Source organism: Nanorana parkeri, unplaced genomic scaffold (genome assembly GCF_000935625.1).
Source record: "Nanorana parkeri isolate BGI_ZX_2015 unplaced genomic scaffold, ASM93562v1 scaffold3, whole genome shotgun sequence".
In the NCBI taxonomy this organism is placed as follows: domain Eukaryota; kingdom Metazoa; phylum Chordata; class Amphibia; order Anura; family Dicroglossidae; genus Nanorana; species Nanorana parkeri.
The window spans coordinates 6043930-6116018 of NW_017306271.1; the positions used below are offsets into that span (position 1 = coordinate 6043930).

The window sequence follows — 72089 nt, forward strand, 5'->3', positions numbered from 1 at the left end:
AAAATAAAAAATAGATTTTTATCCGTATTTGTCTTGGAATTGTCTTTTGGCACCATTAAAGCCCCACCTTTCTTCTTTTTCAATACTATTAGCCCAGGGGTGTGGTGCCTAGATACTCAGGCCTCGGCCATCAACCAATTGTATGATTAGTTCTATATGAGTGGGCACACAGCCTATTAAGTTATGAGGACCGCTTAGATATGACAGAACATACAACCTGTCTTAGTGAGCCAGCTTGGCTGTATGCACCATGACCAAGTGAGCCATGTAGCACTATGATTGAGTGTGCCATCTTGTTTCTGCATACCATCTATGTGTGCACCATTTCTGTACTGTATGTGCTGTCGAAGTTAGCAGTCTTGTTCTTGTGCGTGTCTCAATGTGCACTATTTATCTGTGCATGCCAGCAAGCAGTGTGATTGAGCGCACCACCTTAGTCAGTTGCATCACAACTATTGGGAGAAGAGCAAAGAGAAAGGTGTTCCGTGAGTCATGAGGATATAAAGCTAATTGTGCACAGGAACCCTCTGATACTGCTGGCACAGGTCAGGAGGTGCCCTACTATAAAGGAGAGCTGGCGGAGGCACTAAGGAAAAGAGCAGACAGGGAGGTTTACCATATTCAGTGGGAGTAAAGGTAAATGGGTGCAGAAGGCCTTCAATGCAACAGGAAACAGGGAATGCTCTTCTCGTTTTATTTTATATACAGGATGTAATGTTTCAATATATAAAAAAGACATTTCAGACATTGTCTTTCTTTTAATTTGGATGCAGTCCTTGTAGCAGGAATACTTTCCATTTACCTAACAAAATCATCGAGCTGTTGCATTAGCTCATCCAGAATGATTTGTTTGGCAGCTAATGGACTGGTCTTATTGCACATGGGACCCAATGATAATTACAAATGGAGATATGACTTTGTTCAAGGAAACATTTGAGAGTGATAACTAATATTAACATGAGAAGTTCCCATAGACAATACATTGTGAATTATTTGGGAGATGCAAGGCACTTTTGCTGTAATGGCATTATGTATCAAAACTGTTTGTATATCCTTTGCAACTCATCAAAAGCCAGCTATTTTATTTTTTTTACTTTGTAGGTCTGAAAGAGAAAGGTGAAATTGATCGGTTGTTACTAGCACTGGCAAAACTGCCAAGGATTCAAGGGGTTTACGATCGCGCCCATAGGTATAAGGCTAGATAAGCCCCAGACTGCTGTACTTTCGATTAGGATCCACTCCATACAAGTTGACTTTCACAGGGACCCTGTTGGGGCTCCACCAGGCGATAGCGATCTGCCAACCTATAACAATAATGTGATTCTTTCAAAAGCTCCACCACCTGTATTCTGAAAGCTACTCAGAAATTACTCTTGATGTTAAAGTTATTGGAAGACTTACAACACCCATAGTATAGTGCTTCAGGAATTCTTAGTCATGGGTGCACCCTGTATTAAATTGGAATTGTTAACTAAAGATTGTAAGTAATATATATATATATATATATATACATACATACATATATACATATATATATATCTTTAAAATATAAGTTTAAAAACTTTAAAAATCAACCCAAAGCCTAAATAGATGTGCATCGTCCACCAGAAAAGAACATGTACCCTGCAAAATAGAATACATACCAGTCCAGCGGGCAGTGACCTATATCTTTGTACTCTTGCAAAACTATGGCATCTAAAGAATTTTCTGCATCAGAACGTTGTGGTTCCTCCCGCTGACCACTATGTCAATACTATATCCTGTAGTGTAGTACAGCTGGCAGGTGGAATCACAGCAGCAAAATGGGTTCAGAGATCCAACACACGCGGAAGTGGCCTGGTTGCTGTAGCTTTAGAGGGACCATAGCTCTGCAGCAGGACAAAAGGTAGAGATCACCGTCGCATTACTCCTTATTCTTAGAGCACAGTCATACCACAACACACGGCATAACCCGTTACAGTATTGCACTGTATGTGTTCTGGTGCGTTGCCACTCATTTGAAAACTACACACACATGTACATACACAGTACACTGCAGTGCACCACAACACACACAGAGACCAGATGCAAATGCTCTGTGTTGCAGTGTGCTTTGAAAAATGGTGCAGAACCTATTTATTTGTGCTTTAATAAGCGTTCACAGTCCTATTAGAAAGGCATAGGCTTCCCATTGCAACATTCCTCAATGCACAAAAAAGCACACACTATTGTAATGTGAATGGGTACTTAATGCTCAAACTCAGCTCACCCCCCCCCCCCCCCCCAATAGTGAATCCAGATCAAAACAAATGTACATTCCCCAGCAAAGTATTGGTCAGAAACACTTGTCAGAAACACTTCCAGTCGTCAGGTTTCTGACCAGTTGGCTCCAACTCTCTGTTTGGCTTCCCTGAACTTCCTGTTGAGTACATAATCACAAGGGACAGAGCAGTCTCCAGCAGCTGTCCATCTACTAGCTTAGAGAAGGAAGAAGGGAGGGAGTGGCTTGCTTTGTTGTGCCTGTGTTTGTGGAGATACACACAGCTTACTGGCACACATGTGTGGCTCCATTGGATCCTACAAGGGAAAGGAGCCGACCTAAAACAGGGCCAGTGATTAGATGACCAGCTGATTCTGCAGGAAACTAACACTTTTAAACATCAAGGGGCAACATCCATTGTAAGTGATTTCATCAGCATTTGAGATAGCTTAAACACCTTTTGACTTTATCACTTGAGCCAACCTGTGTATGTCTAGCTTTCATCTACATTTTGTCATGCACTTTGGCTGGCCGTACATTCACTGTTTATAATGTTCCAGTGTAATCTGGTGTAAATTTTGTATTTCTGATGAGCTCACAAAGGCCAGGATTGAAGCCATCCCAAAGGTTGGGGGAGGTATGTATTATTGTCATACAATGGCTTTGCCTACTAAGAGACTGAATTTTATCAACAATGTATCTTCACAAACTAAATTATGTTCACCCCTCTGGGAACCACCAACATAATCACATTATGTAGGAGCTTCAGAATCTACAGGATTTGCTGCAGTTGAATTAATGGCATGTGCTGACTATAGCTGCTTGAGACCTGGAATAAATAGAATTAGAGAAGAAAACACCAATCTTCATTATTTCTACAGCAACCTATTTTAGTGCAGATCATCAGAAACTGAAATTGAATCTAAATCCAGCTCTTTATAGGAAAAAAATAAAATAAAAAAGAGTTGTACTGCACCAGGCCACCCCATTTGTTTTTAGGAAAATGCTGGTCTCCTTACTGTCATGTTGACCCTGTGGTTTCAATGCTTTCTGAGGCACAAACTTGGAACAAGGTATTTTTGCATCACAGGCATCAACTTTCGTCCGATGATCGAACAGTCGTACGGTATTCGTACGGCGGCCCCATCCTGCCCCGACCATCGCACAGTTCAATTAGCAGTCTTTAGCAGAAATCACCTGGACAAAATGTCATTAATTGACCGCACGGATTTTCGTTTGTGCATGAGCAGTGTTAATCGTACGATTTTTGACGTACGGAAACGCCACCAACCTTGCGAAAATCGTACGATTCGATAAAAATTTTCTAACCAGCTGGAAAGTCAAAAGTTGTATGATTGTGCAGTATTTGCGGTTGCACACTGCCCATCAACCTTATGAATATCGGACGAAAACGTGATCGCAAACGAAAATAGCTTGATATACGTAAGGTGTATGGGCACCTTTAGGCTACATTCACACAAGGTGCGATTAGATGTGTTTATATGCGTTTAAAATGGTTTTCTAAATGCATTTAATGATTTCCAATGAATCTATTCAGTGTCTAGATGCTTTTATCTGCCATCAGTTTAGCTTTTTAAAAAAATAGAGTGCGTTCAGAAATCAATTTCTAAACGCAACAAAATACATGAAAATGCAAGACGTGTTTATTTTCTGAAATCTCATTGGCTACTTCACTGGACTGTTTCAAATAAGCAAAGAACAGATGCACAGCCCTCCTTACCATCTTGTCTTGTATTGTGATTGTAATGTCTTCCTTATATTGTAAAGCGCTGTGCAAACTGTTGGCGCTATATAAATACTATGTAATAATAATAAACGCAAATGCGTGTAAACATGCATAAAACGCGTACAATGTTAAGCATCTAGAAGCATAAACAAAGCATCTAGTCTGACCGGTATTGCAGACAGTGGCAAGCATGAATGAAGCCTAATAGTGGCACCAGCCACTGAAAAGTGGCCATACACTGTGCAAATTTTGTCCGGTTCTTGAGAAACGAAGATTATTCCGACCGTCTTCTTTTGATCAGCTGATCGAGGGATGCTGGCCGAAAGGGTGCCCACAGTGCGAGTTTCGGCTGGCACCCCTCAACTAGCTGATCGAAGGAACCAAATCTTTAAATGAACAGAGCCAGCAGCCAATGAGCTGCCGCCTCTGTTCCAGTATTCAGACAAGGGCCGGCGGCCGCTGTCGGTATACAAAAGGAACAGCAGAGATTCCTCGATAAACGCACTTGTAGCGTTGATGGAGTAATCCGCTCTATTTTTTTCCCCGAACGTGTATGGCCAGCATCAAAAACCCAGCAAATCAGCTGCAGGCAATGTTCGCACGAAAATTTTACAACACGTCCATTCAACAAAAGTCGATCTAATCATTTACTTTTGTTGAGGAATTGGTGGAAATTTGATCAGTGTGTATCTAGCTTAACCCCTTCGTGACTGACGACGTACAGTGTATGTCGCCAGCATCGGGGCTGTTTAAACAGACTCCCGGCGACTTTTGCCGCCGGGACTCTGTTTAAACTTGTAGAGCCGACTGTCGGCTTTACAACAGAAGCGATCCTGGCAACTTAATATTAAAAAGCTTGAGACAGCCTAGTAATTAGCATTTTCAAGAGTTTACAGACCATAAATTAACTTGTGTCCATTCAGATCATTGATTTGAACCATGGGAGTCACACCAACAGCGTGCACGCTTGCACACACACATTAGGCAATGCACACACACACACAAATAAAGTGTTGGAAACCATAAATTCTTTTTCATTTAAAGGATTTTTCCCATTTATATGTATTTTTTCTGCAAATATCTCAATATAGTCAGGTGACAATCAAATTGTATTTACAGACTGCAATGTCATTAAAAATTAAACAGGTGCAAAGGATGATGGGTAAAAGAAAAAAAAAAAGGGAAAAAACATGAAATAATTTAAGAACGTCCATCTGACCGATAATAAATTAGTCATAACAAGTAACACACATTACAGAACAAAGGTATTTACATCATCTTGACCTAGTAATGGCATCTCCTGTAGCATACTTTTGTTTCAAAGTCTATAGCTGTGCTTGAAGTTATCGCTGGTAAAAATGTAACTATGTGTAGCAGATGAGCTCAGTAAAACAAAAGATGGAAAAAAAAAAATAGCAAAAAAAAATAGCAAAATGAATAAGACAATATGTGGAATTTGTACACACGTACACTCTGGTACCATAAAGCTTTGTATACAGCACTGTGAACTGCAATCAGAGTACTTTTTTGGCAACTGCATACTTGTTTTGGCCCCTCCCACTGGACACTTGGATTGCAGACCTAAACCATCATCCCGTCAAACCCTGGCGCGGTATTGCAATCTAAAATCCCCACTGGGAAAACAAAATGCATTCAGGAGGCAGCAGTATCGCCTCCTGGACACTGGGAAGCCGTGGCTCCGCTGCCCTCTGAAAAAAAGGTGGTGTAGGCTGCCACTCATTTGGATGAGGCCTAAAGGCAATTTTTTTTGGGGGGGCGGGAGACGTCTTAGGGTCACCATACACGCAACAACCTGACCATACAATCTTTGCACAGTCAGCTTTACACTTACCAAAACCATGTAACATAAGGACCTACATAATCTATCCAATCAGGCAGGCCCTCATACTACATAGTTGTAGGTATATATAAAGGAGACTGTACAATCAAATTGTAATGTGTGTGGTGAGCTTTAGACCGCCCGCCAAGTTTTTGTTTTAGTCTGTGACCCGGGGAGATTCATTCCTCTCTTTGTCCTGGTGACCATTTTCACAGAGACAAAGTATTTTGAGGTATGAGATTTAGAGTTATCATTAGGGATGCATCGATACTGATACTAGTATCGATATCGGTGCCGAAACCGAGTATTTGGGCGAGTACTTGTACTCGCCCAAATGCTCCGATGGCTAGCACGAGTATTTCCTGTATCAGGAAGCCAGGCAGCGAGTCATTACACGCTGCCTGGTTTCCCGATTGGCCGGGAAGTGGCTCCATGCTCACTCATTACTTGTGATGAGAGAGCATGGAGCCGACTTCCCAGCCTATCAGGAAGCCGGGCAGCGTGTAAGGACGTGCTGCCTGGTTTCCCGATTTGTCGGGAAACCGATCAATCAGGAAGCTGGGAGCCGTGTAATGATGCAGCGCCCGACATTCTGATTGGCCGGGAAGCCGGCTTCATGCTCCCTCATCATCTCATGAAAGCAGAAAGCTTTCATGAGAAAGCAGGGCGCCGTGTCTTTACACGGCGCTCGGCTTCCATGGTTGGCCAGCAAGACGGCTCCGGCTGGGTAGCGGGGGAAGACCGTTCCTGGTTAGAGAGGCCCCGGGGGCGACAGGCTGGACATGCCGAGGTGAGAGGGGACGGCTTTCTTGTTAATCGGGAAGCCGGTTGGCGAGTCTTTACACGCTGCCCGGCTAATCAGGAAGCCAGGTGGCGAGTCATTACACGCCACCTGGCTTCCTGAATGGGACTTCCGTTACTCGGTAATTGCTATCGGCGAGTACCGAAATTTTTTTATCGGTACTCGGTACCAAACTACCGGTATCGGTGCATCCCTAGTTATCATGATAGCAAGTTATCATTTTGTCCCCAATGGTGATCAATGTCTAAGAGGAGGATTCTCCTTACTTTGGGGATACTTGCTTTTACTTTGTCTCTCTAAGACATAAGTAGAGGGAAAACTCCCCCCTAACAGGAAAAGGATACCCCCCATAAAAACAAAACAAAAAACACCTGGCAGGGGTTTAACCCTTTCCTAATATAGATATATAGCTATATGGATATAGCTCTATATATACATATATAGATATAGAGCTATATCTATATCAAAAAGTTTGTTGTACATACACCTTAAGCCCCAACGCAATCCGCAAAACTTTGTGGATGGATTGGAGAAGGGTTAACACTTCTGTCAGGTTTTTATTGCCGTTTTGCTTCCTGTCCTGATGACGTGTAAAACGCAAGATAGCAGTCTGGAACATTATATACATGAAAATGCTACTGACAGTCAAAAGGAGGTGGCTATGTGCGGCTATGCAGAAATCTTATCTGAAGCTCCTCCTCCACCCTAACTCTGTAGAGACCCTCTACAGAGAGGCCACTGCTTCCACACAGAAAGCAAGGGTCCTTCTCTGCAGCCGCTGATAGGTTTTTCTACTTTTTTCTAATGAAAAACTCTGCACACTATTTGTTCTAATCATCCTGGAATGCGTTTAGCTGATTTCATATTGTTGCCATTGCTTGCTACCTTTAAAAGGGTACTCTGTCCCTAGAACAAACAAAAAACAAACATAAACTTCTTTAGATCTTTAGTGTAGACACCTAGGGGAGCCCGCACATAGCTGCAGCAGTCAAAATACAACTGAATACTGGTCCATTCTTTGAAACTGTGGCGCTCGATGCCATGCCTCACCCACTCATGTTCCTATTCGCCCATCACTATACTGGGTTGCCTCACTGGCCAATTGCATTGCACTGGAGAAAGGATGAGGCGGGCAATCTGTGGCACCAGGAACTTCTGGAGTTTTGACTTCCAGAATGGCCTGGTATTCAGTCTTAGCTACAAGCATTTCAAAGGGTGCTGCAAGTATGTGCAGACACATAGCTGCAGCAATTGTTTGCTCTAAAAACAGAAGGGGGGATTTATCAAAACTGGAGCAGACAAAATCTGGAGCAGATTTGCATGGCAACCAATCAGCTTCTGTTTCTCATTTTCAAATCTCAACTGAGCAAACTGAAGAAAGATGCTTATTTGGTTGCCAGGGGCAGCTGCTCCAGTGTAACTATCATGAGACACACAAAGGGGCTGTCATTACTGGTCTCCTGAGAATGCTTGCTGGCCTGCAGCAAATTAAAGGAAAAGGTCAGATATTCTCAAATCTTTGCTAGTATCAGGTCAGTGACTTAAAATATAATAAACCAGGCAATAAGCATTTTCAGAAAGAGTCAGCAATTATAACCTCTAGAATAATCTCATGACATTCAACCACCACTTTTTCATGATGTGAAAGTTACTTTCTCTATTTTGCTGCTGTGATCAAACAAGCATTATGGAAAACTCTTTAAACAAATGACAGATTCTACAAGTAGGGATGAGCTCAGGTTTGAACGGAACCCAGTCTGAACTTGAGCTCCTCCGCACAAGGAAGTGCCATGGGCACTTTCACCCAATTAGCTGCAGCACGGCATTTCCCGCCCCGCAGCTGCATGTTCACAAAGGGGCAGGATGCTTGTGCTGACATAATTTACCTAAAAGGTTCACATAGCCGTATTAGGTAAACATCGTTTACTAAATCTGGGCATGTAGCCATATGAGGTCAATGACATCACCGAATCCAACTCCTTGGCTAATGTCAAGCTGCAGACAGGGAATTCCCCAACAGCAGCTAATTGGGTGGTACAGTAGGAGCTTCCATCCGTGTTTAGGAGGAGCTCCTTCCATGTCCAGGGGAGCTCAGTTTACGTCCAAATCTTAGTTCACCCCTATCTACAAGTAGCAAATGTCACCCAAGTGGTACCAAAATACAGCAAAATACCAAAAGTGGTACCCAAATTTGTTGCACTGTTTGCGAAAGTGCATAGTGCAGTAATTTTGAATGCAAGAAACTCAGAAAAGAGGCGTTTTCACACAAATGAACATCTACTAAAAATGCCATTACCGCAACCATTTACCATTGGTAACTCATTAGCGTGATCACTGCATGGCAAATGTTTGGTGACTGCATTAATGCATAGGTGTGTACAAACTCCCACTTCTTAAAATCACCACTACCCATTTGAATGTCAAGGAAATTCCAGTGGTTTGTTAGCCACCTTGGTGCCTATCCAGACTAGTACAACATGCTGTCAAATTTCCTTTTATGATATGTTCTGACCAAAACTTTAACTGAAAAATGCAATAAGAAATGTCTGATTTTATACAGATTTGGAAAAAAAACGAAACCAAAACTGAGGACTGCTACGAAGTATGAGGTAAACTGAAGACTCTTCACTATGCAGTCTTCAAGAAAATGGCTTTAGTTATCTGTCGGTTCCAGTTGGCGCACCACAGTGATTTTGCTAGCGAAGCTTTTAGCATTCTTTTGCCAGAACTGCCTGTATATACACTGTATACTGCGTCAGCAAAAATATATATTTATATAAACAAAGAGGTCATGCCACCACACTTTCAGAATATTAGTGTTTTCCTCTAACTCCCAACAGAGTTCCAGTATTCCAGTATCCTGTGTCCCGCTTCTAAAAGGGAATTCAACATTCCCTTTTTGTTTTTTCAAAAGCACTGTTCAAACTATTTTTCTCAAATGATCCCCACCCCCATTTTAGTACCAGGAAATATGATCCCTCTATAGCTGGACAGTTGAACCAAAAAGCGCATAAAAGTGGCCAAAGCACAGCCATTTCGTAAAGCCAAGCTTTCAGCCAAAGGAAATCACAGGGGTTGAACAGACTTTGAGCTGTATGTTCCGTAGTGTTGGGGACTCTTCGGCTACCAAATCTCTGTGCTGTTTATCCTCGAATGAATCATCTCTCTTAAAGTGAGGCCAGCCCCACTTGGCTTTGAAATGCTCCTAGGTCATAGACAAAGTTCATAAATACTCTTGGTTTACTCTTCATTTCCTATTCTTGCAGACAATGAAAACAGAAGTTGGGTACAGTAATAAAGGTCAGTTTTGCTTGTCAGTGTAAAGCGTTCATCACGAGTCCACGTCACAGTGCAGACCTGACGGCATAAATATGCTCAGGAGATCAGTCTATGATATTTGTATTTGGTTGTGGAAAGAAAGGCTCTCCATTTGATCCAAAGTGCATAGTGAGAACATGTTAATGTCTAATATCTTCTCCGTTCTCTTGTCCCTTTTCAGGTGTTCTCCTGAGAAGGCAAATGTCCTTGGAGGTTTCAAAGAACCCCTTCCCCTCCTCCCCTCCCGACAAATATAGAATGTTCATTGCAATAAAAAGGTCTTGTGGATCCCCCTATACATCAGCCAGGTAAACATACTTTGCCTGCAAATAATAGTCCCACTATAGTAAAGAAAATGGATAAAACAAAAAGTACATAAGAGGACCCAACTACGGTATTGTTGGGCAGTTTGTAAGGTTGTCCACCAACTTCATTGATGTAAAATCCTATGGGGAATATTAATGCTGCCATACAGAAAAGTATCACTGTGGGGAAAAAAAAAAAGACAGGGAAGAAAAAAAAAAAATGGTTAAAATATATAGATTGCTTTACATTCCAGAAAACATCATACGTTCCACAAGAAACAATGTGCAACTGTGTCCAGCCTATGGACCTAAAAGAATCCAGCTTATGGACCTAAAAGTATTTACGATTTCTAAACAATCAGTAGCACAGCTTTACAACAAGCCCTCCCTGACATCTACCTGGCTGTTGTGTGAATTAACTCATTCTAATAGATTTTCAAGGATCACAAAAATTCTGTAATAGAAAAGGTATGCACTTAAAGGAGAACTATGAGGTGAGTGCTTTTCACTCAGCTCATAGTTCTAGCCGACCTCTGACAATGAGACTGTCACAGGTCGGCTCAGTAGATCGGGAGGTGAGCGAACACATACCGGCGTTCGCTTACCTCTCGAACCTGTCACGGCTTTCTGCCGTGACAGGGGAGGGGCTGGATTCCCCCCCCCCCGATCCGCCATTGCTGACTGGGGGAACGGACGGGGGAGGGGGCGGGTACAGCTGGCTCTGCCTCTTGAGAGGCAGAGCCAGCTGTCAGTCACGCAGCTGGGCGGATCCCGGCACAATTGTCAGGATCTGCTTCAGCTGCGACGTCTCAGTATACCGCGAGCTACAGCTCGCGGTATACTGAGCCTAGGGTGACGGGAGGAAGCTAGTTTGTGTCCTCCCGTTACCCTAAGGAGAACTATGGGGAAAAGCCTTAACCCCATAGTTCTCCTTTAACGCATGCTGTCACGCAGCGCACCTAGCGTACAGTACTGTGTGCTAGATGCATTGTCATTCATTTACATGGCATCCCAATGTACTTCCTGGCTATGTGCTGCAGCACAAGGTACTGCAATACCATGTGTGATAGCCTACGCATAGTACAACACTATAGTGTGAACGGGCCCTTAGATTTCAGTACTTCTGTTGTGAGTTTCTTCGCAATGCCCATAGCTACAGAGGTGATTGAGGATTTTGTTTTCAAATGCTTATTCAGAATATGTAAATTCTTTAGTATTCATCCAGGCAAAAAAGTAACTAATGTAAAGCTGATGCAGCTCAGCAGTAGATGCATTTTCCATTTACTTTCTACAGCTCCATATAGATGGAATTTAGGGAAAACAGCAATGCTCTTTACACTTTGGTTTCTTCAATAAAAGGAGTGTACGCTCCATTGAAATAAACATAGAATATACCACAAAGCTGAGACAACAAACATCTTGGCGTCTACATTACATTCATGGCCAGTCACAGATGTGCTGGGGGAGTATCTACCTGCTGGGCTCCAGGACTGCAAGGAGAACTTGTGAAAAAAAATAAAAATGTAAAAATCCATTTGGATCTACTCTTTAATTCTCCAATAGAATGCAGGCTCTTGTAGAATTAAGATGCACTCTGTAAGACCTCAGTATACGAAGGGGGAATTGTTATGCAACACTTACTGCCAGTAAATGCTATCCATCGAGCATATTTTGTAGCTTCTCTCCTCCAGTGGGATGCCACTAGCAAACCACATGTAACAGTCAATGATATGATTCCCATGATGATGAAAAATAGTGTTGTAACCCACTCCGGTGGGAGCCTGGGAGGAATACAGATCCTGTCACGTCCATGTATGGTCTGACACTGCCTGACAAGACCCACCGTGAGAGCACCTGTAAAGTAAGAAAGAATACATTAACACTGTAAACAATTTTCTTTGGTGTACAATACACAATGTGCATACTGTATATAAAATGCTACAACCTTTAAAGAAATAATCCATCTTACCATTATAAAACATTAAGGCACCGTTCACACTGAGCGATTTATCGTGCGATTTTTGCAGCGATATCGCTCATATTTCCGCGCGATATCGCTCTATGTAGCTTCTCCAATATATTTCAATGGAGCTGTTCACATCTCATCGCTCAATATCGCTCGTCGCTGGTAGCTTGTCGCTCCTACATGACCCTTTTTAGAGCGATTTTGCTCCTGATTGCATACAGCCCAATAGGAAAAAGTCGCGACACGTCGCTCAATATCGCTCGTCACGCAATATCGCTCAAAGTCGCGCGATTTTCATGTCGCTCAGTGTGAATGGGGCCTTAGAGGCTCATCCATTGTTTATCTAAAAATATATATAACGCTGAAACCTTTGTTTCCCCCATTTTGGACAGAGTAGGGAAAGTGTAAAAACTTTGCCAGGTTTTTTTTTTTGCCATCTGTGTCCCCTTTAAAAGGATCTCACATTACTTCCTGTCCTGTAGACAAACAGGAAGTGAGAGCAAATCTCTCCAAAGTTTTTCCTTTTAAGATTTGAATATTTAAAACCACCACAAAACACATTATAGCTGGCCACACACAAGCTAGTTGGAAAATCTCCTTTATCTTTACCAATAACTATGAGGTATGAGAGACAATCTTATAGTATATAAACTAGGTATGCACCGATAGTGGTTTTGCTGTATCAAGTACCGATATTTTACTTTCGGTACTCGCCGATACAGAGTACCGATACAGGTGCTTCCGCTGGTATGGAGCCGGCTTCCCTGGCAATTTGGAAGCCTTGCGGCATGTAATGACACGCTGCCCGGCTTCCTGATTGCCCAGGAAGCCGACTCCATGTTGTTTGGCCGGGAAGCAAGTCATTACTCGCCACCTGGCTTCCTGATTGCCCAGGAAGCCGGCTCCATGTTCCCCTACGACACTGCCTTTCAGAGGGCATTTTCCAATGACCGGAGGTTCCGGTATCGCGGAAAGTATGAGAGCATTTGGGTGAGTACGAGTACTCGCCCCAATACTCGGTATCGGTGCATCCCTAATATAAACTAAACTGATTGTTAAGTTAGGCCCCCAACATCACATAGTTGTTAGTAAGTCAAAAGGAGATTGCACAGACACTGCACAAATAAACTGTAAGGCTTTACAAGGCTAAAGATGACAGTAAGAAGATGAAAGCTGTGTAAGGATTAGTGGCAATGGGGCAACATGAATAGTTCTAACTTGGATATGTCAGCACAGAAACATAGTGTTGGCTTCCATAAATGGTGCGTATGAAAGCACAGTTAGTTATGGGACCCCATGTGCAGTGTGACAGATTGTCCTCTGTGCATCATCCTCTTGAGCTGCCTGTGCATTTCAACTCTGGAATCATCAGCACGTCCCTCTGTAGTCTGTTGCAGGGAGCGCACACAAATGGGTAGCTCCACAGGACCTTGCAAAGGAAGGAGGAACCCTGGTACAGCAAATCTAGGCCAGTGCTAAGGGGACCAGTAGCATAAGGACATTTTTACTACATTCAGAATCTGAACACATTGCAAGTCGGACAACTGCAAAAATGCATTTAGTCATTGATTCTCTTTCAGGTATCAACCAAGTTCATATCATAAACCTGCTCTCCCCCTATCAGACTGGTGGACCATGTAATTGTATTTTCCTTACTCTTTCCAGCATCTCAAAAGATACATGCCATTTGCCAACAAAGTGTTTTCTATAGTAAGGACTAGGACAAAGCATATGGTCTACAGCAGGGATGCCCAAACTCCGGCCCTCCAGCTGTGGTGAAACTACAAATCCCATGAAGCATCACTCTCCGGGAGTCATGTCTGTGGCTGTGAAAATCTTGCAAAGCCTCATGGGATTCGTAGTTCCACCACAGCTGGAGGGCCGCAGTTTGCACATCCCTGGTCTACAGAGTTAAAAGTCCCAATTCTTCCGGATTGGTTGTATACACGACTTAAGCTTTGGACCTCCTGAGTAGTGATGAGGCTGGGCTGGACTCTCACTCTGGACCCTCAAGCAAACTTGCTCAGAACTCTCACCACAACCAACTCCTCCTGACCTAATCAGTTGTGGAGAGGCGCATTCCCGCCCCGCAGCTATACATCACAAAAAGGCAGGGAACACCCGCAACTGCTGCCACAGATTGGGTCAGGAGGAGGAGCGTGGTAGTCAGTTTTGAGTGGTCTTGCGAACTAAGCGTTCCACACCAAGCCCAGCCTCATCTCTACTCATGTGTTCCCTGACTGTAGGCATAACAGTAGCAACCCTGCCTTATACTAAACATGTTCTATCATGCTTTTATAAATGGCATGGCCTCCTTTCCATGTTTCCTCAGGAAAGTTTAACAGAACTTGAGGGTATCTCCCACATGTCACATTAGTGAGAAACCCAGTAATGGACTGGGGGACCACACTAAATGGAAATATGATACAAGGTTATGGACAGTCCAAATCTCTCCCATCTTTTCCCACCACTTACATACATTTAGAGTTTTATTAAACTACTCAACCATGTCTGACCTCTGCGCCTGTCTGAGCGCGATAAAGAGAAGTACTTAAACTTAGAATTCAACCATTTACACAAGTCTTTTATAACCTTGGACATAAACGAAGTCCCTTTATCTGTCATGTGGAGCAATGTCATGTGTTTTGGCTTTGTAAGAGCCTGAACTGACCCAAAACCAATTATTGTTCCCTTAAAGATCATAAAACCTTTAAAACCACAAGGCCACTATCCAAATTGTTTGTTTTATATAATCCAACTTGTTCTATTCTTTTTTTTTGTCCTTGAATCTTTTCTCAGCTATAGCACTAATCGTATGAGGCTGACTGACTAAAAGATTCAAACATTAAAAGGAGAACTATGACATGAGTGATTTCCACTCACGTCATAGTTCTAAGCCGACCTGTGACAATGAGACTGTCACAGGTCGGCTCAGTAGATCGGGAGGTGAGGGAAAACATACCGGGTTCCCTCACCTCTCGATCCTGTCACGGCTCTCTGCCGTGACAGGGGGAGGGGCTGGATTGCCCTCTCCCAGCTCCGATCTGCCAGCGCTGACTGGCGGAACGGACGGGGGAGGGGGCGGGTACAGCTGGCTCTGCCTCTAGATAGGCAGAGCCAGCTGTCACTCACGCAGCTGGGCGGATCCCGTCATCTAAGTCGGGATCCGCTCCAGGTGCGGCGTCTCAGTATACTGAGCTTAGGGTGACGGGAGGACGCTAGTTTGTGTCCTCCCGTTACCCCAAGGAGAACTATGGGGAAAAACACTGACCCCATAGTTCTCCTTTAAACAGGTTCTTTCATGTATCCAAAACTTGCATTATCATCCCATTGACAAACAAGTCAAATTGTATGCTTTGGTGGTCAGCTTAAATGCTCTTGCTTCATCCTCCTTGCTTATGGGATCACATACACATTAACAGTCATAAGTGCAAAATGTCAATATTAAAAAATAGGATTGAAACATTTACATTGCTGAATGCCTAAATGTTTTATTACCAGACGAGTCTTGGCAGGGCATCAAAAGCCATTAAGTTAGTTGGAGAGAGGCTAATAGGTTATCTGCTTGAATGCACAGATGTTTGCCAGTATATTGCGAATTCAAAGATCAGGAGGAAGCAAGTCAAGACTTGACCAAATGTGATTAGTGTGAATCTCTGCTCTTCAGTGAGACTAATGAATAAAACGTTTCATTCTCTACTCATGGACAACAATGACACAAGTTCTCCATGCCAGTTAAAGGAACATTACTTTCATATTGTTCAATGGTTATGCAGAAGAGGAATGCATTTGTTATCTTATAGCATTTTACGTACAAGCCAAATTATACACAATTAAAAAAATGATTTGTGCTGGCAGGAAAGACGATGTTCATTCACTAGGTAAGCTGTTTTTTTTCATGAAAAAGTCCTTTATATTGTGCTAAACAATTATGTCCATAAGTTATCTAGATACTTTTTAAAGCTCTGACTTGTAAATCAATCCATGCCGAATCTCCTGATGAGCAGTATTCATGAATTACTGGTTGTTTCGACCAGGGAAGTGTAAAGAAGTGAATTTATTTATTAAAAAGGTATTTATATAGCGCTGAATGTACACTGTGCACAATCACATCAGTCCCTGCCCTCGAGGAGCTTACAATCTAAGGTCCCTATCTCACATGCATAAATACGTGGGACAATTTAGACAGGAGCCAATTAACCTTCCAGCATGTCTTTGGAGTGTAGGGGAAACCAGAGTACCCAGAGGAAACCCACGCAAGCACAGGGAAACATGCAAACTCCTTCCAGAGAGTAACTTGGCCCAGATTCAAACCAGGGACCCCCCAGTGCTGCAAGGCAGAAGCACCAACCACTATGCTTCTGCAGATTTCTTCACTGCTGGTTATGGGATGGCCAACAGGATCCATGAAACTGCACCTCACCTCCTGGTTAAGCATCTACCTCTTTGCCGGCGTCGTTATGTGCCATGACAGACCAGTGGCCACTGCTGGTGCTGCATTGAGAGCCTGCCCACATTCCGGGGGTTGGATGGGAATGAGAAAGATCGCTGGCTGCCGCAGGACTGAGAAATAAAGTAATTGTTCTGCATTGCACTCCCCTAGATGAAATACAGAGTAAATGTATGATTATACAGTGGGAAAGGCAGGTCACTCTAATCACGATTTTCTCATTTTATACCTGGTTCACACTATGGCGATCAATAACCGTGTGGTTTCGTGCACGAAACCCTATTTTTTAAAATAGGGTGATCAATGACCGCACAGCAATCGTACACGAAACCACAGTGTCACGGAATCGCCCACCACCAATTGCGCGGAGGGTGCCACTATTTTCTAATGGCACCCCGTCGCGCCGGGGGACTGTGCGGTTTCCCACTGTGATTCCGCCTGTGCAGTCAGAGTGCTGTGTCTCGCAAAAAAGGTACACAACCGCTGTGTGCAACTGCATACAATAGCGCAGTCCTGGGACACGCGTCCCGCATCGACCAGGTCTGCACCAGCCTTCAAAAATGTTATTTGACGTGCCGTCATCCTGACCCTATAGTTTCAATACCGCAACGTATTAACATGGAATGTGTATGCATTTGAGGACATATGACTTCCCTGGTCTGCTTGCTTGTTTAGGGTCATCAGCTTAAAGTATTGGAGTCAGTTGGCCAGCACTGCAGCCTTAAACAACCACTTTCAGGAAGTGCTGCTAATGGCAACCCAGAGGCTTCCAAAACAAACATGATGCTCAGAATATTGGTGCAATGGGGGACTTTTCACAAGGTGACTAAAAATTTAAAACGCATAGTAGCAGCTAAATTAACCTCGCCCAATCTCTACCCATCCTTGTCAACGTTTATGTAGAACCTGCTACATGCGGGTAAAATGGGAAAGATTGCATTTGCTGATGTTCCATAGTAACACAGGTCACGGTGTCTTTACATCTCTGGGAATAATTGCCTACCAGGGACACTATATACATGAAGCCAGCTTCCTCCCCTTTTCTTGTCTTCCAATCAATATGGCTTCATAGTGTATCTATATTGCACTAGACTGCAGGCTTTTGAGGGACACAGACATGAATGATTCACTTTCCTTCTGGTGTGAAGCAGCACTTAGATGGAGTCACTGCATAAATGAAAAATATAAATATGCAAGTCAACAGACAAGGTTTGTTACCCAAACATACAGGTCTAATCCTTTTACTAGAGCATTCATTAATTCATTCTGTATTTTTCTCTCAATGCATGTGGCATAACTGTATTAGGAGTGCTGTCAGCGAAGAAACAAAATGTTTCTCATAGCAAATCGATAGACCGCTATTTTGGGACCTGCTCAATTTTCAGTGACAATGGGAAAACAAGACATGCTTAACCACAAGGTATCATTCGAATTTTGCATTGTAGAGGATTTCTACTAGATTTTAAAAGGCATAGTCCACCTTTCCAAAAAAATTATAAATGCACACACATATTAATAAAACTAAGCATATGCATTAATTCTTTTTTTGCATTGAAGCGTGCAAAGCATTGCAACCATGATCAGTGGATGACGGGTGTAAAGCTGGACATAGACCTTACAACCATCGCAAGACTTTTGTCTTGCGATGGTTGTAAGGTAATTAAAAAACCGTACGACCTGCCCATCTTGGACAGGCAGATCGTACCTGCGATCATCGAACATTCGATGACTGCAATGCTGAGCGGGCAGTGTGCACTTGCGCACACCGGCACGTTCAGCATTTGTCTTACGAGCACCGCACCAACCCGCCGACAATCGTACGATTCTCGTCTGGCTTTCGAACATGCTTGCAAGACAAAAGTCGTGCAACCTTACAGTAGCAGAGGTCGCACGCCTTCCCTACACCTTGCGATTATCGTACGATCGCGGGATTATCGCACGACAATCGCAAGGTGTATATGGGCACCTTAATGCTCAGGCTCCTGCAGACACTTCTTCTGAGCCCCTGTCCTTAGCGGGGTGCAGACTTCTGTTACGGGATAGGAGGAAGTATCAATGGACTACAAGTGCAGTGATGTTACCGCACTTGGGACCTCTCCCGCAGTGAAAGATAGGTCTTGTAGTATCCCTGTGAATGAATAATAAGTCTGTGCAGGCAGAGCCACGCACACCAACCAGACAAATGTAAAAAATGACAGAAGCCTGTGGGAGAAGAACCCTGTGATTCACGTAAGTGGGGACATAAGCACAGGACATAAATACCTACAACATCCTTATTCAGAGTGCGGCCAACGTGACCCCACTCAAACTCTGGATGAAGTCTTCCATGTTGTACTCGCTCATGCACATTTCAAGAATTTCCTGGCTTGAAATGTGTACACTTACCATTGCATATATCCTAACACACGCTCTCGGCTCTTTCCTGCTATACATTTCGTCTGTGTACCCCGAATTAATGTCCGTGCTGAACGACATGGACGGGAGGAAGCGCCTGCAGGAACAAGAGTATTGCACCCACGATCTACTGATCACGGTTGCAAGGATATACTGGCTCCAAAGCATAAAATGTCCACCGTCGAAACATATCGGCCAAAAATGGTACTTTGGGCAAAATACATATAACCCGAAATTGTGGTGCATCTATAGTTTCTCTCCTCCCTGCTGTGCACTACTCTATGTCCGTTCTGACAAAGCACAGCATCCAGCGGGAAGGAGAGAAATGGTCAGGAGGCCGAGCGGGGTGGAGTCACATCAGGGTGGAGAGTGGTGTGAGGGCGGAGACAGCTGTCACAGAAGGCAGAGTCGGGCGGTGTGGGGGAGGAGTCAGCTGTCAAAGGAGACCCAAGGTCTCCTCCTGCGACAGCTGAAAGAGTCAGGATAGAGAACGGTATACAAACACTCAGCAAAAATGGTATAAAATTAATTTCACCACAGCGTTGCATGACGGATTAAATGTCAAATGACTGCAGCGCTGAATAGTGAAAAATGGCCTGGACAGGAAGGGGGTTTAACACCCCGGTCAGCAAGTGGTTAAGCTGACTGGGTTTTATATCTTTTTTTTTTTGTTAAACATTCCCTGCCTCATCAAGGTGAATATAAAGAACCACTTCCTTTCAGGCTGCTCCTACTGCAATCTATTTAATGGATTTAATTGCAGCCTTGTCAGTAAAAGTCTAGCACTTCCAACAGCTAGAAGCATTCATGGTTTTATTGGTTACATGTAAGCAGTGAAATCTCAATCATGGACATTATCGGTATTAGGGCTCACTTTGTTTCCAGCTGCAATGCGTTAAGGCCCAGCAGCCAAGTCAGCTGCCATGAAATTGCATACCTGTGAGCTGAGACATATGGGGAGAAAAGAGAATCAAGGGAACAGAAACTGCAAACAGTGTATACCAAAAAACAGCTCAATTACCGATCCAGAAATAGGATGGACAACTGAAACCAGTGTTTCATAACACCCAATGGGTTTCTATTAACTCCCACCTAAAACCCTGCTACCACCACCAACAGTACGAGAGAGACTGCTCCCTTAAATCTTGGAAAATGATTTGATGCTACTCCTGCACTTTGCAGACAACGAAGACGTTACATCAGGACTAGACAAATTCCAGGAGCCACGTAGCCAATGCCCCTTAAAATATATAGCTAGCTCCTAACTTTTGATGTTGTCTTCTCCAGTTGTTGTCAATGGAGCTGGCTCCTACAAAATATCCTGCTGGCTTTAACCACCTACGACAGTGATAGCTAAACCTCAGCCATGCAGCTATGGTAAACTTACAAATACCATCATGCATCTGCCTCTGGAAGTCTTGCATTGCCATAAGGAACTCTTAAGGTGCCCATACACCTTACAACCATCGCAAGACTTTTGTCTTGCGATGGTTGTAAGCTAAATAAAAGCTCGTATGATCTGCCCATCTCGGACATGCAGATAGTACTTGCGATCATTGAAAGCCGCAATGCTGAACGGGCGTGCGCACACCGGCCCGTTCCGCAGTTGTTGAACGAGCACGCAACTAACCCGCCGACAATCGTACGATTCTCTGCGGGTTTTCTAGCATGCTTGTTCGACAAAAGACGTGCGACCGTACAGTAGAAACGGCCGCATGCCTGCCATACACCTTGCGATTATCGTACGATCGCGGGATTATGGGCGTATGGGCACCTAAGTTGCACAACAGGTGGAGGGCCGATGTTTGGCTACCCCTGACCTATGGTCTCTTTTCTCAAGCACTCCAGCAGTGAGATTTCTGGGGAACTTACAGCCCTCTTTACTACTTGCAGCATCTCTCTCCTGTGCCAGAAGCGAGAACCCTACTCTTCCAGACCAGATCTGCATGAGTTTCTGCACACGCAGTGCAGTGTGTTATGCCGCGTTTTTTTTATGCGCTCCGGGCTGTTTTTGTTCTTTTTTAATTTAGAATGGGCTTTCAGTGCGTTGCTGGGCGTTTGCATGCGCTTTTGATGAGTTTACATGCGTTCCAGAGCAGGTAAAATAGGGCTTGCTGCAGTTTTTTTGTTACATGCTCTGGAACTGAACGCTGCGGTGTGAACTAGAGCCCAAAATACCATTGAAATACATTGGATGCAGTTTTTGATGAACAAGCAGTCAGTAAAAAGTCCCACCAGCTTGCCAGATTTGATATTTTTTGACCAAAAAGACCCTTTAAAAATATAGAAGTGTTAAAAATGTAATGGTTTCTTCTCAGAAATGAGCACATATGTATTAGTAAGTTAAATGGAGAATAGAATAGTTTTGTAGATTATACCAAGTCTACTGGTTTCTAGCAAAAAACATACCGTTTTCTATGGGAGGGAAAGGGATGGCCTGTGCTTGCTACCCCTCAATCTCACGGCAGCTTAGAATAGTACCAGAAGAGTAAGCCTGTTGTTCAGATTTCTGGCAGAGCAGCTTTCTTTCATGTGGAAAGTGATTTGCCTAGATATGGTCATAGGCCAATTATAATACATGAGGCATTTCTGCAGCAAGAGGTAAAACAAGTATGCCACTTAACTACAATGTCAATCACCCGAGTGCATGTGCAATTACATAATAGGTTGTTCAATAGCTCCCATTATGCATGGTGACATTTTCATTTTAACTAATGGGACGTAGAAAGGATTTCAATGGCACAGGAAATATGACAAAATGTTTGACTTCCGAGTGGATCTGTGTGTGCCTGATTCGGCAGAGGTGCATTAACAAGGTCAGGGCAGATTTTACTTGTAGCCGTAACAATCAACAAAGAAAAAAAAAATGGTTGCATCATACCCAAGGCCACATGAACCACCCTTTTGTTTTTTCCCTTTTTCTCATTACCGTATATACTCGAGTATAAGCCGTCCCGAATATAAGCCGAGGTACCTAATTTTAGCCAAAAAAACTGGACTCCCCCATTTCTCGTGAAGTCGCTGAATTGGAGAAGTTTAACAAATCAGCTATGTTGTCCTAGATTGTTCACTTCTCCTGCCTTCTCCAAACTATTCACCCTTTTGTGAATAGACTTGTTGGTAAGTAAATTGTGGTGCAATATTTTAGTTTATAGCATCACAATTTACCTACTAAAATCGCTATTGTCGGTGCAGCACAACAGCCCCAGGATTGGTGGTCAGTGCTGCACAACAGCCCCAGGATTGGTGGTCAGTGCAGCACAACAGCCCCAGGATTGGTGGTCGGTGCAGCACAACAGCCCCAGGATTGGTGGTCGGTGCAGCACAACAGCCCCAGGATTGGTGGTCGGTGCAGCACAACTGCCCCAGGATTGATGGTCGGTGCAGCACAACTGCCCCAGGATTGATGGTCGGTGCAGCACAACTGCCCCAGGATTGGTGGTCGGTGCAGCAAAAACTAGGATTGGTGGTCGGTGCAGCACAACAGCCCCAGGATTAGTGGTCGGTGCTCCTTCTCTCCCACGCTACTGCCTCAGCCACTCTACCAGAACTTGAATTCCATTGTTGGGCAGGAGACTACTCCGCCCGACAGAGGGAACACAAATGCGGTGAGCAGTGCTGGAACACGAAGTGTTGGATTCCTGGACCCCTTATCCATGGCCGATGTCCTGCTGCGGGCAAGTTAAAAAAGCTCCTAGCATGTCCCCCGGCGTCCTCACGTCCAATACACAGTGTATTTAATGTGATGACTCTGGGACTTTAGACCGCTGGAGCAGAGGGGGGAGAGAGAGTTCAGTGACCAATATAACAACTAGCCGGCTGCAAGACTCAGGGGAGTATAACGGTTATTTTTGCACCTAGATGAAAAGGAGCACTTAACTTTTGCAGTACGGGGGTAGCCCCACTGCAAAGGTTAAGAACATTTTTGCCCAGAGGTCTTCTATAAAACTGCAGGATCCTTACGAGTTCTTAGTGCCATCTGACAGTGAAAAGTGCCGCAAGTTGAAGACTTATAGGAGGGAAGAAAAAGCATAGTGATGACCTCATCAGTGTGCTGCAGCTGGAGATAAGCTTGGTTGAGAACCTCATTGCTGAACAGTAGAGAATAGGGAGGTCACTGAGCTGGCAGTGCTCTTTGGCAATGAATCACAGACAGGCTGAACAACGCTAAGGCTTTTGGCAAGCTAATTTACATATCGTATGCAATACAGTACATACATCTGAACCTTCAATAAACCTACTCATACTATTATATAAAATAATTTATCTTTAAAAACTAGGTTGTCTGATTCTATAAATAGGGTAGGGTAAAACACTATGCACAGACATCACTAGAGGAACTAGAAATTTTAGTTTACAAGCAACTGGCATGGCACTGGCTGGTCTGCATAAAAGAAATCAATCTTTGTACACTCTAGCTCTTTTTAATTTTCTAAAAGCACATGGCCCTTTGCATATTGTGGGATAAAATGCTTAGGTGTCACATCTCCCATTATAAATCACCCAGATATGCTTTTTAAATGCAAATTGGCAAACAAGCCCTGAAAACAGGTCCACATTTCATTGTGATTGAAGGAAATATAAATCAATCAGTCTGAATCGGGAATTAGTTACAGCTACCAAATTTCAAGCAGATCTGCAAAGCAAGATGTGGAAACAGGATACAGGGAACAAAGAAAACCACCCGATCCATTAAAAGTGAAGAAAAAGCAAACTTATAGGGTTATTAAATCCTCCGGTTTTTTTTTTGCATATATCTACTGCTAGCGAGCAGTAGATATATGCAAAAAGTGTAAAAAAAAAAGCCGCTTTGAAAAGGTTTAATACTCACCTGTGTCTTCCCCGCGCGCTCCCGTCCGAAAATGTGAAAATTCTTGGGCGGCCGCAAAGCATCTTGGGGCGGGCGCATATCACATTTTCGGCAGGGAGACGAGGAGAGACATAAGGTAAGTCTATGGACGCGTGCACCCGCAGGCAGACACTGTGGGACAGGAAGTGCCAGCAAGGACAGAGGAGTCAGCGCTGGATCGGAGACCCGCCACAGCGATGGAGGGACAGATGAAAAGGACAAGGAAAGAAGATCGGATTAAGAAACATAATTTAAGGTAAGTGCTTACATTAACATTGGGGGGAGGGAAAAATATTTTTGACTTTAATGTCACTTTAAAGCCCCAAGCTGGGTCTATCTTTCAAATAAACATAGGAAAAACATTTGGTTTCTACAAACCAAAGGGACCACTATGGCGCTGGTTATTATAAACACAAATGTAAACAGGTAGTGAAGGACCAAAAAGAAGAAGAAAAAAAAAGGAATAGGTTCTCAAAAGTCATGTTGATATGCCTGATGTTTCCAGTCAGAGAACACTGCTCTCCAGTAGATAACAGGCTAAGTTTAAGCCCTCATTCACACAGGAATCGGCCCGTACCTACAGGTCCCTGCTGCGTGTGATTAGGGGGCGAGCGTAGGGGGGTGTATGGCCGCGTAGTCTCATAGAGAAGGACCGGGGCTGCGTAGTAATCACACGCAGCACCTGTCCTTCCCGGGAGCTGCTCATAACGGCCCTGCACGCAGCACGGAGCTGTACGTTCGGGCCGATTCCTGTGTGAATGAGGGCTAAAAGAAATATATACAGCCCACACAATTGTTTAAAGAAGAGCTCCAGGATTTTTGGCTTGTTTTAGTCTAGGGGCAAAAATAAAGTGACAGCTCCCCTCTATCCCTCTCAGCTTTGGCTGTTGTATGTCCATTGGCATCTTCACGTCTATTAGACCTGTATTAGATTTCATAATGCCACGGGTCCTTAAACCACCATAGTCCGGGGAAGAAGAGGTTGTGGGGACTGGTCTAGAAGTCAAGTGGGACTGAGGATTAGGCGAGTATATCCTCTTTATATCTGCCCCTCCCCAGAGAAAACGAGCCCTTGAGCACTCAACCCTTGCAGTAGGGAGGATAACCCCACTGTAAAGGTTTACATTTAAAAAACCTCTTTCTGTATTGTATGCCTTTTATTTTTAAAGATTAGCCAAGCACTCTGCAACAGAGTACTTTTTTGGGGACAGATAGAGCTTTCTTTTGGTAGTATGTAAATCACCACTGGGGTTTTTATTTTTTACTATATAATGAAAAAACTAAAGTAAAGTTTGAAAAAAAAAAAAAATGTTTTCCCGATGTTACGTTAAAAAACATTTATTCTTACCCATATTTTTGGTAAAATATAAAAGACGGGGTCACGTCGGGTAAATAGACACTAAATATGTCAAGCTTTAAATGTGCGCGCGTGCAAAATCACAAAAAAACGACCACATTGAAAATTGCCCATAGGCGACGCTTTAAACGCTTTTACTGCTCACCAGTTTAGTGTCATCAGCGATTAATGGCCCTAAAATTATTGCTCTCACTCTGACGTTCGCGCTGATATGTAACATGTGCGGCACAATCATCGTTTTCGCACATAGGCACAGCCGATGCATGCTTGCGTGTGTATGTGGGGGGCAAGGGACTTGGGAAAAAAATTTAATGTTTTTTATTATTACTTTTTTTTTTTACACTTAACTTTTTTGCTATCACATAGGGGGCTAAGAAGCTCCCTATGCGATAGCCAATTTACATGACAGGTCCTCTTTATGGAGACATCAGGGGTCTCCAAGACCCCTGTCACCTAGGGACCCCCAGAGAAGCTGATGAAGCAGAGATCTGCTTCTCTGGCTTCTGTAGCTGGGAATGACAGCTGAATGCAGAAGTGATGTAATAAGCATCACTTTCTGCATTCGGGGACAGGAGAGGAGAGCAGAGGGAGATTGCTGATCTTCCTTTGATCTCCTGTCACAGAGCAGACGTGCCGGTCCCGGTCGCACCGGAGCGTTAGTGACAGAGGCGGCTATGGGGGCACCACCTGCTGCTTCACTTAGCATTGCAACCTACCAATGCAGTCAACAGTGTTATGTGTGCTCAGGCCAACATCAGAGACTGTTTACAAGGGGTCTGCAGGAGGCAGTGACAGTCTTGTGTAACTACACCGAGATGACCTGAATTTGTTGGCTGGAGGTTTTTTCCATCTCTTTCCTGGAAATACAAAAAGTCCTTATTTATGCAATGGTGAGTGGTGAGGTCATGCTTTAAGCAACACTTTTAATCACATTCTTTAGAACATTTGTTTTCAGAAGTTGAAAGTGGTTAAAAGGCTCCTCAGCTGTAACCTCAGAAGAAGGTTCAGAATACGTCTGTTTAGTATAGCCGGTGTTTTGACAAATTGCTCCAAACTATTTTCTCAGAAATCCCCAGGCACTGTGAAGAATAAAGCTAAAAAGACAAAGAGGACACTGTGCAGAACATATTAGGCGGAGTTTGACATTTGACGCAGAAGCGGCGGCCTAGAAGCGGCGGCCTATCATTTCACCACAGTCTGCAGAATAAAGAGCAGCCTATTAATTCACAGACTCAAGGAAATTCATTATTTCCTAAGTGCTCGGTTCACACTGCAATTAGAGATACAAATGGAATTTGACATGGCTCTGCCGAAAAGTAACACAGTTGACTTAAAATCTGCAAAGAAGCTCAAGGAGGAAAATTCAGAATCATTGCATGCATTTCTCCAAATGCAATCTGATCTAAATAATAAAATACAGACGTTTTTATTTCAATCTGAACTTCACGCCAAAAAAAACCCCACAAGTTAACCATTTCGCTGCCAATAATCCACATTTTGGAACCAAAAATAACTTAACACCCAAACATCATATCTTTTCTAAAAGGATAGACCCTGTAGAATAAAATAGTGGCAGTTGCAAATTTTTATGTTGCACAATATTAGTGCCAAAAATCTAGTAAAAAAATGCACTTAAGGAGAACTATGAGGTGAGTGATTTCCACTTATCCTCATAGTTAGAGCCAACCTGTGACACAGAAACTGTCACAGGTCGGCTCTATCGATCGGGAAGTGAGCAGAAACATGCACCGATCTGCTCACTTCTCGATCGTCTCCCTGTAGTGAGCGGTGACCGTCAGTCACCGCTCCCCACAGAGATTCACCGCTCCCATCTCCGATCCTCCAGCACTGAGTGGAGGAACGGATGGGGACGGGACGGGCATAGCTGGCTATCAATCACCCATCTGGGTGGATCTCGACAGTAATGTCGCGATCGGTCCCGGCTGCGGCGCTCACAGTATATGGCGGGCTATTCTGAGCTTTGGGTCACGGGAGACCGCTAGTATATGTCCTCCAATGAACCTAAAGAGAACTATGGGGAAAAACACTTAGCCCCTAGGTTCTCTTTTAAGTTAATTTTAGTGCCCAAAAAACACAAATACCCATTTGTTAAAAATAAAATCTAAAAGATGAGGTTACGATGAGTAAATAGACACGTAACACGCCCAGGTTAAAAATTGTGTGCATCTGTGAAATGGCGTCAAAATAGGGTGCCCCAAATTGTCCATAGGCGACGCTTTAAAAGCTGTACGGTCATCAGTTTAGAGACGTCGGTGAATATTGGCGGTGATGCCCAACATGTGTAGCACAATCGTCGTTTCCGTATGTAGGCGCACCAGACTCATGTTTACGTTAATACTCACGCGCTTGTGGGGGACTTTTTTCTTTTACATTTATTTTATCTAATCATTTTCTTTAAAACTTTTCTTAATTGCTTCTTTTCTTAATAAACTTTTCTAGGGGGCACACTACACCGGCCCCTAGAAGCAATCTGGCAGCAAAGTCCAGCAGCTGTTTAAAGGGGCCCGCTGCCAGCGACGTATGCAATAACAGTGCGTTTGGGGTGCCGTTAAAATGCATGGCAACACAATGCCCCTCCCGCCCTGTTAACACACATTAGGCGTGTTGTGTGGTATAGTGCATTAATTGCACAGGACCATACGGTTAACACATTGCACCAGTGTGAATGGGCCCTGAATGAATACAATACACTGCAACAGTAACTCAAATTGTGCAATGGACAACATACCTTCCTTTACAGTTGTTATATGTGTTCTAAATGGAGATTTTTTTTCAGAAATATTTTCAGTGTTACTTTTTATAGTAGAAGTAAAAACACGACGCAGTATATATAAACAGACGGGATGAGGTCCTTTTAGGAAGAATCATTTCCAAAAGCAATAATGCATCCCACAGCATTTCATGCAAATATGCACAACCTGCAGCAAACAGAATTCCTTGAATCTAGGAACTGGATGTACTTCTACTGCTAATGTGTAAAGCACAATAATGATCCTCATTAATTCAAGAGAGAAAATGAGCAGAAAAGAACTTTGTCCCACATGGGAGTTTCCATTTATGGAAGATTTAAGGCAGCATTAAAAAGTCTCCATTGTTTTCATAGTAATAGATCATTAACCACTAATAAACACAATCCTCTATAACAGGCCTCAAAATCTCCACTGGCCCCCTCGCAATTGGCGAGTGAAAATTGCATGGGGGCGAGTGGAATGTCACCGAGGGGGTTCGGCGCTGGCAGGACCAGGGATGGGACAATACCGCCGCGGCGATCGCTACCTTCTAGTCTCTCTTCTCCTCCTCTATAGCTGCAGCTACAGAGTGGTCGAGGAGAAGAGAGAATAGAAGCTAACGATCGCCGCGGCGGTAGTGTACCATCCCTAGTCCCGCCGGCGGCGCACCTCGATGACATTCAGTTTCGCCATCTTCCCTGCGACTGTCTTCTGCAGCTTCCTCCGTTCAGCTCAGCTGCCATAGGCTGGGAGGAAGACTGCAGCGACAGTGAGACACCCTGCCAGAAATGTATGCAGCGCGGGAAAATAAAGTTTTATCTCCCTACATTCAGGATACCTGAATACCATCAGCTAAGTGCACTGCAAGTCCCTTTTATTTCTTCCTTACACCGCTGACCTCTGCGCTGTGCATCACAGTGACCTCTGCGCCTCACAGTGACCTCTGTACTGTGCGTTACATTACTGACCTCTGTACTGTGCGTCACACCGCTGGCCTTTGTATTCGGCATTGCATCACTGATCTCTGTATTCTGCGTCACACCGCTGACCTGGCGGATTTAAGGTCAAGGCAGGGTAGGGATTAGGTGGGGCAACTGGTGGCGAGAGACTTTTAAGGCCTGCTCTATAAGTAATTTTCTTTGACCATAGATGACGGCACTTACAAATTGGGTACCATTGCTGCTGGCTCTATATTGCTCAGTGGTGCTTCCTGAACTTCCATTTAAAAAGCACATACTGAGCACATCACATGATCACCTTCCTTGGCACTGTAATGTTCCATCTTCCTTACTGCCATGCCCTGTCCTCAGTCATTCATACATACATACATACATACATACATTAGAGGAGGAGCAGGAGTTAGGTTTGTATTGCTTCGGTTCAGCTTCAGTCCTAGCCATCAGTGTGCACAAAAAGGTGGCTCCATAGGATCCTTCAAGGAGAAAGAGCCACCCTAAAAGTGCCCATACACCTTATAATTATCTGCCGATTTTCTGCCGCGAACGTGTTTTCGTACAAAAATCTGCCAGTTGATGGGAAGTGCACAACCGCAATTACTGTACAACTGACAGATTTTCATCTTTCATACAGGCTAGAAAAATTGACGGATTAGTGGCGCTTTCTTACAACAAAAATCTCTAGATGAAAACTGCACATGCTCAAACGAAAATTTGGTCGTTCGATCATCGAAAATTGGCCAGTTAGTAGTGCCAACAAGCAATAATTGCGAACTACATTGGTCCGTGCACGATGGGCCATTTAAACAAAATTTAATGAGGGTGAGATGTTGGGACAAAAAAAGTTGTACAATGGTTGCAAGGTGAATGGCCACCTTTACAATGGATGGAGGAAAGCAAAAAACGTATTACCTTTGAAAAGCAGCAGATAATGAAAGTACCAACATCAGCTGTAGAAATAGCACAGATAAATATCGACTTTGATATCGCTTTAAAGCTGAACTCCAAGCAAACTGCTAAATACAAAGATGAAGTATTTATATCAAAGCTTTTACCTGCCAAAGGATTTGAATTTCCGTCCACCCAATCCAGAGATTAAACACAGCTCTGCCACACAGAACAGTCCTGTCTAACAGGGGAAGGGACTATTTCTCTTCCGCAGTTTTCACTTCCAATTATCCTCCCCACCTCACCCTTTGCCTGGACAGCAAAAGGAGAAGCAGCACAATGATGAGTTCATCTGTCACTCTACTTTTTCCTGCTATCTGCATGCTCCTTGTTCTTCAGCACAACTGATGGCTCCTTGTGCTGCTTCTCCATCCCCTTTCCCGAGTTCTGCTGTAGAGTAGCCTACAAGAAGCTTATTAGTCAAATGTAGGTACTTACACTGTTTGCATTTAAAAGAAAATACATAAAAAAGGACCTACTATTGATTACATAGCTGCATTAATCTGTGCCTTCTATACTGCCACTATATTGCCAAAAGTATTGGTACGCCGGCCTTCACACGTACATAAACTTTAATGGCATCCCAGTCTTAGTCCGTAGGGTTCAATATTGAGTTGGCTCACCCTTTGCAGCTATAACAGCTTCACCTCTTCTGGGAAGGCATCCACAAGGTTTAGGAGTGTGTCTATGGGAATGTTTGACCATTCTTCCAGAAGCGCATTTGTGAGGTCAGGTACTGATGTTGGACGAGAAGACCGGGCTCGCAGTCTCCGCTCTAATTCATTCCAAAGGCGTCCTGTCGGGTTGAGGTCAGGACTCTGTGCAGACCAGTCAAGTTCCTCCACCCCAAACTCGCTCATCTATGTCTTTATGGACGTTGCTTTGTGCACTGGTGCGCAGTCATGTTGGAACAGGAAGGGGCCGTCCCCAAACTGTTCCCACAAAGTTGGGAGCATAAAATTGTCCAAAATGTCTTGGTATGCTGATGCTAAGAGTTCCCTTCACTGGAACGAAGGGGCCAAGCCAAACCCCTGAAAAACAACCCAACACCATAATCCCTCCTCCACCAAACTTTACACTTGGCACAATGCAGTCAGGCAAGTACCGTTCTCCTGGCAATCGCCAGACCCAGACACGTCCATCGGATTGCCAGGCAGAGAAGCGCGATTCGTCCCTCCAGAGAACACGTCTCCACTTCTCTAGAGTCCAGTGGTGGCGTGCTTTACACCACTGCATCCAACACTTTGCATTGCACTGGGTGATGTAAGGCTTGGATGCAGCTGCTCGGCCATGGAAACCAATTCCATGAAGCTCTCTACGTACTGTTGTTGTGGCAATCTGAAGGTCACATGAAGTTTGGAGGTCTGTAGCTATTGGCTCTGCAGACAGTTGGCGATTTCTAATCACTTCAGCATGCCCTGACCCCGCTCTGTCATTTTACGTGGCCTACCACTTTGTGGCTGAGTTGCTGTTCCCAGTTGCTTCCACTTTGTTATAATACCACTAACAGGTGGCCATGGTATATTAAATAGCAAGGAAATTTCATGGATGGACTTATTGCACAGGTGGCAACCTATCACGGTACCAGGCTTGAATTCACTGAGCTCCTGAGAGCGACCTATTCTTTCACAAAATGTTTGTAGAAGCAGTCTGCATGCCTAGGTGCCGGATTTTATACACCTGTGGCCATGGAGGTGATTGGAACACCTAAATCCAATGATTTGGAGGGGTGCCCCAATACTTTTGACAATATATTGTACTTGAATGTCAGCTTTAAGAGAAATAAAAGGTATATTTTCATTAAAGTACGCATTTTGCCTAAAAATAACAGGATTGCCATTTCCTTTTTTGATCCTTGGATTTCATATGCAGACACAGTATGTACATGCTCCCTACAGTGGTCATCTGTGTATCATGGGGTGTTTAACAGCCTGGCTTGACGGAAACCCTTAGGCCTTACTGCAATTTTACAGTTTGAAGACTGGCCACCATGGCCTCACCATACCGGACATATAAAAACACATAAAACATCCTTTTTTGTTCAGAGAAAAACGCTCACTTTCAACAGGAAAGTTGCTTGTGGAATGGATTATAAATTACAGGAACCCTGCGCCAATGCTTTCCCTTAGCATGTCCTAGTTTAGTAAGCCTGAATCGGGGGCAAAAATAAAACTTCCCCATTAATCAGAAGGCTGTATTGGAGTTATACTTAAGGTCTGGAGAACTTCAGGCCATGTATTGGCACCAGTGCATGATTTAGATCTGGAGAGCTGCAAGTAGGGCCATGTCAGCACAAAAGAATCTGTGGGGAGGGGATCTTGCCATTGCACTATGGTGTGGGGACACAGCTGTAGGAGCCTCTTCTGCTATCCAAGACCCTGATGACATGGTTGTCAAACTTATGGCCAAGACCCGGTCTATCCATCAGAAGCCCTGTCTCTGGCTTGGACACTGTACCTGCACATGTACAAGCACATTCTGTCTTGGCAGGGTATGTGATAAGAGGACCTTGCCCTGGCATTGCATACAAGGTAGAAGTCATGTTGCAAGCAGAAAATATCTGCAGACATGGAATCCTGGAGGAATGTGGCAAGAGCATTAGGTTAGCACCTAATATTGAGGTGAACACTCTACATAAATAAATTATGTGCGTTGGAAATATGCTTTTAGGTAGAGACAGGACACAGGTGTTGCACTCGGGACAGCTAGAATTGAGGACTATGCAACATTAGAAAATCATTGATTGCTAAGAGAGCACTCTTGCTGGCTTAAGGTGCCCACACCCCTTGCAATAATCGTACGATAATCGCGTTAAATCCCGCGATCGTACGATAATCGCAAGGTGTGTGGAAGGCGTGCGACCGTTTCTACTGTACGGTCGCACAACTTTTGTCTTTCGAGCATGTTGGAAAACCAGCTCAGAATCGTACGATTTTCGGCTGGTTTGTGGCATGATCGTGAGATAACTGCCGCACGGGCCGGTATGTGCGCAAGCGCACACTGCCCGTTCAGCATTGCGGTCATCGGAAGCCCGCCCCGCTTGCGAATATCGCAAGTACAATCTGCCTGTCCAAAATGGGCAGATCGTACGTTTTTTTAAATTACCTTACAACCATTGCAAGACAAAAGTCTTGCGATGGTTGTAAGGTGTGTGGCCAGCTTTACTCAGCAAAGTGTTGCTCTGCTGCTGCTTCTTCTCTCGTGAATGAGATTCTGCAGTGGTTTGGACAGCAAGGGAGAAATACTGTATAGGCAGGTGAGTAAAGGATATCTAAACCCAGAAGCAAATTGTATTATATTGCAGCTTACCACTCCTTAGATGTGGTGGTTGCATTAGCTGTAACATTTGAGGCTAAGAACATACAATGTCTTTGTTCTTCCTGGAAACTGGAAGCACAAACATCATCCTTCCTTCAGTAAACTACTAATTCCCCCCCAGGGAGAACACATGTTTGAAGTCCAGCCTGGATGGCAAACATGGCTCCTGCTACAGATACAGTGGATTAGTAAACATAGCAGCCCATGGGAGCATAGTGTGTTTTTGCAGGATTACCAGGTGAGAATAAAGGGAAAAAAGCCTAAAAAAGAAAACAAATGCAGTCACCTTATCTATGGACTTGTAAGGTGCAATATATTCCATTCTTGGTTTAGATGCACTTTAACTGAGAAAATGATGCAGAAAATGAGCTTTAAAGATTAAGGGAAACATTTTAATATCCCTAGACAAAACCTAGTTGTGCAAGGATACTGTTGCCTGTGTCCCTGTTGCGTCACAGGCATTCTGTTTATACTGGTGACTGCTTATCACTGAGAAAGAAGGTGAGGGAAATGTAAAAACTAGAGTCGTCCCGAAGGCAAGAGGCATGGGGAAATTGACCAATGGGAGGGAACTTTTATGCTGAAACTGTCCAAGAGGGGAATTCCACTCATCTTGGGAGAATTTCCTCTCACTTCCTGTTGTGTTTCTGGAACAGGAAGTAAAAGGGAAATCCCCCAATGGTAAGACAGCAAAAACTAAACTGGTGGGGGTTTTATCCCTTCCCTATATCCAAAACTAGAAGAAAAAAAAAAAAATGTTGTTTTTTGGCTATACACGCACTTTAAAATAGAACGTTCTGATTTTGAGTTTTGCAAGGCTTCCATTCTTAGCAATTGTACACGGTCCTTGAAATTTATGTATTCATTTTCAATGGAACGCCTGGCAACCCTCATCTCAAACGGCCAAAACATTTTCCAGGGAGAACACTGTATCTAAAAAATAGGGTGACGTCCATTCGGATTAAACTTTAGGTTTTTCCCAATGGGCTGTCTGGTTTGAACAGACAAGGAAGATTAAACATACTGGGCTACTATACTATGAACAAGACATCACTAATTACTAATTACTTTATTTTCAACAAATACCGAAGGAAATGTAGTTACCAATAAGCTTCCAATGCAGTTTTACATTACAAAGCTACAATTCTGTCCAATTTGAATATATAACCTTGAGATACAGACATGGTGGCATAACTTTCTTGCTCTGATTTCTCATCTGACATATAGCTGTACTACACCAGTCAACACCACTTCCTTTGGTCTTTAATCTGATGATCCTAGAAAGTGCCTGCTTGCAATACTGGAATGTACTTTGCACTCTCTGCAGTTTCTAATATCCCCCTTCACCCTATCAGATTTAAACCTGCATTGGAAGTCTGAATGTGACTGGCAATGCAGGAAGCAAAGAGACTGGTGTTTACAAATCAGAAGATACAAAGAACTACACTGCTACTGATCTTTTAGGTATAAGGGGGTGCTAATAAATTTATTGAATTAGAGATCTCGCACTAGAAGAGTATTCTGATTTTGGCGCAGTAGCTGCATTTGCTTGATGGCATTAGCAGCTCACCGAAAGAGTTCTGTTATTGCCTACAACTGCTCTTTAAATTGCTGTGTTTAGGTCTTCAGAGATGCAAGCTTTCTAAAAGGCAAGAATAATTACCATCCCTCTCTACTGGGTAATAGGCTCAAATAATCCACTAATGGCGCTTAAAACTGGGTCGATAGAAACTCTCAGGAAAGACAATAGACTGGATATGGAACCTAGAAAATAACTCAATCCTAATAAAAAAAAATCAATTTTTGTACTTTGGTTACAAGAAAGGGAAGAAGAAAAAAAAAAAAGTGTTGCATCTTCAAATATCAAGAGATAAGAAAAGCAAAATAATTGAAAAGGCAAAAGCATTTCTGGGAAAATGTGAGGCTTACTTCTTTTAGGTGTACCTGGACTCACATGTTAACCCTAAAGCTATGTGACCAGTTTTGCTGGGAATAGTAATGGAACATGCATCTTTCCTGGAGAAAATGCTGCTCCAGGCTCCCTACCATAATACACACACCCAGACCTAGCATCAACCCAGGTCACATGATCCCTTCTGAAGGGTAGGATCAACCAAACTGAAGTATTGCTCGACTTCTGCAGAGATCAAATGTTCAAAGGCTTTTGGTTTTGCTAGAAAAGTCAGTTTTTTAGGTTTCTCCAGGAAAAGTATTTTCCAGAAAGGAAAAGTATTCTTTATTCATTAGAGCAGGACTGTTAACGTGGCTTTATCCATCATAGTTCGCAAAAAGTCAAAAATGTAAATGGCCACAGGCATATAAATTACTTAAGTGAACCTAGCATCAAAAATATAGTTCATGTTAAAACAAAAAGCCCCCCAAAATAAGAGGTATAACACTACTTTAATGCCTAGACCTCCGACCTTCACTTTCTTTAAAACGGACCTTGACACTCAAAAATAAAATATTAGCAATGCATCCCTCTATGTGATTTTGAAATATTTACACTTGCAGAGCATTTACTTCCTGCGTTGAAAGGGCAAAATGACTTCAGTTTGTCAAAGCAATGCACACTGGGGTTGCCTTGTCATCAGCAGAACATTGCTCGGAAATCTCATCTGTAATCTCAGGAGATCTCAGGAAAAGGCATTTTCCTCCCCTGAGATGATGTACATGGTCACATGTCCTAGTCCCATGTGCCAGAAAGTAATAGGAGAGCTAGTAATCTGCCCTTAGTAAACATGGCCACTGTCAGAAGACTGGGGAAGAAAAGAGAAATAAGGTATGCAAAGAATACAAAGCCTGCAATTATCTAGTAGTATGTGTTTGTAGATTGTCATTACTAAACATTTCTAAAGGTGCGTTTGTTGTTCTATTAAAGCTATGGGTAAAGGTCCGCTTTTAGAGCTACTGCTGCTGAAGAATCTTCTGCAAACCTTATACTCTCAAGTTTGTCAGATGCCTGGTTCCATCCAGTCTCCCCCTATACCACTACAGAGCACAATATTGACATAGGGTACGGCAGATCCAAAAAACTGTGCACAGTGGGGGGGAATAGGCATCCAACAGACACCCAGAACTGTTGGATGCCAGCAGTGGCCATAGCCCTTAAAGAGAGTGAAAATAGACTGCACAAGTGGCAGGGGCAAATGTAATATCTCCTTTTTTGCAGCGGCAAAATGGCATGCGTGTCCAATATACTTAATTAAATATCTAAACTAGGGATGTTCAGATACCAAGTACAGTACTCGGCACAAGTACCTTTCCAGCTCCACGACTAGACTATAGACAAATTCAAAAGTTAGGAGGCAGCTGTCATTTTCAAGAAACATACGGAGCTCCTGGGATTTGTGCATCCCTCTTTTAATGTATGATTTGTTTTATATAAAATATACACTGCTCAAAAAATTAAAGGAACACTTTTTAATCAGAGTATATCATCAAGTCAATGAAACTCATGGGATATTGATCAGGTCAGGGAAGTAGCAGAGGGGCTTGTTAATCAGTTTCAGCTACTATGGTGTTAATGAAATTAACAACAGGTGCACTAGATGGGCAACAATGAAATGACCTCCAAAACAGAAATGGTTTTACAGGTGGCGGCCACTGACATTTGTTTCCCTACTCATCTTTTCTGACTGGTTTTCACTAGTTTTGCATTTGGCTAGAGTCAGTGTCACTACTGGTAGCCTGAGGCGATACCTGGATCCTATAGAGGTTGCACAGGCATGCCAACTCCTCCAGGATGGCACTGCCAGATGGTTTGCTGTGTCTCCCAGCATAGTCTCAAGAGCATGGAGGAGATTCCAGGACACAGGCAGTTACTCTAGGAGAGCTGGACAGGGCCGTAGAAGGTCCTTAACCCATCAGCAGGACCGGTATCTGCTCCTTTGTGCAAGGAGGAACAGGATGAGCACTGCCAGAGCCCTACAAAATGACCGCCAGCAGGCCACTGGTGTGAATGTCCCTGACCAAACAATCAGAAACAGACTTCATGAGGGCCCGACGTCCTCTAGTGGGCCATGTGCTCACTGCCCGGCACCATGGAGGTCGATTGAACACCAGAATTGGCAGGTCCGCCACTGGCTTTTCACAGATGAGAGCAGGTTCACCCTGAGCACATGTGACAGACGTGAAAGGGTCTGGAGAAGCTGTGGAGAACGTTATGCTTCCTGTAACATCGTTTAGCATGAGTGGTGGGTCAGTGATGGTGCCATTAGTGGTGGGTCAGTGATGGTCTGCGGAGGCATATCCATGGAGGGACGCACAGACCTCTACAGGCTAGAATGGCCCCCACGCTCGCCTGACCTGAATCCCATAGAACACCTCAGACATTATGACTCGGTCCATCTGATGCCGCCAGGTTCGGGACACTGCGAGGCAGCCTGGCTTACTGACCAATAAGGAAGCTGGGCGGTGCGTCGTGACGTGCCACCCGGTTTCCTGATTGGTCAGGAAACCAGGCTCCTTTGCAACAAGTGAAGCCAGCTTCCTAGCCAGTCAGGAAGCTGGGAGGCGGGTCCTAACCCAACACCAGGATTCCCGATTGGCAAGGAAGCTGGCTCCATGCTCCCTCGTGGCACTATTGGTCAGGGTGAGATCTCCCTTTTACTGCAAATTCCGGTATCGGGGGTAAGTATTGGGAGCATTTAGGCGACTAGGAGTAGCATATTAGTATCGATATCTGTGCATACTTATAATATATTGCAGCTCACCATTCCTTAGATGTAGTGACTGTATTCAATTTTATTATTAAGGCCAGGAACATTTTCAGCAAGAACAGAAAATAACTGTTGATCCACCAAGCAATTAAGTGTCCTTGCTATTTTCTGTGAGCTGGAAGAAACGCACAATCATCCTAATTTTTTGTGTGTAAGCTACTAGTCCAATCAATCCACCATGTACTGGAGATAAACAAAGGACTTGTTTGAAGTGCAAAGCAGAAATAGCCAGCACCCTTTAAACATTATGTATTAAAGCAGAGTTTGTGTGTGTAAAGTCCAGCCTGGGTGACAACTATGGCTCCCTATGGCCTGCAGTTCAAAAGCCGCTTGAAGGACCAACACTGAACCTGGCATCAGGTGAGGCTGAAACACTCCACCTTGTAACAATAACATTAAAAAAAAGACCAAGTGGTAGACCAGCATGGAAAACCAATGTACCAAGTCAAAGAAACAAAAAGATACATAAAAACAAAATAAAAAACAAGGAAGATCTCTAGAAATAAATACTTTCGAGTATGCAAAAGAAATGAGGAGGAAACACCTAGATCAGAGTGTGTAGATCCCAAAGGGTCAAAAGAGCATTCCATGCTAATGCCAGAGGATTCCTGCACCATAAAATGAGAGTTCAGCATGCAGTTAACCCAGGGTATCATGGGAACCCCATCTTATGTCCTCCACCTGCAATGCAGATCCTCTATAAACAAACATACATTTAGGGTAACATGATTGCAGATTACAGGTATGAAATCTTACTTCCGTTACCTTGGGAAGGCATGGACAAAACAGCCCTGAAACTGAGAGAAGATTGTAAGCTGGTGTCATTTGTAGCAACAGGACTGTCCCCTCTGTGTATTAATGACAAGTTGCTACAACGTAGTGGTAAGGCTAGTAGGCTCAGAATACAAGGTAGGGCCTCAGGTATTTGTGAAACCCAGCTCCCAATAATTCTCAGCCCAATCCGCCTACTCAGATAATTAGTCAGAGACAGGGCAAGCACTGAGGCAATGCCAACTGCTCTGGACATGGAAAGTGCTTCGTGGATAACTTGTTACCACAACATAGTCTGGAAAACATCTTACACGGAACTCTGTGCCAAAGGTCACTTCCAGGCTAGTCCTGCAATGTCCAGTCCAGAAGTACCTGGTTGTGGCACTCAAAAGTCTAAACGGTGGATTGGCCAAGTTGCATATCTGAAATTGTAGAGACCAGCTTTAGCCGCAATGTAAAGAATCTTTATTGAAGAACAAATGAAGAAAAAAATGCTAACAAAGTTAGGTTAGACTTTTCCTGGCAAAGCTGCTGAAGAAATGAAGTCCATCCTCCTGGGACACTAGCAAAAACTCAGGAATGCTGGCAATAGGAGGGCATTTCCTGGAATAACCTACAGTTTTTGTGTTTGCCAATGTACAATCCTCCTGTAGGTGGCAGCATAACCTGCAGGTGATAGTGTCCAATAATGAACGGGAAAGAAATTAACTTATCTGCAGCCACTCACAAGCCTGCAATGGGTACACTATAATAAACCTAACTTTGTACAAAACACAATTTTGATGGCTTCTTTTCTGCTAAAATGAATGCCCCAGAGCAACTGCATATTTTTAATAGGTGCATCACCCTCTAGCGATTCTTTACTAAAGCGAACATTTCTAAATTCCTGAAATCAATGTCTATGTAGAAATATGATCTCAGTTTTTCCAAGTCCAAAAGGGGAACAAATCAGATTAGAGTGCTGGTTAACTGGGATTGCAAAGCATGTTATGCCTTATTAATTCTACTCATAGCAGCCAAACAGAATCTACCTTTCACCTCCTCTAAAGGAAAAAAAAAAAAGAAAAGAAAATCCGGTTTATTGTAAAATAAAAAAAAAACTCTTTCCTTTACTATTTTAAAATCACAACTAAACTGCCAGAGCAAATTAAACACGTTGGGCCTCCCAGAAGCTTTTTGCCATAATGTGTTAGTATGCACAGCATATAAAAGGAGACTAAAAATCACATCAGTATACAGCTCTGCATGCTGATATGAAATCATTAATTAAACAAACATTTTCCTTTTACTTACAATGTCTTTATTTTTTCTAATTCCTGGTCCTCTTTGGCATAAATGATGTAATCCTGCCCAAGCGTTGCATCCTGGGAAGGTTACTTCAGCAGAGCATTGCTGAAAATCTCATCAGTAATCTCACAAGCTCTTAGGGAAAGGCATTTTCCTCCCCTGAGATGATATGCATGGTCACATGTCTAAAAGGTGGCCATACACTTTACAACCATCGCAAGACCTTAGTCTTGCGATGGTTGTAAAGTGATTAAAAAAAAACGTACGATCTGCCCATCTTGGACAGGCAGATCGCACTCTCGATCAACGCAAGCCCGCCCCCCTGAGGGGCGGGCTTCCGATGACCGCAATGCTGAACGGGCAGTGTGCGCGTGCGCACACCGGCCTGTTCGGCATTTGTCTCCCGAGCACTGTTCAAACCAGCCGAAAATCGTACGATTCTCGGCTGGTTTTCTAACATGCTCCTTAGACAAAAGAGACGTGCGACCGTACATTAGAAACGGTCACATGTCTTCGTTCACACTGTTCGATTCTCGTACGATTGCGGGATTTTCCACGATTCTCGTACGAGAATCGAGCAGTGTATGGGCACCTTTAGTCACATGTCCCAAAGTTCCAGGAAGTAAATGGAGCTATATCAATCTGCCCTTAGTAAAAATGGCCACTTTGAGAAGAATGGGGCAAAAAAAGAAAAATAAGGTATTTAAAAGAATAAAAAAAGACGACAATTATCTATAAGTATCTGTTTGTAGATTGTTATTACTAAACATTTCTAAAGGTGTCACAAAGCAGCCGCCGCTCATATTCCTTATCCTGAGGTAACACAGCCACATACCTCTTGTCGGTGCAGGCAAAAAAAAAAGGCACGCTGCAGCTGGATACTGGTTCTCACAGAAACAATTGCCGCACAAACGACTGATATCACAAGCAAGATACGGTTTATTCCCGAAGTCAAAACATGCTGTAAACACACACAGGCTCCTCCAACTCTAACAAGTTTTACCAAACGGCTTATTCATAGAGAGATTCTTGGAGGAGCCTGTGTGTGTTTACAGCACGTTTTGACTTGGGGAATTTGTGTGGCAATTGTTCCTCTGAGAACCAATTTCAAAGGTGTGTTTGTTATTATTTTGAAGATATGGGTAAAGTTTATCTTTAAAGCCCCATTCACACCAGGGTGGCAGCGTTTCAGCGGTTTTTGAAAGGGTGTCTTAAATCGTGCTTCAGCGCTGAAAAGCAATTAAAAACGCCCCAAAACACACTGATCGGCGCGTTTCTATTGAAATCTATACGGAAAATGCGCTGATCAGCTCGACAAAACTGGCTCAGGGAGCATTTTGGGTGACAAGCTTTTCGAATCGCGTGGATCCCCGTGCTTACATGAACGGTCCCCATAGAAATGTATGGGATTGTTCATGTAGGCGTTTCAGTGTGGAAAACTCAGCGCGGCCGAAACGCCCTGGTGTGAAAACGGCCTTACACATGATGGCAGACTTATCAAAGCCAGTCCAGCAATGCCAGCTTTCCTCTCGGTCAACGACGCTTGCATCTTCTCCCGGTCTTCTGCTAGGTTTGGATTCTTCGACTTCTTGATTGCCCAGTTCCAAATGACATAACTCCCACGCATGCGCACAGGGGTTCGGGCACAGAATCATGCCGAAATTGTACACTGAGCTGTGAATGCCTGGCTTAGTGTACACTTACAGAAAATAAAAATAAAAAAAACATCTATGATGGAAGAGACATGCACAGTCTCTTGTCATACAAAAAGCCTGCCAGCACATTTAGTAAAAAATTTATTTAGTTTTACTTTAGAGTGGAAAACAAATCTCATTGTGTACAAATTAAAATATATGCAGCTTGTTTAAGTACTGAATTCAGTCTAATTAGCTCCCTGTAATTCCCCGTATAGAAGCACTCAGGCTGAAAAAGGAAGACGCTGCATTATGAGAAAATTCAGTTCTAGTGACTTGCACAATACTGTCAGTCTAAAAGGTGCCCATACACCTGCCGATTATCGTACGATAATTGCGGGTTAACCCTGCGATCGTACGATAATCGGCAGGTGTATGGGAGGGCGTGCCACCGTTTCTACTGTACGGTTGCACGACTTTCGTCTTCCGAGCATACTTGAAAACCCTCCCAAAATCATACGATTTTCGGCGGGTTGGTGGGGTGCTCGGAAGACGAATGCTGCACGGGCCGGTGTGCGTAAGTGCACACTGGCCGCTCAGCATTGCAATCATCGGCATGCCCTCCCCTCAGCGGAGAGGGCTTTCGATGATCGCAAGTACGATCTGCCTGTCCAAGATGGGCACATTGTACGAAATTTTAATGACCTTACAACCATCGCAAAACGAAAGTCGTGCGATGGTTGTAAGGTGTATGGGCAGCTTTACACTGACCATGCAAACAGGAGAGGAGAACACGGGTATATCTTCATCTATGAGTTGCTGCCCTTTCCTTGAAGTAAAGTTAATTAATAAACCCTTTTCAGCCGACTATTCAGTTTTACTAAAAATTCAGCTCAGCATCTCGCCATATTATTTCACTTAATCAAACACAACAAATGCTTCACACTGCTACCAAAGTCTGGTCCCATCACTCTTGGTCTAATGACTGACCTATAACCCTATTCAACACAAACATAGAAACTAACTGTAGTCCTGCCAAATAAATGGAGATGGGGAAAATCAACTAAGGCTTCAAAAGAAGTTCTTCCTTCCTCTAAAATTTAAGGGGGGCAGTGGTGCTTATTAACACACTGACATTTTAGAGCAGCGAGTTTTCACTGTGAATCCTGCTTGTTGCATGTTTAGTTTATTTCATAAGGACTGGTCAAAGTAGCATTAAACTCTAAAACTTTTATCCCCAATAATGAATCCAGATCAAACAAATATAAATTGCCCAGCAGAGTATTTCATTTTTTGCCCAAACACTTACAGCCATCATGTTTCTAAGCAGCCCCAACTCTCTCAGCTCCACATCCTTGAACTTCCTGTCCAGTACAAGATCACAAAAGACAGCATAATCTCCAGCAGCTGTCCATCTACTAGCTTGGAGCAGTTTGCTGTGCCTTTGCTTTTGTGGAGGCAAACACAGCTTAAGCTGCCCATACACCTATAGATTTCCGATTGGAAATTTGTGTTGCTACCAAGAACCCTCGTTCGATTCTAGCTCAAATAGCAGATCAAGCACAGACAAATGTAGATTTCGATAATTGTTTGTTAGTAATACCAACTCACCAACTTTTGTCGATTGACAGAACGGATTTTTATTTGCGCATGTGCAGTGTTCTTTTATTTTTTGTTGTTTTTGTACGATTCAAAAAAGTTTTCCAGCCTTGCCCTTTGAGAAAATTCGAGCGGGATCACAGTAAAAGAAAATAATCGTTGGTGTCCCATCAACTGTTCAATTATAATTGGAAAGACCATTCGTGGCAGATTTCTAAATGAAGGTCGAAGAGTGTATGCGCACCTTCACTTGCAGATACAAGGGTGGCTCTATAGTACCCTGAAAAGGAAAGGAGCCACCCTAAAACAGGATATCAGGGTCAGTGCTCAGGGAACTGATTTTGCAGGAAACTTTTAAATATCAAGAAGAAGCATCCATTGCAAGTTATTTAATCGGCAAGGAAGCCGGCTCCATGTTCCCTCGCAACACTGCCGGTCAGAGGAAATCTCCCTCTGACTGGAAGTTCCGTATCGGGGTAAGGAACGGAGCATTTGGGCGAGTAGGAGTATCAGTGCATCCCAACAGTACTCTCGAGTCTCCATTGCAGTGCATTTTTTTTACATGCATTACCATTCATCCCTTTTTAAAGATGCTTAAAGTGATACTAAAGTGAAGTCAGAATGTTTTTAAACTATGAGGTAGTAAGTAATGACTCGCCACCCGGCTTCCTGATTGGCTGGGAAGCCCACTCCATGCTGTTAGGCCGGCTCGATGCTGATTGGTTGGGAAGCTGGCTTCCTGGCCAATCAGGAAGCCGGGCCGCAGGTAATGACCCTCCTCCTGCCTTCCTGATTGGCTGGGAAGCCAGGTCGATGATGATTGGCCAGGAAAGTCTGCTTCCCAGCCAATCAGCATGGAGCCGGCTTCCCGGGCAAGCAAGGAGCGGGTAATGACACGCCGCTCGGATTCCTGATTGCCCAGGAAGCCGACTCCATGCTAGAGAAGCACCGTTATCAGTACTCAGTATCGGCGAGTACCAAAAGACAAATATCGGTAGTCCCAAGTCCTAACCGAAAACCTGGTATTGGTGCATCTCTACTGGAGAGCCAGAAATTTGGAAAGACCATATACCTACAGGTACAGGGTACAGGCAGTGTCCTCTCCCACCCAGGGGAGCAATACAAATGAATAGATACTGCAGCATTAGAGTCCCAAATGCTACAGTCTCCCTTATTCTTTAGCGCAGCACATCACAAATAGAAGCTGACAAAGTTTGTTTGGCTCAAACCATATTTGGCTCCATATACCTTAGGGCTCATGCACATGGGCAGCTAGGCCCATACAACATAAATAGCAGCATATTTCCCATCCCGATCCCCCACCCGTCTGGAAGTCGCTGGTGCAGCACACAACCACCTATAGAAGTGAATAGCTGTATGCAGCTACACAAGGGCCTATGCCAGTATTTACAGACAGCTACATATGTGTACAGGCATAAATCTTTGGACACAGGTTATGGGGAGATTGACATACAATCATCCCCTTACTAGAAGCCGACGTGTGACAGTACAGCTGTCACACGTCGGCTCTATTAATCGAGAACTGAACGATCACATACCGCCGATCACGATCTTCTCCTTGCAGAGAGTGGTCACTGTAAGCCTCAGCTCCCCGCAGGAATTCCCCTGGGAGGGACACAGGGAAGGGGGCGGGCACAGCTGACTCTGGCTCTAGAGTGGCAGAGCCAGCTGTCAAACAGGCAGCAGGTTGGATCCCAACAATATTTTTCCTGTCCTCCTGTGACCCTAAAGAGAACTACATACAAAACACACAAATTACACAAACCTCTTTCATTGCTCTGTGTTATGTGTGCTAGGTCTGCAACCAATAAATCAATTAATTGATAATGAGAATAATTGTCAACTATTCTCATTATCGACTAGTTGGTTGGCTCCTCTAGGTCTATCCTCCATGCTGGGAGGAGGGCACCCCAAGCAGTGGGCCGGTGCAATAATCAGCCTGCTATTGGCTATTGCAATTTGAAATGGCCAATAGCAGGCTGGCTATTGCACCAGCAAACGCACAGTTCAAAAAATTGTGCATGCAATTTTATTCTAAAAAAAAATTTAGGTTTGTAACACTGCAGTTGTGTATTTTATTTTAAAATTAAGGATGGCATTTCATTTTTTTTATCAGATCAAAAAAATAAAGAAATAGGCCAACTAATCAATTATGAAAATAATCATTAGTTGCAGCCCTAATGTGTGCGAACATTTTCTAATATACAAGTAAGGACTTTTCTTATGACACACTGAATTGTTCACAAGCGTAATAAACAAGCTAAAGGTCAGCTTTCATAGCGCAGTCAGAATGACGACAAATATGTCAGAATTGATTGCTAAGAGATGCTGCGTGTCTTATATGGTTCTCTACAATACAGACAACCTGCACTGAGACATGTTAAATGGCCGGGCTCTCATGCTAATCCATAATCTTCAATCATTTCTGAGCAACTCAACTGGAATAAACATACAGATCAAAACACTGAACTCACAGAGTAAGCTTGTGCAATGTGAACCCAGAAATAAGAAACTAGCATTTTTACAAGCTTGGCCAATGTAACGTCTCAGCAGAGCTTTCTTGTAATAAAGAAGGAGTGTTGTGGATTACTCAACACCAATGATTCCTCATGTGAGCTGATTCTGGAGCCAGGAATGTCTGATCTCTACAGAATGAAGGGGATCCAAGTCGGTCATCCTGTGCATACCACTCTGTAAACAAATAAGATGTCCAGCAACCGGATAATGAACGCATAACGCAACTCCTCTCGTGGCTAAATCCAGTCAAAGGATCAATTACAGTATAAACAGCATAGTACCTGGAAGCAACCGTGTGACCTCGAGAATTTACAGTGACCCTGTTTCTAGGAAAAAATAAATGTCCCTCTACACTGCAGGAAGGCTCTTCTCTATTGTAACACCTGTACACCAACTGACCCTCCTGGCTGCAAGTACAAGGAAAAGTGAGAGCCTGCAGGCATCGGGTGGGTGTCTTGGCATGAGGAAAGCAAAGCATCTTGGCACATTAAGAATCACAATAGCACCACTTTGTTTACTGCCAGATAAGATCCTCATCGATTTCCCATCGGGATCACTCATATCTAGTCATCTATTCCTATAATAGACATATGTCAGATCAGATCAATCACTGCTCTTTTGCACATCACCAATGCACACATCCCTTTGCGAATAACCAGTGATTTTTGCCCATCCCTTTGCACGTCACCACTGCTCTTTACCCATCCCTTTGCACGTCACCACTGCTCTCTACCCATCCCTTTGCACATCACCACTGCTCTTTACCCATCCCTTTGCACATCACCACTGCTCTTTACCCATCCCCTTGCACATCACCACTGCTCTTTACCCATCACCACTGCTCTTTGCACATCACCACTGCTCTTTACCCATCCCATTTTCACATCACCACTGCTATTTACCCATCACCACTGCTCTTTGCACATCACCACTGCACATCACCACAGCTCTTTACCCATCCCTCTGCACATCACCACTGCTCTTTACCCATCCCTTTGCACATCACTACTGCTCTTTACCCATCCAATTTTCACATCACCACTGCACTTTGCACATCCCTTTGCACATCGCCACTGCTCTTTACCCATCCCTTTGCACACCACCACTGCTCTTTGCACATCCCTTTGCACATCACCACAGCTCTTTGCACATCCCTTTGCACATCACCACTGCTCTTTGCACATCACCACTGCTCTTTGCACATCCCGTTGCACATCACCACTGCTCTTTACCCATCCCTTTGCACATCCCCACTGCTCTTTACCCATCCCTTTGCACATCACCACTGCTCTTTACCCATCCCTTTGCACATCACCACTGCTCTTTACCCATCCCTTTGCACATCACCACTGCTCTTTACCCATCCCTTTGCACACCACCACTGCTCTTTACCCATCCCTTTGCACATCACCACTGCTCTTTACCCATCCCTTTGCACACCACCGCTCTTTCAACATTCCTTTGCACACCACTATTGCTCCTTCAACATTCCTTTGCACATCCCCAATGTACCTCACGTTTTCTCTTTGCACACCACCATTTATCTTTCCACCACACCATTGCTGTTTGCACGGCTTTAGAGAAGTCTGATGTGACAGATCCCACACACAGCATGCACCCCCCTGTGCCCTCCGCTTACCCGCAGACTCGCCGGTGTTGATCCAGTCCGGGTTGGCGATGCTGGCGATGGCGAAAATATCGGCAGCCAGAAACAGACATCCTGAAATAATGGTCAGTTTTTACATATCTTTCCCCCCCCGCCGCTACCCGCACCCCTCTCACACGGAGGGGGGAGATCCCTCCGCATACAAGACAAACAACCCGGCGCTGAGGACCGGGCCAGACACTGCCCCGGAACTCAATCTCCTTCTCCAGATAGACCCCCGGAAGTAAACAGGGCTCATTAGTCCTCCCTCCCCCCGAATCTGGCTGCAGCGGTTCCCAGTAGAGATGGGCAAAACGGTTCTTCTGCATGAGCGCTCCTCCACGGATCGCTCACTGAAAAGATCCGGATATTTTAAAATGGCTCATGGTTCACCGCTCTTTTTTACTATAGTGGCACCCCACCCACTATAATGCATTGCTGGGACTTGTAGTTCTACATAGCTGAAGCTATTTTGCATTGCTGTATAATCATCATACAGCAATGCAGAATACCACCAGCTAAGCGGGACTACAAGTCCCAGCAATACATTATAATAAAAATCAGATATGCAAAATACCACCAGCACACCCCCCAAACACACACACTATAATGCATTGCTGGGACTTGTAGTCCTACATAGTTGGTGCAATTCTGCATTGCTGTATAATCATCATACAGGTATGCAAAATACCACCAGCTATGCGGGACTACAAGTCCCAGCAATGCATTATAATAAAAGTGAGCACTATATCACCAGCACCCCAGAAGAACTGCCGCTCATTTTTACTGAGCCACCGCTCTTTCATTCTTCTGAGGGAGCCGCTCAATAGATCCGGATCGCTCATGAGCTACCCATCTCTAGTTCCCAGTCACTCTGTTACTACGGAAGCTTATAGGGGCCATGTCTGCCTAGCAACAAAGAACCCGTGGCATCTCCTGCTGGCTGCCCTGTGCCGTGCAAGGGCTCGGTTTCACTTCACACTTGTCTGCTCCTTCCTCCTAGGTGTGGAATGAGAGAGATTTGGGGGTGGGGAAGCATGTCTGAGGAACAGTCAGCTCCTTTGTGTTTTAAAACGCAAGAACCTAGTAAAAAAGGTCACTGATTTGGGAAATATACACTGCTCAAAAAAAATTAAAGGAACACTTTTTAATCAGAGTATGGCATCAAGTCAATGAAACTCCTGGGATATTGATCAGGTCAGTTAAGTAGCAGAGGGGCTTGTTAATCAGTTTCAGCTACTATGGTGTTAATAAAATTAACAACAGGTGTACTAGATGGGCAACAATGAGGCGACCTCCAAAACAGAAATGGTTTTAGAGGTGGTGGCCACTGACATTTTTTTTCCCTACTCATCTTTTCTGACTGGTTTTCACCAGTTTTGCATTTGGCTAGAATCAGTGTCACTATTGGTAGCCTGAGGCGATACCTGGACCCTATAGAGCAGGGGTGCCAACAATTTGTGTGTTAAGATCTACTTTTCAAATGACAAGCTACATGAGATCTACCAACAAAACAAAAACCTCCCTTGCGCTCCTTCTTTCTCGCGCTCCTTCTCTCTCGCTTTCCTGGCTGTCTCTCTTTGCTCATCCTCCTGGCTGTCCCTCCTCTCTCTCCTGGCTGTCTCTCTTTGCTCATCCTCCTGGCTGTCCCTCCTCTCTCTCCTGGCTGTCTCTCCTTGCTCTCTCTAAAGTCGCTGCTCTGCAATACTACAGAACACCGGGAAGCTAGACCTCCAACTTCTCCTTTCGTGCTCAGCCCTCCATCCTAAAGTCGCTGCTCTCATGCTGTCGGACTCTGCCTTCATGTGTCAGGCACAGCAGACGGAGAAGGGCTAAACAGACCGTAGGGGGGTTCTCGGGATAGTGAGCTGACTTACAATCGTGATCTACCAGCATCAGCTTTGTGAGCTACTGGTAGATCACGATCTACCTAATGGGCACCCCTGCTATAGAGGTTGCATAGGCATGCCAACTCTTCCAGAATGGCACATCAATACGTGCCATTGCCAGAAGGTTTGCTGTGTATCCCAACATAGTCTCAAAAGCATGGAGTCGATTCCAGGACACAGGCAGTTACTCTAGGAGTGCTGGACAGGGCCATAGTAGGTCCTTAACCCATCAGCAGGACCGGTATCTGCTCCTTTGTGCAAGGAGGAACGGGATGAGCACTGCCAGAGCCCTACAAAATGACCTCCAGCAGGCCACTGGTGTTAATGTCTCTGACCAATCAGAAACAGACTTTATGAGGGTTGCCTGAGTGCCCGACGTCCTCTAGTGGGGCCTGTCCTTAGTGCCCGGCAGCGTGGATGTCGATTGGTATTTGCCATTGAACACCAGAAGCAAGGAAATTTCACAGAACACCTGAATCCAATGATTTGGAGGGGTGTCCCAATAATTTTGGTAATATAGTGTGTATTGGGACAAGTGTTTCATCTGATTTCTACATTATTGTGCACAGTGAATAAAAATCCCAGATGTATATAACAGCTAAGAAAGAGATGACAGGAAAATTACAAAACCAGTCATTGGTCACTAAGTATGATAAGAATGATCAATACAGTAAACTCTCCGTTATCCGTCATTCAAGCAACCAGCACTCTCAAGCAACCAGCAAAATAAAATCATCATAATATGTCTTTGTTTTCTCTTTTGCTGGTGGCTTGATGCACACTAAAAAAAGTTGGTTGCTTGGTGCACATTAAAATTTTTTGTTAGCAACTAAATTTGAAATAGCCAATAGCAGGCTGGCTATTGCACCCACCCACTGATCAGAGGAGCGGACCTCATAGAGAATGGAATCTAGCCGGAAGATAAATGAAGGGGGGGGAATCCCACGATCGTACGATAATCGGCAGGTGTATGGAAGGCGTGCAACCATTCCTATTGTACGGTCGCACGTCTTTTGTCTTACGAGCACGTTGGAAAACCGTACGGTTTTGTGGCGTGCGCGTAAGACAAATGCCGAACGGGCCGGTGTGGCCAAGCGCACACTGCCCGCTCAGCACTTCAGTCATCGCACGCCCTCCCCTCAGCGGGGCGGGCTTGCGATGATTGTAAGTACGATCTGCCTGTCCAAGTCATGCAGATCGTACGATTTTTCAATTACCTTACAACCATAATTACCAGTCCAGAAGTGAGCGACTGACCCCAAATAACTTATACCCTTCTTTCTGTGGCAAAGGGAATATCTTTAAATAATTTTTGTCACTCAATTATTGAGATTATTTGAAGTTTTTCTGGCAAACTTACTAAAGAAGATGGACACCGAAGCTCAGCATTACCAGGCCAGAAGAGAGCGAGTGACTCCCAAATAAATGTTACCATCCTAAAGGTGCCCATACACCTTACGATTATCGGACGAAACTTTTCGTCCGATGATCGAACCGTCGTACGATTTCGGCCCCATCCTGCCCCGATTATCGCAAGGGTCAATCAGCGGTGGTTTAAAAAAACACCTGGACAACTTGCGGTAATTGACCGCAATTATTTTAGTTTGCGCATGCGCAGTGTTAATCGTACGACTTTTGACAGACGGAAACGCCACCAACCATCGTACGATCGACCGAAGTTTTCAAACATGCTTGACCGTCAAAAGTCTTACGATTGTACAGTACTATCAGTCGGGCACTCTATTAACACGTTACGATTGTCGTACGAAAAGTTGATCGCATACGATTATCGTATGATAATCGTAAGGTGTATGGGAACCTTTACTGTGCCCTAGGATATGGTTTGTTAATTTTTAGTCAGATATTTTTACTTTTTTTGTTCCAGGCTGGTTGTTGCCTGATCAGTGACTACATAGAACACCTGGTATTGGAACCATTTAGGGAGTCACCAACTACAGTTTCCTGCAAGCATGCGTTTTCAGCCACCTTATCACTGACAGACAAAGTTGACTCTGCTGACTGTGCAGTTACAAATGGTACAACATTTTTCCAGGCATATTTTTGTTGACCAGAAGCTGATCCTACTTCATAGAGTCCTTTTTGGTGGCCTGTAAACTCTTCTGTAAACCAGTTTTAAATTTTGTTCTTTTGGCCTGACAAAATGTAGGATTATTTGTTATACTTGCCTCAAATAAAGGCTCCATTTTGCCAGCTTCTGGGAGACATCTCTGTGTTACATCTTGCTTGAAGAACATTGACTAGGGAATGGCATCCATCAGGAATGGGGCACTGCTGCGGGACAGTTTGATTACATAGTAACATAGTATGTAAGGTCGAATAAAGACCAGGGTCCATCCAGTTTGGGGTGCAATGCTTGGGGATGCTGGAGGACATTACTGTGGTACATCTTGCTTGAAGTACTTTGACCAGGGAATGGCATCAGGAATGGGGCACTGTTGCTGGAGGACATCTTTATTAGGGTATGATGCTTGGGGATGGCATCAGGAATGGGACAATTCTGCTGGAGGACATTACTGTGGTACATCTTGCTTGAAGAACGTTTACCAGGAAATGGCATCAGCAATGGGGCACTGCTGCTTCTGGGCATCTTGATTGGGCTATGATGCTTGAGGATGGCATCAGGAATAGGTCAATTCTGCTGGTAGACACTACTGTGTTATATTTTGCTTGGTGTACGTTGATTTGGGTATGGCATCAAGAATGGGGCAACACTACTGGAGAACATCACCGTGTTCTTCTTGCTTGGTGTATGTTGACTTAAGCATGACAACAGGAATGTGCTTACAGTTCACAAAGAAATCTCACCGCTCCAATTCTCCAGGCTGCATCCTCAGCACAAGAGATCCCACAGGTGGAAGCAGAACAAATGCGTGTTCACCTTTAATCAGGTCTGCTAAAAAGATAGCCGCACACCACCATCTTCAGATAATAAATCCAATATTTATTTGTGATCCAAAAGTTCATTACAAATAAATATTGTATCGCACCAACACAAGTAACATGCATTGCCACACATTACAACACAATAGTGTGATCCTAGTCTGAATGATTTTGATGCAACTTTTACATTTCTATTTTTACTGTTAAATTGCCAAAGAAAATGACATACTTCTAGGTAAACAGAACACTACTTTCATTGTTTGCTATGAACTCGACACACAATGTTTCAAGGATCTATTCATGTATTCCATAACACTAATAATATCATATATTCACAAAAATCTTTTAGTGTAGAACTGACAATTCAGTTCTTTAAAAAAAAGTCCTAGTGGTGGGAATGTATTATACTAAGGGGCTGATTTATAGACATGTGCACTGCCAAAAAATTCGTTTCGTTTCGTTTTAAATTCGGATTTGTGTTATTTCGTTTTTCGGGATTCGGGTGTGAAAGTCAATTCGGATTCGGAATTCGGATTCGGAAGAAATTCGGTAGCGTTCGCACGAACGTTCGGTTCGTTTTCTGTTCGTATTCGTTTCTTATTCGTTTCTTATTCGTTTCGTTCATTTGCAGCAAAAGTGACATTTGAGGGGGAAAAAATATTCGGATTCGTTTGCATTCGTTATGTCTGTAATTCGGAATTCGGATACATCCGAATGTCCGAATTTACGAAAATTCGTCCGAATTTCGATTCGGAACAAAACGAATCGCACATGTCTACTGATTTATAAATGGTTAGATGGAGCACAGGAATTTCCTATGTTCCTCGACTCCATCTAGAGGCAGTTATGGTGTGCGAACAGTATTCGCCTGGCTAAATGCTGGGTGAATCTTGTATAAATCAGCCCCAGAATGTTATATATTCAGTGTAGTACAGAGCTCAGCAATTTGTTGTACAGATTGTTGTGCAGAGTTCAGCAATTTGCAGAATGTAACATATAGCACGGTGTACAGAACGCAGTGACCCAGGCTATGTTACATCAAGTAAAGTGTACAAAGCGCAGCAATCTGCTTTATGCTACAGTACAGTGTGTTGCAGTGTACAGCAGATGCAGTGGTCCATATTATATACAATGTAGCATGGTGTTTAGAATGCCGTGGTCAGGTGTATGTAATGCACAGCCTAGTTCATAGAGTCCAGCTGTCAGAAGTATGTAATGTATGACACAGTGTACAAGGTGCAGTAATTGTGAGTATTTAAAGGAGAACTATGGGGTTAAGGCTTTTCCCCATAGTTCTTCTTAGGGTAACGGGAGGACACAAACTAGCGTCCTCCCGTCACCCTAGGCTCAGTATACCGCGAGCTGTAGCTCGCGGTATACTGAGACGCTGCAGTATACCGCGAGCTGCTGCTCGCGGTATACTGAGACGCGGCAGCTGAAGCAGATCCCGACAATTGTGACTGACAGCTGGCTCTGGCTATCTAAAGGCAGAGCCAGGTGTACCCGCCCCCCTCCTCCGTCCGTTCCGCCAGTCAGCGCTGGCGGATCGGAGCGGGGAGGGGGGGAATCCAGCCCCTCCCCTGTCACAGCAGAGAGCCGTGACAGGATCGAATGGTATGTGTTCGCTCACCTCCCGATCTACTGAGCCGACCTGCGACAGTCTCATTGTCACAGGTCGGCTAGAACTATGAGGTGAGTGAAAAGCACTCACCTCATAGTTCTCCTTTAACATACAGTTTGGTATAAACAGTGCAGCAGTCTGAATAATGTAACATATACAGTGCAGGGCCGCCGTCAGGGGGGTACGGCCGATACTAATGTCAGGGGCCCGCCCAGGACCCTTACATGAGTATCGGCCGACTGTGAAGGCTCTTACAGGGCCCGCCGCGGCATACAGCAAACTTGGTACGGTACGGTCCGGGCCACCCCCCTCGCTCCCTGTTCAGTTGGTACCTTCCTGTGCTTTGCATATGCAGGAAAGTTTTTTTTGGGGGTGGAGCTTGGGGAACGAGCAGTGCACAGAGCAAGGCGGGAGATGCTCTGGTACGCACACACTATTTGTGTGAACAGTCCCTGAGCCTTGGGCACCAGATGCTTGTTGGAGGCCCACTGGGGGGGAATGTTTGCAGAGGACAGCACAACACAGGGTACCACAAGCAGTCTTTATATAAATGTTATTTTAAACTTATTTGTAGAGCTGCAACAACTAATCGACTAAGTCAATTAAAATCGATCAAGGTCAACGTTTTCCATCACTGATTAGTTGGCTTTCGATTAGTTACGCTGTTCCCGGCTACACACACGCCGCACGCTTAATGCCTTACACCGCACCGCCTCCTCGCCTGACACCGCTCTGAGCTCTCTCCCATCGCTTTCCGCCGCCAAAACGATCACGTCGTTGCAGGGACACTGCAGCGTGGGTGAATGAAGATCTCGGGGAAGAAGGTAACGTTGCTTGCAGGTAAGAATGCCTGCACTTTTCCCCCACATGCTGTATAACTGTATTGCTGCGATAGTTATTGGTTGTATTCCTCTTTAGCTGATGGTATATTGTGCTGTATATGATCAATCAGCTATATAGGAATACAAATCCCAGCAATCATTATACAGTGTATGTATAATAGACATGTGCACTGCCAAAAAATTTGTTTTGTTTCTTTTTAAATTCGGATTTGTGTTATTTCGTTTTTCAGGATTCGGGTGTGAAAGTCAATTCGGATTCGGAATTCGGATTCGGACGAAATGCGGTAGCGTTCGTACGAGCGTTCGTTTCGTTTTCTGTTCTTATTCGTTTCTTATTCGTTTCGTTCGTTTGCAGCAAAAGTGACATTTGAGGGGGAAAAAATATTTTTCTCCTCTAATGTCACTTTGCTCCAACGAACGAAACGAATAAGAAACGAATAAGAACCGAAAACGAAACGAACGTTCGTACTACCGCTACCGAATTTCGGAAATGGAAATTCGGATTCGTTTGCATTCGTTATGTCTGTAATTCGGAATTCGGATACATCCGAATGTTCGAATTTCCGAAAATTCGTCCGAATTTCGATTCGGAACGAAACGAATCGCACATGTCTAATGTATAATGTATCGCCAGGATGTTTTGTATTCCTCTATAGCTGGTGGTATTCTGCATTGCGCTTTAAAATCATTATACAGCGCAATAATTTACAACCAGCTATAGAGCAATACAACAAATCCCAGCCAACAATAATACATTATACATCGGCGCAATGCAGGCAGAGTACCACCAGCTATAGAGAAATACAGAGATGGATTTGTTGTATTTCTCTATAGCTGGTGGTATTCTGCCTGCATTGTGCCGCTGTATAATGTATTATTGTTGGCTGGGATTTGTTGTATTGCTCTATAGCTGGTTGTAAATTATTGCGCTGTATAATGATTTTACAGTGCAAGGCAGAATACCACCAGTATTCCATCACTGGAGCCCCTTTTTTTAAAAATTATTTTTATCCGATTAATAGAACGTAATAATCGGCTAACTAATCGATTTCAAAATAATCATTAGCTGCAGCCCTACTTACTTGTACTTGTGGAACTAGGCTAGTGACTAGTGGAGGAGGCATGGTGTGCAGGTAAGAGGAGCTGAGAGGTAGGGGGATGCAGCCCTGACCAGCCCACCTGAGACCCCTTCAGAGCCCACCATAGACAGTCTCAATTGAATGGCACCAGGGGATGCCCGCAGGGGATCGCAAGGCACTTTGTGCCTGCAGTGCGTTCAAATGCGGTGCGATCAAAATAGTGCTTGCAGCATTTTTATCGCATGGCGCCCGAAAGCACTGCAGCTACAATGTGCCTTGTGATCCCGTGCGGGCGATCGCATTGCAGCCGGAGAGCGTTGTTACGGTGCCATTCACTTCAATGGCCTGCCACGCCCCCTCCAGCCCGGCAAAAAAGTGAGCCGGCCGCAATGCAGGCAGTACGTTCTGGCCAGAATTGGACCAGAGCGCACTGCTTATGGTGTGAACTAACCCTAAGCCCTGTGTCCAGTAGACATGTGCGATTCGTTTTGGAAAAATTAGTTTTCCGGACGAAATTCGTTAGGGTGGTCTGTACCCATTTTTGTTTGTGGATGAATTTTCATTGCAGCAAAGTGACAATTAAAAAAAAACTATTTTATGTCACTTTGCTGCAATGAAACGAATGATACGGACATGAAACGGAAATAAACATTCGTACAGACTACCGCTAGCGAAAATTTGTCCAAATCAGAGTACAGTGGTCAAGATTATGTAATGTACAGCAGAGCATACATGGTACGGGTGTCCAGGTTATGTAATATACAGCACATCATACAGGGTGCAGCAGTCCGGAGTATGTAACATACTGTACGGTGTACAGAGTGCAGTGGTCCAGTAATATGTAACCTACAGCAAGGCAAGCAGGTTGTGGCTGCCCAGATGAGCCCCCTTATATTTCTGGTCAGTGAGGTGTGCCTTTACATTGGACGTCAGTGGAGAACTGTCCTTCTACATTGGTTGTCAGAGTATTGCGCCCTTAAGGGGCCCATACACCTGCCGATTATCGTACGATAATCGCGGGAAATCCGGCGATCGTACGATAATCGACAGGTGTATGGAAGGTGTGCGACCGTCTTTTGTCTTTTGTCGAAAACCCGCTGAGAACCGTATGATTGTCGGGTTTGTGGCATGCTCATAAGACAAATGCCGCAAGCGCACACTGCCCGTTCAGCATTGTAGTAATCGGAAGCCCAAGATGGGCAGATCATATGTTTTTTTAAATTGCCTTACAAGCAATAGTTCTGCCAAGTGGTGTCTGCAGTGGTGTCAGAGCTATGCAGGCACCGTTGAACAATCCACCTGCATGCTGGGTTTATATTCACTATTTTGCCAATGCCGGCAGCAGGTTTGCTGAAAATCAAACTGCGCATGTCAACCCCACACAGACTTGTGGCTTTGGCTGCGTAGCTTTGTTCCCTTTTGTTTTCTATGTTCGTGGTGGAAGCCCCAGAGCCGTGGATGAGGAGCCCCTCAAGTCTGTGTAAAAAACTGTGATAAACTATTGAAAACTTTGAGTGTGCAACAGCAAGTGGATTGTTCAGCTGGCAGCCATTAGCTAAAGAAAACTTTTTGTCTGGTGATTACCTATTAGCCCGAGTCTGCTGAGACAGCCAGGGTAGAGAGCAAGGAGAGACAGCCAAGAGAGCGAAGAGAGACAGCCAGGAGAGAGAGAGAGAGAGAACGAGGGACGTTTTTTTTGTTGGTAGATCTCATGTAGCTCGTTATTTGAAAAGTAGATCTTAACACAAAAATTGTGTGCACCCCTGACGTAGGGGGTTTGTTAGCCCTCTATGTGATGGCAATAACATTAAGGCCTTGTTCACACCAAGCGCGTTCCAGGAGCAGAGCAGTTACATACCGGATCAAAACTGCGTCCAATGTATTCCAATGGTATTTTTAGCTCCAGTTCACATCGCAGCGTTCAGTTCCAGAGCAGGTAAAAAAAACTGCAGCAGGCCCTATTTTACCTGCTCTGGAACGCATGCAAATGCCCTGGAACGCACTGAAAGCCCATTTTAAACTAAAACAAAAAACAAAACAAAAACCTGCCCGGAACGCATCAAAAACGTGGCCCAACCCACTGCACTGCGTGTGCAGAAACTCATGCAGATTTGGTCTGCATTTGGTGTGAACAAGGCCTTAGTGTAAAAATAAAGTTGAAAAAAAACTCCCAAATGTTTAAGTCTCCCAACACCACGTACACGCACATATAAAACATAAATACGCATCAGGTGCGCCAACGCGCAAAAATTACAATTGCGTTACACATTGCCGCGAACGTTGGAATGAGAGCAATAATTTTAGGGCCATCAATCACTGATAACACTAAACTGATGAGCGGTAAAAGCTTTTAAAGCGTTGCGTATGGCCAATTTGGGGTATTGTATTTTGAGGTTTTGCGGGCGCGTGCAATTTTAAGGCTTGATATGTTTGGTGTCTATTTACCTGACGTAGAATAACATAGACACCGGCACTCTAAGTGATGAATCAATGGCGTCTGTTTCGTGACGCATGACACATAGCACAATGCATCAAAAAGCAATGTTTCAAGGTCTAATCAGACCCCCTTCATCAGGCAAAATGAGTGATGCAAATGCAAGTGAAACCATATACATATATATACACACCATACTGTGGTAATAAGCCAATCCCCAAAGTCTGCCGTGATCATGTGACGTCCTGACGTCACAGTCCCGCCTTAGTAAAAAAATTGCAAGTGTTGTAATCAGGTGATGAATGCATAGTCTATAACAAGCATCGCCTAGACAGATATGCATGTACAGAGAAATTGAACAGATATAATACCTTCTATACACACATAGGCCAGGTGACAACCGAACACCCATACAGGCAGATAAGCCATTTCGAGCAGTGGGGGAGTGGCCTGTCGCTATCTGACGTATCAGGTCACATATTGCATCCAGAATGTAGGGTTTGGCTGTGAATACAGTCCACGTCGGGAATGGCCGCACACACCCACGCGGGCGTGGGATCGGCCACGTCACGGGTTCCCACGGATGCGGCAGGGACGCCGAAAGCAAGCTCAAGCTATGGTGTGAGCATAGCAGGGCGTAAGCCCAGGGCCGGATTCCCGTCGCCCGAAACATGGAGTTTCCGGCCGCCGGGCGGTAATTTGTTTTCTACATTTAGCACAAGCAGGGCTAATTGTAGAACGGGCAAACCACTTGTTTCATTACAAGTGATCTTGGCGATGTCGCCAAGATCACTTGTAATCATACTGCAGGCTATCCGTCCTACCCCACCGCCCCCCTCCCTCCCCTGCACCTACCTCTCTCCCTCTATGCTGGCTCTGTCTCCCGGCTAATTTGATAAAAAAATAACTACATAAATAAAAAAAATAAGTAACAAATAATAAGTAATAAAAATTGAATTAAAAAATAATAAAAAGTAAAAGATGACAAGATAAATACAAATGTAAAAAAGTAAAAAAATAAAATAAGTGATAGAAAAGTTAATAAAAAAATTCAAACTAACCCTGTTACCCCGCTATCTGGTTAGCATTCTCCATGGGGGGGGTGGGGTTTGGGAGGGAGGCGCATTGCGGAAACTGGCCTTGGGGCAACATGGAGAGTAAATCCGGACCTACGTAAGCCACACCCCCCAAGCTGTCAGAGGCTTTCCTGGGATTGGCTGCACGCACCTGTGGGGGTTTAAAATCAGCCTCTTCACCAGGTGAGCGGGAATGCAGATTGGCAAAGGAACCCTTGCAGCTCCGGTCATCAGCACCTCCAATCAAGACCCCGAAACCAGCCGCCTATAGGATCAATCCAGAGACCACACCATCGTCGCTGACATCCTGCCCTCACCATCCCAACGCTCCGCCTAAACAGCACGACCCGATCCATCACCACCCAGTCCAGCAGCCCAGCAGCACGTCCCATACGCAGACATCTGATGTAATCACACCTCGACCCAGCATCTGAAGTCCCTGCACCCAGTCCTGGAAGAGGCTGCCGGACGCTACCCCCAACAGGAATCCCGTCGTCGATGATTACACCTCCTAAAGAACCTCGCGGTGAGTTGATATATACACCACACACCATTCTACTTGCCTCCATTTCATGTGCACCTCTTTTGTTTTTGTTTTTATTTTCTCCCTCCACCCCTGATGTTGATCATCTTGCGGGAGGAAAAATATTAACAAAAATCGCTTCCCGGGCAGCATTTACCTGCAGGCCTTAGCCCATTTAACTCTCACTATACCTTCACCTGTCCTAATCTCCAAGGGCAGTTGCGCCTCAGACTCTGTTGTTTTTTTCTGTTTCACACCCATACCAAGTGGACACCCCGGTCCATTTTTGATCTGAAGCCGCACGCCACCCCCACCTCCACACCATCCTCCCCCACACAACCAAAAATTCTGACCCCCTCTTCTAAAACAACCCCCCACCCCTCAGGAGAGCGCTGCCACACAGGACTTGTATCCTCAATTTTTTCTATCCACAGTGCTTGTAGACCACTGTATGAAAATCCTTTCTGAAAATGGCAACAATTCTAGCAAGTGATACACCCACAGAGCAATACCTCGAAGAGTGGCTGTAATGGAAAGCTCTTTGCAGCTGCAGGAGCCCTGAAAGACCCAAGACTGGAAACAACAGGCTGGCCCTCCAGGTGAATAGTACGTACAGCATCAATAAGGCCTCATTCGCACTGCGCCAACTCGGGGCGTACACATCCATGCTGCGGGCACACGCCCATATCGGGCCATTCCCAAGAGGGAAAGGTGCTGTTTGTAGCAGCCTGATCTTCCTATGGGAGGATGTGGCCGTACGCTGTCATACGGACACCCGAACTCCACATCCGTGCGGGTCCGGATATCCATACTCGGGCGCAGACAGAAACTATCCTAACAAAAGGCTTAAATACTAAAGAGGAAGCTCAGTTTGCTCAGAGTAGATTGGAATCTGCACAAGGGCCTTCACCAAAGAACCAGCCAAAAAGTAAGAAATCATTTAAAAAAATATATTTGTAGGTATGCTGTGTGAACGAGAACACATAGTGAGGTTTTCTCAAGTTTGACTGCAAAAGTAGAAATGCACTTTAATGTTTAAGCGCTAGAGAGGAATACTGCAACATGGAATATTTAGATGAGCTGCAGAAGTTACCCGTGTTCTTGTTTAGAGAGGCCAGTGCCATTAATAGTACCAAGTTGTCCAGCCCAAGAACTGACACTGTCCTCTAATGTACCCTGAAGGGTATCCTCAATACAGTGCGGTTGATGTCAAACTCTTCTTGTAAGGGTAACAAGTTATGAATTGTAAGGGGTCTGAATTAGACAAATTGGCATCCATTGCACCCAAGCCTTCTAGTATTGGGAAGTACCCAAGCATCCTCCCTGAAAGGGCTGATATTAAATCTACATTAGACAACTAGAAATTCTGATGTCCAAGTTATGAAACCTCAGATATTTAGGTTTTGTATCTACCGTGTTTCCCCGAAAGTAAGACCTACCCCGAAAATAAGACCTAGCACTATCTTCAGGGATTTCTGTAATATAAGACCTACCCCGAAAATAAGACCTAGTTCGGTGGTAGGTCTTATATTACAGAAATCCGCTAGGTCGTACTTCCGGGGTAGCTGCACATAAACTGTGTAAAGACCGGCCGCAGCTCCTGCCCCGCCCACACACCAGCCTGCCGCAGCTCCAGTAGATGCATGTAAAAGAAAAAATAAAAGATGGATACCAAAGACGCACAGAGGCGAGGACTGAAATGTATCGTAGTTTGGCCATCTCTGTTAGGAATGTTATGCTCATCAGGCTAGATTGAAGAAAAAAAAAAGTCCCCATTTGTGGATATGACAAAGATCCTAAATTACAAAGGGAACATACAGTATGTTGCCACAGTAGTAACACAACAAGGTTGAAGTCCAACTACTGGCCGTTGGCACCATAGGATTTTCCCGTGAGTTCAGGGCGGGATTGGGGTGGCAGACCCTTGATAGGGCATGGGGTGGCAGACCCTTGATAGGGCTCACATGAAGTGGGCTGAATAATGCTGGGCTTTATTCAGTTTGGAAAACGAATGGCTGATTGCTAAGCAGATTAGTCTGCGGGGAACAGCACCGTTGAGGAGTGTATTGCAGGTGGAGCCCTTTTTATTAACTGGTGCTGCAGACTGATTTTCTTTTTTTTTTATCTTTTTGCCTGAACTGGACTTGCCCAAGACATAAGTCTGCAATATGTCCACCAAACACCCATAAAAGCCCATACGTACTGTTATACTTTGCAACTTGGAAGAAATCTATTTTCCAACAAGGAAGTTCTGAACAGAAACCCAGTGGTACACATTCCATACTTTAGGAAACAAGATCTGTAAAAAAAATAAGTCAAGGCAACTGGACTTGCTGTATTTTTCTTGAAGGCGTTTCACTCATCATCCAACCAGCTTTCTTAATTCAGAATGACTTGTACAAAAAAAAACTGAGAATAAATATGGTGAATGTTGCTCCAATCCACATAATCTGTAAGTCACAACCAGGTGTTGATTGCATTTGCATAATAGGAGTCTAGGAGTTATTAACCTGCCCAGAGAGAGGTGTTAAACAGCATTGTATGTGGCAGACAATAGATGTCTCACACCCACCCACCTCTATTTAAGCTTGGCTTCTCCATTTTTACATAAATGGCCTCTTTGACACCTCTTTTAAACCAGCCCTCCTCCCTGCCTAGGATGCGTATGTCACTGTCTTCAAAAGGAGTGACCTTTTTCCTTTAGATGTAGGTATACTGCTGAATCCTGACCAGAGGCTTTGGCTCTTCTATGCTGTGCCATACGCTAGTGTAGCTGCTGTTTTGTTTCACCGACATACAATTCTGAGCACTCCTCACCGCACTGAACTGCATACACAATGATGTTCATGTTTTTGGTGTTGGGTCTTTTGGGTGGACCAGTTGTTCCCTCAGTGTATTGCTGGGTTTAAAGCAGACAGGGGTGTGATGTTTTTTTAAAAACCCTTCTGAGTTTCTCAGACACCCCAGCTACATATGGGATGACCAAATTCTTCCATTTGTCATGCTTTTCACCTTCACTTGTACTTTTGCCATTCTTTCCTCTTCTTTCTGTTTTGACAAAAGCCCAGTCTGGATACCCGCACGTTTTAAAGGGCCCCCTTTCTGAATTGAGAAAACTGGTTGGATGACCAGTGAAACATCTTCAAGAAAAATACAGCAAGTCCAGTTGCCTTGACTTATTTTTTTACAGATATATCATGACCTGGATGAATGAGAACCTTCACAGACATTTCGGAAACAATATCTACATTTTGCACATTACTGTTCAGCTTATATGAAGGATCCCAAGCACTATATAAATAGTACTTGGGATCTTTTTGTAATATTTATATAGTACTTGGGATATAATACACCATACTTGATTTATACAAAGAAAGTGGCACACAAAAAATAGAAATAGTCATTTTTTATTTTATGTGGTGCAGGTTTTAGATGAGCATTTTCCACAGACCACAATAAGAAGCCTTCCAAAACTCTCCCCGTCACAAGTCACATTTATGGTCTAGTTTCATAAATAATTCAATTTCCTTATACCAAGCTAGTAACGAGAACAATTTATAGAAGGTAAACTTCTAAGGGCTTAGCCAGAAACATATGCTGTTACATGAAGTCTTGCTGGAGCCGTATTAGAGATCTGAAGCAAATGGGGTGCTTTCCAGGTTCCCGTTAGCTGCCAAAGATTTATTTCCAGATGCAAATTTCTTTGCAGCCTACAAAAGGAAAGTCAAATATAGACATTAACATGGAAATAACATTTGTTACTGCGACTTTAAGTCCTGGCAACAAGGAATCTACGACAATATCATCCTCCTATATAGGCTGCCATTACTAACCTGCTTCTGAAAATGCTACTTTCCAGATTGTCTTTGTTATTTCTAAAACACCAACCCAGAGAAAGTATGCAGAAAATGCATTCTAGTTCAGTTGTTGGATCAGCAACTCATATTAGTAGTAAAGCCATTAGATCAGCATAACGACTGGAAATTCAGACGTCAGCAATGCCAGCCTATGCAATCTTGTGCAAATTATTTTACTGTATGAGACTGAAATAAACATATTGTGCTCTCATATACGCATACAACAATCAAGTGACCTTTAAATAGCCTCCAAGTCTTCACTTGCCAGCAGACATGAGATTTTCTTGCACAGCTATAAAAGTGAAATCTCCCACAATGTGCATATCAATACATTACGTTCAAGAAAAATCTCAGTGTTACATTAATAACATAATAAGTCTGAAAGTATCCCACAAAAGGAGGAATGCTCCGCTTACTGAAAGGTGGTGTGTTGAAACTTTGCCATCTTGAAGAGCTCCATGTGCTGCTGCTATCCAACACTTTCAGGGGTGCCAGAGTGCGTTTCCCCCCACTGAATCTTACCTCAATAAAGAACACAGTAGTGACAACGGGATGTGGGGGTGAGGAACAGTAGTAGCTAGTAGGGGACACACTATCCTGATACACTTGGAAGTGTTGAAACAGCAGTGGTTCTACAAGACAGCAAAGTTTCCAAACACAATTTACAAGAAGGGGAGTATTCCTCTTTTATTTCCAGGGTACTTTCAGATTAATATCCTTGAGGGAGCAACAATGTCACTTAATGGGCAGAAATATTAATTCTGCTATGTTGCTGCCAAGCTCCATCTGCTGTAAGAAGGGTGGCCCTCAACATTTATCCCCTGGGCATGTGATCACTCCAAGGTGCAGGTCTGGTTTCCTTGTTATTAACATGCGTTGGTAGCACATTTAAAAAGGAATGTGCCCCAACAATGCATGTTAACATGAAATACCACACGTTAGCAGACATGCAGTAACGCACCGGAACTGCCAAATGTCAAGGGGTTCTCACAAATTTGCAGGTATATTCATAACAGCTAGCATTCAGGGAGTTCATTATATTAAGGAGGAATTTACACAGCTAACCATGATTCTTGACTACTTATGCTATACTGCAACAGGCCTCATCCACTTCATACATCAATCATATACCACTTCAGGTAACCCTAGTTACCTACCACGATTCCCTGGTGCTGCACCCTCTGAAACTTTATTTTGTGTTCATTTTCAGCACATAAAGCGAACCTACCATTAATTAAGGTTGGCATGCATTTTCCTCCAGAGTTCACAGACCCTTGATGGTATTCCTAATAAATTCAGTACACAGATGAACTACTCACATTAACAACATCTGCCTTGGTCACAGAATCTATTTGTTGGATGACAGCAGCTGGTGGTGTGTAGGAACCGGCTGCAAGTGCCTGGGACCCAATCTCATTCAACAGTCCTGAGGAGTTTTCAGTGGATAGAAAGTACTGAGATTTCAGCTGGTTCCTGAAATGACAAATCATTCGCCTCTTACACATCATTGCACACACTATTCAGGCATTTATGTGTTGCTGAAAGCATGAGGTATAGGAGCTTACTTATCAGGCTATTTGTATAGGTGCAGACAGCTACCGAAGCTTTGGTACTGCAATAACTGGCTGTGGATTGAGCTTTTACAAGATCTAATGAACACAACTTTTTTTCAGAAGTACTTTGAAACATTTTTTTTCACAATGATATCCAAGTCTTGTAACACTTCAATCTGCTACAAATATGGCAATTTGTAAGTTTTCCTTCTTATATATTTAATAAGTAGAATATTGACTGACATAGGCAGAATATTTAGAGACAGCCAGCAATCGCTTTGTATCTTAAAAGACTGCCACTGCTGTTGTAAAAGAATGGGACATCCATTCATGAGGTAATGGATCCAATGTGACCGCAAAAAATAATGTACTCACTTTGCTCGTGCGATGTCAGACTCGCTTACAGTGCCCCCAGCAACAGCTTTCACCTGGTCAACAGCAGCTTTAATGACCTAAAAAAATAAAATAAAATACATTTTAATAAAATCATTTTACAAACTCACACAGTCCACCACATAGTGACCTGTAGCAAGTAGGGCTGTAACTAACAATTATTTTCATAATCGATTAACTGTCTGATTATTTTTTTGATTTAAAAAAATTAAATACCATCTTTATTTTAAAATAAAATACACAAATTGAGTGTTACAAATGGTTTACCTCAGAGTAAAACTGCATGCACAATTTTTTAGCAATTGCATTTCAGAGTGGGTGATCGCACTGTAGGCAGGAGGCACGTTTGGGGTGCCACTGAAATGAATAGCACCGCAATGCACCTCCCGCACCAGAATTTGTCAGGTCACAGCCAAAAATGAACTTTTTTCACCTTTTTATGTAATAATTGGGGGGAGGTTGGCTTTATTTCTTTAACTTTTCTACTATTTGAAATGTTTTTTTTTTTTTTTTACTCTTAGGGGCTTTTAGACCTCTGATATTTCCCTTTGGAAATAAGATTGAGGACACAGAGGGGAAGCCACACTGCAAGGGTTAAGATCAGTTTTGCTTGGAGTTCTTCTTTAATGGAAGTGCTGACTCTCTTTAAACACGTTGTAAGCAGGGTTCAGTAGGATTTAGCACAACTTAACACCTGCTGAAGCATGCCAGCAACTTGTTTAAAGTGACAGTCAGAACTCCCAGAAGGATCTATGGTTAACATCTCCATACTAGATCTGAAGTTTGCTTTTAGTTTAATATATATTTATTGAATTTTAAATTCAAATATCCATTAAACACCTAATATCATTCACAAATAGGGTACTATCACAGAACAAGATCACCAAAATATGGAACCATCATACTAGTAAGACTTTCTATATGCATTTAATCTTATAGCACAATTACATGTCTACATATGTTACTTCTTGATTTACCAATCATCTATTTCCCCTTATATCTATTTTGCTAACTTGACCCTCATTTGGCAACAGGCCCTTCTACACCTATCCTACAATGGAAAATCATAAATAAATAAAAAAATCTACTAGTGGTCTAGTGAGGGGGTTATTCCGACTTAAAAAATATGCCCAATAAATATCCCTAATATTGGTGTTAAATAGTGTAATCTGATGAACTAATACAAAAACCCTGCTTTCAGGGTAAAATTGGTTGGCGATCATTGTGCTCTAACCAAAAAAATAAACAAACATTTCTACTAGTGGAATAGAGTGGGGGTTATTCCGACTTAAAAAAAATCCCCAATAAATATCCCTAATATTTGTGTTAAAATATAGTGTGATCTTTGTGAAATAAAAAGTGAAGTTTGCTTTTAGGACTTCAAGAAAGCTACTTGAAGCTTGCTGTACACATTTGACTTCTCTATACTGGAACCCATGTGTACAAAGCCGAAATGACATTTTTAGCATAAATTAAACTAAAAAAAAAATTGTGTCTGCAAAACCAACCTAACTGCATAGCACTCCTACAGGTCTTGTTCAGTATACCAATTTACGCAACAAAACAGGGATTGTAGTGGTATGATAACCTAGGAATAGGTGAGAAAGCATTATATACAGCTTTGTTTTTTTCCCTTACATCTCCAGAATCAGCAGCCTGGGATATAACGGAGACTCCAAAAAGACCAGAATCCGAGTAGCTTGCATTAAATGCAGAAACCTTGAGGAGAGAGGGGGGGGAAAAAATATTAAAGTTTAGAAATTATAATCTTACTGACAAGCAAAGATGTCTGCTCTGTATAAAGCACAAATGCACTTTTAGTATAAAAGGTGTACAAGCCCCTAATTTGAAATGGTATTAAAAAAAAACCCTCCAGCCATGTGCTGCCTTGCCCTCAGTTGTTCATATCGTCTAAGTGGAGATTTTTTCTTCAGTGCTGGCCATGCCTGCCTATTAAAGCCCGCAGACAGGAGATTTTTGTAATATGGCTCCAGTCAAGTCTATAGGGGTCTCACTGTGCAGTGGCATCCAGCACAGAAGGAGATTGTGACTGGAGATTGTGACTGTGAGGCTGAGGTAAACAGCTGGCTGGGGGGTTTTGGTCAAGGGGGCTAAGCTGGATGGACAAGTGCACATTTTACTAAAATTTCACTTGTATTGCAAAGAAATAAATAAAACAAAAACTTGGGATAGATGTGAATGAGAATTCCGGATAACAACATTCTTTCATGGAGTTAATGCTTACGTCAAAGGGCTGACTAGTTGCCTTGGACACTGCTTGGGACAGTTTGCTGGTCGAGTTGCTACCTCTTTTGATGTAAGGCCCTGCTCCGACAACATGCTGGAGGACATTGAAAGCATTTGCTTCAGGGCTCCCTACTGCTGCTCCTTCTGCCACAATGGCAGCATGGACAAGACTTTCTCCATTTTGCTCTCGGATCTCACCTGTACACAAGGAAAAAAAAAAAATCAGCACTGCAGAATCAGAACATTATGACAGATGTTGTATGCTATAAATAACAACTCATCTCAAAACAAGGTGCAAACGTTAGTATTTAAATGTTACTCCGAATAACTATCACATTGCAGTCTATTAAAAGAGAAACACCACATTGTTTAGACCGATCAATAGAGACTCTTTCATATAAAAATTACATCCTTAAGTCTATGGATAGGTCTCTATCTCAATATTTAGCATCAAATGGTATTTCCAATGGAAGGCGATCTGGGCTCCAACATGACAATTTCAGGACATTATTATGGGTCATTACTGTGCAGTACTCGACCAATTAGGAAGCCAGGCAGAAAGTCATTACACGGTGCCCGGCTTCCTGGTAAAAATACATGACATATCCTGGCCTGAAATCTAGGAGGTGTCACACTGATTGACAACGGTTTAACCACTAGACCCAGTACAAAAGAATTTGACAGTAAACTGCTAAATTTGAAAACACTAAAAGCATTGGCAAGGCATTTTAACCTACTGGAACGCCACGTAACAAAGGAATATGAAACCTACATACCTCCACGATACTGAGCTTTGATGGTTGCAGAACCTCCACCACTTCTGATATTAAGAAAATGTTCTCCAACTTGTTTGAGGACAGAATGGCTGACACCTATAACAAAAAACAACCCCACCGTCTATGAATTATTGCACTTCTTAAAAACAGGCATATTTTTTACCAACATCCTAAAAATGACCAGTTAAAAATGACTGATTAATAAGAACTCAACTTCAAAAGGGCAAACTTTAATAAAGTATGTTACTTATATGATATGGGACCAAATATTTTTCTGTTTTTTTTCCCGCAAGAGAAAGAAATTCATTAAAAACAAAGCAGATAAACAGTAACAAGGCTATTCACAAAAGGGTGAAGAGCTTAGAGAAGGGAACCATCCAGGACAACATAGCCAAACTGGAAAGTGAGCTGAATTGGAGAAGTTTTCCAGCCCAGCTATGCCGTCTCAAGGCGCCCATACACCCCCACAACCATCGGACAAAAAACTTTTCGTCCGATGATCGAATAATCGTACGATTTTCGTACGGCAGCCCCATCCTGCCCCGATGATCGCAAGATTAATTTAGCCGTAATTAACGAAAAGCCCCTGGACAAAATGCGGCAATTGACTTTTGACGGATGGAAACGCCAGCAACCTTACGAAAATCGTACGATCTAGCAAAGTTTTCAAACATGCTTGACTGTCAAAAGTCGTACGATTGTACAGTACTGTCGGTCGGACACTGCAATGCACACATACGATTATCGGACGAAAAGTCAATCGCATACGAAAATCGTCCGATAATCGTAAGGTGTACGGGCACCTTCAGACTGTTCACCTCTCCAAACTTTTCACCCTTCCGCGACCAGCCCTGTATGTCTCACATTTAAGAATACATTGCTGTGTAAATGTAAATCAGAGACCTTACATTTACATTGAGAAAGGAGAAGGCTTGAATTTTAGACGATTCAGCAGGTGGATATGGCCAGCTCAACCCTTACCTACTCTACCCAAAAAAGTTAGCTGTACATATACAGAGTTAAAACGGCAAATTCTGGGTGACTGAACCTGTAGAGATGTACCTCACGACAGGATACAGAGAGGAGGGAGAGTCTCCAAGCTGTGTTTTAGAGAGGAAAGTTCTCTGCCCCCCTTTGTGTGCCACTGCAAAGCATGGGTGGCTTTGAATGGGCAATGAAGGGGCACTGGGACCAAATATTTCTAGCAAAAAACAATCGAGGATAAGTGTGAGTATTTTAAGACCATACTACATAATGGCAATCGCCAGTTTATCCTATTGGGTTACAAATATAAAAGAACAAAAAGGTAAAACAATGTGGCTGAATCGGAGCGTAAAACAAACAAAACATTAAAAAAAAATTAGAATTTAAATATAACGAGGAAGGGCCAATATTGGTATTCCAGAGATACAAAGATTGAAATAAGAGATTTAAAGAATGCAAACAGGGCAGCTAAAGTAGAATTTGAAAAACAGTGCTATAGAAAGTAGAATGAATCCCCCAAAAGTTCTTCAAATATATAAATAGTAAAAAGGAAAGGGACAGTGCATGTAGGTAATATAAAAGATGAACATGAGAAGTTGGTCTCAAATGACAAGAAGAAAACAGGTAATAAATACACACCTTTCTTCAGTTTATACAAATGAAAACAATGGGGGGGATTCATCAAAACTGGAGCAGACAGTCTGCAGCAGATTTGCACTGCAACCAATCAGTTTCTCTGCCTCATTTTCCAATCTTACCTTACCAAACTGGAGAGATGCTGATTGGTTGCCATGGGCAACTACTCCAGATTCTGTCTGCTCCAGTTTTGATAAATTCCCCCTAATGTGTTTAATACACAAAGTAATGCTAATAGCAATGTAATAATGTACCGCAGTGGCGAACAGAAATACAGGTTTGAAACAAACTAGAAAAACTTAATGTAAATAAGTCTCCAGGACCAGATAACTTACACCCACGAGTATTTGGGTGTGCTTAGCAAAGTTATGAAACCATTGTCCTTAATTTTGAAAGGGTAATTCAATTTTCCAAGGTGAATTTGGGAAAATGGAATTACCCTTACCCTACCCTTTCTGGCCCCCCCACTATACTTACCTTTGGGTGAACACACCTCGCCCTATGCCAGTGCGGGTGAAATTCAAAACACAGAATGCATTCACCTTCCACTACCAAGCTGCTATTCTTAAGAGTTTTGGATTGGACGCATAATGCTGACACCAAACTGTGGGTCACCCTGGAGGGGGAACCAAGTGGGTCTTCGTTGCCTACCGTCATTTGGATTCCGCCTGCGTTTTGGGGCTTTTCTATTTATCCTGCCCACCCGCTATGACAACAATCCGACTGTGGGACAAATTATACTCTGCACTTGTAGGCCATAACAACCCGCCTCTTATGCCATTGTTGGGCCACTCCTATTTTTATCCGGGTCTTCATTACAGTGGTTTTAGAGCTTGGACCTCTGCTCCCATGTTTGGACTTCATCATTTATTTGAGGGCTCAAAGCTTTTGACACTTCAACAATTACATACCAAGTGGGGTGCATGTCCCCTGGACTTTTGGCATTATCTACAGATCCAACACTTCAGCTCTTCTCTCCCGTAGCCAATACGCTCCAGAGCCGATGTATGCCCGCTGGAAACTCTTGTCCCTTGACATACATCCCCGGCGTGGAGTTTCTCAATTATACCAACAACTTCTTCAAACACAATCGAATTCCCCTCCATCCTATTTATCCCTATGTGAAACTGAGTTTTCAACTGCTTTATCTGCTGAACAATCTGGCAAGATTCCTTGCGTCACCTCCTCTTCATCTCTTAGTAATCAAATTGGCAGTCTGTACAAACTTCAGTACACCAAAAAGTCCATAAACAACGATGTAAAAGCCCCCACAGGTCATCAGTTTTGAGATACGCATAAATATTGGCCCTACAATTATTGCTCTCACTCTGACGTGCACAGCGATACCCAACATTTGTAGCACAATCATCGTTTTCCTACGTAGGCGCACCCGACACGTGTTTTTGTTATAATGCGAGTGATTGCGGGGGGACTTTAAAAAAAACACATTTTTTACATTATTTTTACATTTATTTCATTTGATATTTTTTAAAACTGTTCTTTGTTTTTTTACTTTACTAATACATAGGGGGGGTTTACAAGCCCCCCATGTGATAGATTGGTGATGACAGGTACTATTTAAGGTGATACTGGTGGTCCAAAAGACCCCCAGTGTCACCTTTACACTCTGAATAAGTTATTGAAGAGCACATTGCACTTCAATAGCTTATTGCTGGGCTTCAGGAGCCCAGCAATGACAGCTCTGGGACCGGACGTGATGCAATACGCATAAAACGGGGAGGAGATTGGTGAACGGACGTAGTCGCGAAGGGGTTAAACTGCATGATCTATTGTTAGATCTGTACAATTGATCTGTATCCCTACCAAACGTTTATCAAAGAGTA

The 72089-nt window shown here is 43.6% G+C and overlaps 2 protein-coding genes across 2 annotated transcripts in view; both read right to left on the minus strand.

The window, feature by feature from the left end:
* Positions 1 to 9608: 9608 nt before the first annotated feature.
* CUNH16orf52 (chromosome unknown C16orf52 homolog) lies at positions 9609 to 47534 on the minus strand. The gene is given in 3 exon segments (XM_018568506.1): positions 9609 to 10431; positions 11893 to 12105; positions 47429 to 47534. Coding segments are annotated over 3 exon segments (504 nt in total). The 3' UTR covers positions 9609 to 10246.
* Positions 47535 to 63188: 15654 nt separating this feature from the next.
* LOC108794929 (cytochrome b-c1 complex subunit 2, mitochondrial) overlaps positions 63189 to 72089 on the minus strand; it is a 20456-nt gene continuing 11555 nt past the window's right edge. The window contains exons 9-14 of the mRNA XM_018566108.1: positions 68626 to 68721; positions 67848 to 68047; positions 67241 to 67321; positions 65585 to 65661; positions 64976 to 65129; positions 63189 to 63509 (exon numbers count right to left, since the gene is read on the minus strand). Coding sequence (XP_018421610.1) covers positions 63426 to 63509; positions 64976 to 65129; positions 65585 to 65661; positions 67241 to 67321; positions 67848 to 68047; positions 68626 to 68721 — 692 coding nt within the window. The 3' untranslated portion in view covers positions 63189 to 63425. The remainder of the gene's footprint in view (positions 63510 to 64975; positions 65130 to 65584; positions 65662 to 67240; positions 67322 to 67847; positions 68048 to 68625; positions 68722 to 72089) is intronic.